Genomic DNA, 72,089 nt, shown 5'->3' on the forward strand with positions numbered 1-72,089 from the left:
TACCCACTGCACCTTTGCATCATCTTAATGTGTCCTAAGCTCAAAACTTCAATGACCATTTTCTCAGAGCCAAGTATTTGCCATGTGTCTAGTGAGCAAAGCTGAAAAGATTGAGGGCAAGGATGCCTTCTTTTTTGAACTAACTAAAATGATGGAATCCTGGGTTGAGATAGGAGGGTATCTTGTAGCCCTCAAACATAACACCAAATCTACTTCCCCCCCGTTCTAATCTGTATTTGCTACAAATGTTCTATAGTATCAATAGTTTATTTACATGCTAAGGTGATACAGTTGTGATATATTAAAATTTTCCTCGTTTTTGTAGTTTAATCAATAGTGGGCATGAAATAATTTTACAGAAAAATTCTGAACTGTTGCACTGAGCAGGGAATGCTTATTGGTATTACACAGAAAACAGCATCCCTGCTTCTGTCCAGCAGGGGGAAGCTTCTTTCCAGTGTGGCAGAGAACAAAAAGATCCAAATGAAGTTGATAGTATGAGAACACAGAGCATTCAGGTTACAGAATGCTGAGTGAATGGACAAATGAGTGTTTTCTACCTAGGAAAAGTGCTTTGGCAATACTACCAATACAAATTGAATTTAAAGGAAACTTCATGCAATTGGGTCAGCAAAGGCTAAAAGATTTTCTTCAAATAGTAATATAGGCCCTGACCCAAAGGACTGAGATTCTGACACAGACAGCTGTAGGATAAGAATAGCATGGCACACACAGAAGAGGACTGGGGTGCCTGAAAAAGAATCCTGGCCAGAGCAGAACAGATTATGCCTTTAGCCACATTGGCTAAGGGTTTGCAACTGTCCCTAGTGAGGGAGCACTGGAAATTATGATGAGGATCCTACTGTATATCCTTGTAGCTTCTTGCATACAGATTTCTTACATACAAGCGTGAAAAACACACACAGCTCTCACTATACTGAGGGTGGGTTCTGTCAATCTTTTGTTGGCTTCCTAAAATCCCAAATTAAAAATATCTCCAGCTAACTGATATAGGTAAAATATGAACCAGACACAATTAAGGACTTTCAGAAAGCCTATTCCACCCAGATGTTTGACTCTTACACTTCTCTAGATCAAATGGCTCCTGGCTGGGTGGTAGAATTATGATGCTCTAAGAACAACCAACTGGCTATTAAATTTGCTTTTCTTCTACCTCATTGGGATTATGACATCAGATATGAAGCAGCCAATCATCTCCTTCCTACCTTCTTTCCTCTTTTCTTTCTTTTACTTCTGTATCTTTTTGTTAACAATTCAGTTTAACGAACATTTATAGAGGGCTTAGAAAGTGTCACTTGCTGTGCTGAGGATATTAAGCTAAATAAACCTTTGCCCTTTTCTTTAAGAAGCTCACAAGCTTATATAGGATGCAGACAAATAAGTTTAATATAGTATGATAACTTTAACAGTATCAACATGTCTAAAGTTAGAGAGAGAAAGTATAAAGAAGAGAGTAATGAGCTTTGTGGGGTTGGAAGAGTTAGGAAGGTTTTGTCAGTTTGAGCTGGATTTAAATTAATTAAAAGTGCAACTATAGTGAACCCCCTTGTTTATTTCCTGGAGGTTAGGTATATTAGTTATTCCAGAAAGTCTGCAGATTAAATTGTATGCAAGAAAGAGGCTCAACTTTTGCTGATTGGCTAATGCTCTCAGAATCAAGGCTTGACCTCAACTGAACTGTGAACCAAAAACTGAAACAAAGGGCAAGATTTGCTCAATCTGAACCATAACCAATATGTTAAAAGAAAAAAAAAAAGGAAAAATAGCATTAAAGAATGTAAGAACTGTAAGCAATCTTAGAGCTCATCTAGTCCATATTTTTCATTATATAGAATGGAAAAAACACGAGGCTCAGAATGATTAAAGACTTATGTAAAGTCATGAGAAGCCACTAACTAGAAGAGTGTGAGATAAAGCAAGAGTATCCATGTTCCAAGTTCATTGTTCTTTCAACTTCTCCATGATACCTGACAGAGTATCAAAAAGAAAGATTTGATTTTTATTTTTTCTTCCCAAATAATTGCCTACTTGATAATATCCTAAAATAATCGAATTGGAACAAAATTTAGAGCATCAAAAGATTCTCCAAATAGTACCTTTACTTAATTGATATTTTCTTTCATATATACACATAAAATAGACTTTTAAAGCAGAATCTCAAACTTGTTGAGTGCATACTTGTAGTTTGAAGCATATGGATTCTTCTTTAATCAGCAACATCGACTGTTTGCATTCCAGACTCTAGCTCTCTCTTAAACTGATTACCATCCTACACCCATAAAAAACTCTGAGGAGGGGATCATCATTAACGGCACTTATGAGGATATCCACTTATTCCTACACGTATGGAAATTCTAAGCTTGTATCAAGTAACATCACCAGAGAGCTAAGAAATGGGGTGTCAATCGCTTGGCCCTCTGTTTGATGGCATGTGTTCTAGTGTTACCCCCTTAGCATTGATCAAAGGTGACTGCAAAAAACAATCAAATTAAGTTTGTTTCTATATTTTCTAAAAAAAAAGGGGGGAGGTTTATTAAGGACAGCTTATCTATGTTGTTCTATACTCTTTGGAAAAGAATAAACATATTTTAGAACTGGTACCAGAAAAATGTGTTTTCATTCAAAAAATTAGTATGTATACTTTTAAAATCAAATAGTACTAATCATACCACCCATTTTCCTTTTTTGTCTTGACTACTACAAAGCCCAGAAATAAATGTAAAATAAGGCTCAATCTTAGTACATAAGCTTAAATTGGGGGCATATTTTTTCCATTAAAAAATTTCTAAATCTAGCAATGATATTTTCCTCAAGCCTTTTACTGTAAGCCATCTCAGATCCTCTTTTGGAAGTTTTGGTGGGATAAATAATGAATAAGTATGCATTTCCTTTGTTTTGAGTCCTTAAGAACTATGCTTGTTGTTAGTAAGCATCAGGTTCCTGCTATGGGCAACCAAGCTCCAGAATTCTACAGAAACCAAGAAGTGTGTGAAATGACTGGAGGCCTGAAGGGTCTTGAATCTAGCTGTGGGGCTCCAGTATTGTAGAGATAAATAACATCAGGTAGCATATTGTAAAGTGATTTCAAAGACCTATTTTATCCTAAGAATCTATAAGTCTATTAAATTAGTAATATGAACATTTGGTCAAAGCATATTCTGTTTTGAGTTGGCTTAAATATTGATTTTTTTTTTTTTTTTTTTCTTTTTGCGGTATGCGGGCCTCTCACTGTTGTGGCCTCTCCCGTTGCGGAGCACAGGCTCCGGACGCGCAGGCCCAGCGGCCATGGCTCACGGGCCCAGCCGCTCCGCGGCATATGGGATCCTCCCAGACCGGGGCACGAACCCGTATCCCCTGCATCGGCAGGCGGACTCTCAACCACTGCGCCACCAGGGAGGCCCAAATATTGATATTTTGACTAACATTTTTCTGAAGGTGGTAAAGTTTTTGGTTAACTTTGTTTCTGAGTAAGTTTTCATAAAAGCAGTTTGTGTTCATGGTAGAAATTTGGAAAATCAGAAAAGTATAAAGGAACAAATTAAAATCATCCATAATCATGCCTTGGTTTCATGTTGTATAATGTAACACAATATATATAATTTAGTGTCTGGCTTTTTTTTTTTCTTTTCTTTTTTTGCAGTACGCGGGCCTCTCACTGTTGTGGCCTCTCCCATTGTGGAGCACAGGCTCCGGACGCGCAGGCTCAGCGGCCATGGCTCACGGGCCCAGCCGCTCCGCAGCATGTGGGATCTTCCCGAACCGGGGCACGAACCCGTGTCCCCTGCATTGGCAGGCGGACTCTCAACCACTGCGCCACCAGGGAAGCCCTAGTGTCTGGCTTTTTTCACTTAACAATATGTAGTAAGAATTCCTAGATACTAGATATTCTTCAATAACAAGATTTGTAGTGTGAAAATTTCATTGAATGATTTGCTCAGTCATTACCCTATCATTGATTTACATCGTTTCCAACCTAGTTTTCTCTGTTTAATATAATATTGTGATCTACGTTCGTCATAATAGTGATCATAGCATTTAGGAAGCACTTGCTATAATGTATGCCAAGCACTGTGCTAAGTATACTTCACATGAATGATCTTATTTAGTCTCTAATATTCCTGTGAAGTAAGAACTCTTGTAAGATGATATAAACAAGGCTTAGCAGTTAATTAAAGTGTCCATAGCAAGGAAGAGGATTTAACACAATCTGATATAAGCAAATATTCCAACTTGGTTTTTATTAATAAGTAAATCCGACTGTTCAAAGATTCCAATTGCCTATTAAAATGTGCAGCTATTGGCCCTAAATTAAGAAATCTATGAGATTCTTCTCCATTCCCTTCCTCCTTCTTTATAATTTTTTAAAGGAAGAAAGTCTCTAATGAATAGTGTTTTTTTTTAGTTTAGTAATTGTTATTGCACCATGATAAAATAATGTGTGTTCTTTTTATATTCCTTAGTTTTTCTCTTTTTGTAGAGATATAATCAAAATAATACATTATGTACAACGATATATTTGTATATTCTGTGAAATGATCACCACAATAAATCTAATTAACATCCATCACCACACATAGTTATGTTTTTTTTTTCTTGTGATGAGAACTTTTATAGTTCTTATTTTGCGGTCTATGGAAGATAGTATGAACATAAGCTCCAGAAATGAGCCTTTCATTTTTATTAGAGGACATTAAAACCATTGTTATTAAGAGAAAAAAAGGGGAGGGGGCAAAAATTCTGAATTTTACCATAGGTGGACATGTGCAATGTTCATATATTCTCATATACCTGAAGAAAAGGAACTGAATTAAACTAGCTAGTTGAGGCCCTGCTCCACCCGCACTGTTTTAATGAATAGATAAGGATGATTTGCAATCTGCACATCATTTGATGGCATAGAAAATAAGGGTTCTAAAGTGATTAATGATGGTCGAAATGGTTTCATTTCTTAAGTAGTCCAAACTATCACTGTGGCTTAATACACCCTTTTGAAATAGCGCCAAACCGGCTCTGAACTTGAACAAAGTCTCAATTAGAGAACTCATAATTAAATGAAGCTTTAGAGTGTTAGTGATTCTAAAAATAGACCAAATCTTGTTTAAACCTGATTAATTTGTGAACATCCTGGAGCTAACATCTATTTACCTGGGCACCCACCAAACCCTAGGTGTTAACAAATGAAGAATTAAAGCCTTGAGAAATGAAAGAATAAAGGAAGGACCCAAACAGGTGCTTTCTTCAGAGCCTAACCAAAGACGTCTAGGGAGAAACGACCTTTGCTTTTCTAGACAAGAGGCCTCCAGCTGCCCCCCATCCTACACTGAGGGCGCGTCTCAGCCCATCAGCGGGTAGGGCAGCCGCCGTCCATAGTCTTAGCGTCTTCCAGCCCCAGGCCCAACCCGGAGTCTCACTGACTTTGGGCACCCTCGCTTTCGACCACCAGCAGAACCACCAGCAGCGGGAGGAACGGCGGCATCGCGCGGGGTGCCCGGGACTCCCGGGGTCGGAGGGAGGGCGCCTGGGCTGCAGGCGGGCGGAGGGCGCGGCTGGGGCTGGGCGGCGCGCGTACCTAGCAACCGCGTGCTCACGTCAAGGTTTGTTTCACAATCACCCGGGTGTTTCTGGCCGGGGCTCCGGGCAGCCGCAGGGGAGCCTGGAGACCGCGCGGGGCGGCTGTGGCCCAGGGCACCTCCCTCCCGGCTTCCCGAACCCCGCCGCGTCCAATCGCCCCGCGGTCCACGAGTCCATCTCCCAGAGCGGGGCCGAGCGGAAAAGCGAGCAATGGCGGCTAACCTGAGGAAACTGGTCTCCAACGGATCTTTAAGATCGATGCAGGACCAGCTAGAGTCCTGGCTGAGGGAGTACAACGTGAGTCAGGGTGGGAGACCCCCGGGGCTCGCCCCTCTCTCTAGTTGCTCGCACGACCCTCGGCGGGGGGCTTCTTAGGACTGGTCTCCGGGTGGCCGCTTTGCCAAGTCTCGCAGTTCTGATGCCTAACTGGGGCCCAGCGTCGGACCTGCATCGCCGGGAAGGAAGGAAGGTGCGGGTTCCCCTTTCTTCGCGCGGAGCGCGGGACTCGGAATCTGGGAAGAGAGCACGCATTTTACCCAGCGGTAGACAAGGACGCTGGCGGCCCTAGCAACGCGAAAGCCCTGCGAGCCGCCGGGGTCTGGTCAAGCCTGCCACTCTCTCTCCTATCCCCTCCGCCAGCAGTCTACCCTCATACCCCGACTCGAATTATTATTATTATTATTATTTTACTACATCCCTCCTCTTGCCTTTCCTCAAGTCTCCCACCCTGGGGATGACTTGTGGTTGTATCAGAATGGATTTTTATAAAAATACACGCAGGAGTTAGTACCCAGAAATCAGTGAAACGGGCAGTTGTTAACGTTGCGCGTTTCACTTGTGTGCTGGTCAGCATGGCAAGTAAGGCACAGTTTCAACACCAGGGCAGATTTCAGAAGGCCTGTTGCCAAGGCATGTGTAAGCCCATATTCTCTCATCAAACCCAGAAGGGTTCTTCAAATCTCCTTAATCCCCAACCCCACTCCAGCTCCAGTTAATCTCCACCACCCAGAGAGTAGAACTCCAGTGCTGAATTTTGCTTCGGTTGGTCTGTCTTAAAAAGGGGAGTCCTATTTTCACACAGCAAGTAGAACAGGGAGGCAGAAAGAGCTGGGGACACGGAATCAGTCCCCCTAGCTTCTAGGTCTGGCTCTGCATAGAACTAGCTGAATCATTTGGGGCAACTTATTTAACCTCTGGTTCTCAGTACCTCCCCTGCTAAATGGGAGACTGGAATTAGATGATAGGTAAAGTTCCTTTTTAGATCTCAGATTTTTGAGTCTAGATCAGCTTGTTTCTGAAATTCTACCAGGAAAAATGCAACTGGTTGCTGTCACGAGTCCCTGGGCTTTCCTATCCATCCTCTAACCAGGGCTCCTGGGAGGAGGGGAGCTCAAATCATAGCTACAGCTTTCTGCTTAGCCCTCCTTTCTAGTGTTTACCCCCTTCGCGCACATTTAAAGAACCAGCAATGATTATTCCTTCTCCACCGAGATTGCAGGAAAACTAAAATTCACCTCTAGCACAAAGCCTTGGATTCCCCTTACCACCTACCTTTAAAAGTGGCCACTTGTTACCTAGTCTCAGAAGGTTGAGAATAACAAGTCCTATACATGTATTCACCCTTCTTAAAACTCCCTCTTACAAGAAAAAATGTTTTTCTTGCTTGTGGTCTAAATTAACTCAGAATATTAAAAAGTGTATTCAGTTTGTTACTAGACAACATTTAACACAAATGATACTAGTAGTGGCTGGACCAAGTTAAATGATTGCTTTGAAAATACCTGTAAGTGCTGAGAAATGCCAAAGTTTATTGCACTTTCCCTTCTCACTGACACTGGTGCATCCCATTCCTCTGTTCTCACTGAAGCCATTTTAATCTAGATTCTTCACCTGTCCCACCCCGCCCCCTAACACACACACACACACACACACACACACACACGAATAGTAGAGACTGCACTCTAAGAGATCAATGGCTTTCCAAATTTTGTGGCCATTCCCTGGGCAACATCATTTCTCCTCAACTCTTTGGCGTCTCTGTCACATTTGACTCTCGACACCCCTATTCTTCTAAGGCTCTAATAATTTGTCTCCTTGCCTCACCCACTCCCCTCTTGTAACTGTTCTTCAAGGGCCAGACTTTAGAAATCTTCTCTTCTACCTCCATTCCTGCTTCATCTCTTACTCCTATGCTGCTCATCTCATATCTATATTCAGGTCCTATTCTCATCTGAGCTCTCTCTTCTCCAGTTGTACATTGGAATTTTCAGTTGTGCTATTGTCATCTCAAAGTCAAATCAGTCTAAGACTGACCCTAGCCTCTCCCATGCCCCAAACACCAACTTCTTTCCTAACTTAATAGTCTTGATCATGACACACTCCACTTTCTTCTCACCAGCAGAATCTGTGGGTACCTGTTGTAAATTCATGCAGAACTCGATCACTTTCCACCACCCCTTGTCCACCTTTGGTCATCTTTTATTTGGATCATTAAAAAAATAACCCAAAGGGATTCTTCTAAATGTCAAGTCAGATCAAGTTACTCCTCTGGCAAAACTCTCCAAACTTCCTGTCTCAGAAAAAGAGTTCCTACAATGGCCATCAAGCTCCTATACAACTGTGGTCCTTTAAATTCTGTGATGTCATCTCTTACCTTCTCCCTTGCTCAACCACTCCAGCAATACTGGCAGTCTTAGAGCAAAGATGTCCAATAGAACATTCCATGATGACAGACATGTTCTGTGTCTATATCTATATCTATATCTATACCTATATCTGCACTATCCAACATGGTGGCCATTGGGCACTTGAAATCTGGCAAGTGCAAACTGAGGAACTGAATTTTTTTTTTTGCGGTACGCGGGCCTCTCAGTGTTGTGGCCTCTCCCGTTGCGGAGCACAGGCTCCGGACACGCAGGCTCAGCGGCCATGGCTTACGGGCCCAGCCGCTCCGTGGCATGTGGGACCTTCCTGGACCGGGGCACGAACCCGTGTCCCCTGCATCGGCAGGCGGACTCTCAACCACTGCGCCACCAGGGAAGCCTTCCAATCCAATTTTTATACAGCTGTACAGGAGATCGTTTTGGGGGGGCTCCTCATTTCCCCATACCAGTGATTCTGAACACAGGCAAAGCCCTATGCCCTGGGTCAGTGCTTTTAAAACTTACCCATAGAAATGAATGCATTTTACATCACGACATAGCACACATACACCCTTATATAACTGAAGTAAAGGTTCATAAATAATTCTTCTCTTTAGTAATTGTGATATACTCTGTTTTCTTTTTCATTACTTTTTTAGGGGGAGCCGGATGAGACTCACTAAATCAATATCACTCCCCATTAGGTTGTGGTCTTGGTTACACCTACAACTCATCTAGAAAACTTTTTAAGCTTTCTAATGCCCTGATCCCATACTAGAGCAATTAGAATTTTAAAGAATGGGAGCCCACAAGGCTCCTTGGGTGAAGTCTTTCCTGAATCTTCCTGGCTTCTTACCACTTCCTCCTTTGAGCCTCACCTCTGAATTCTGGACCTACCTTTATTATAGCAGGCAGTACTCGATTTTGCATTCATTTACATGTTTATTTGAGACTATAAATTCCTTGGGGGCACGAGACTATCTTGGGTGTCCTTGGCCTCCTCCATAAAGATTTGTTGAGAATATAAATGAATGAGTGAAGCAGAGAATAAACCATCTTCTTTGGCTTCCTCGTTCTTCATCCTTCTTTCTGGCTGTCCTCTTATTTCTTACTGCTCTTGCTTTGTTTTTCATTCACTGGCCCCTCTTCCTCAGCCCACTTCTGAAACAGTCAAATTGCCCTCTGCCCCGCCCTCAGCCCCCTCCCCACTCTCCCCTCTCGCCGGGGACCTCATCTGTACCCATGGTTTCCATTCTTCCTCTGCTGGAGGCTTCCAAATCCACACCTCTGACCCTCACCCCTTTTCTGAGATCCAGATGACTTTCCAACGGCTTTTGGTAAAGCCTCATGTTAGAGAGCTCGGCTCCAGTTCCAGAAGCTGCAAGGATGGGTTTAGGTTCCAGCTGAACCACCATGTCTTCCAAATTACTTAAGAGCTTTGTTTTCCTCATTAGTGAATTCGAGATGATGGATGGTGTCCAATTTGTAGGGTTGTTTTGAGGATTGAATGAAATGTTTAAACATGTATTTAAAGCTCTTAGCACAGTGCCTGGCTGGCAAAGAGTAGGTGCTCAGTAAAGGTTACATACTCTCACTGGACATCTCTATCTGAAGCTCCTTCAAACCCTTTAAACTGTCTGAAAACAGTATCTTCCCTCTCATACCTCTTACCTGTTTCCAAACATCCTGACTTCCTCCTCAGGTAATGCTAGAATCAGTGGGACCTTGCCTGATACAGATGTAATTTGGGGGCTGGGAAGGACTCTTAGGGGACCCTTGTCATTGCCACAGCTCTCAGCATCTCTCAGCCAGACAGCTACTACCGTCTCACAGGACTCGCTCTCTAATCCAAATTATCTAGTCTGTTCCTGCCAGAGTAATTCTTGTAAAATCAAAGCAAATATTCCACTTGCTCCATTAAACTTTTCAGTGATGGGATAAAGCCCAAAGCCCTTCACGTGGCAAATAAAGTCCTTCATTAGCTGGTCTCTGGACCCTGCATTCCCTTCTCCTGTATAGTATGCCTTACTGCTTCTTGCCTTGGTACCTGATGTTTTTCGTTTTGAAGTGTCCTAACCTCTTACCCTCACCCCTCACCAGAGTGTATCTTGCTCCCTCTACAGCTCATTGTCTTCCTAGAGCATTTAATAAACGCTAAGGGAATTATTTATCCTCTGTGTGTTTCCCATTCTCCATCCTGCTTCCCCAGCTGGTGAGCTCATTGACAGCAGGCAACTTTTTATTTTTTAATGTAGTTTTGTCTCCTGAGCTGCCAGCCCAAGGCTTACAAATTAAAGGAACTCAGTGATTTATGAATGAATGAGCTTTGGAATTAGGAGACAATATAATTAGTTCATAGTCTTGCTCTGTTTATCTTGTGGGAGTAATTGTTTGGTAGAATACTGTGACTCTATTGCAAGTTGAGTGTCTTATGCAATGCTTTGTGTTACAGCAGCATGTTTTGACATGTCTTGGGATCAGGAACTGTCTGACGTGGTATATTCTCTTCTGTTATTTAAGTCATGTGTACAAACTCATTTGAAAACATTGAGCCCCTACTTTGTATCAGGCATTGGGCATAGCACAGGAACATATAATAATAAAACTACAATAATGCTAATTATTACATACCTCCTCTACTCTGCACCTAAGTTAGCTGGTGAGATCAACCACCTTCTAAATATGAGTAAATGGAAGTTCATGTTTAAAATTTCCTTTCTAAGAGAAAAAGCTAGTAAGTGGAGAACTAGATCTGAACCATGGTCTGCCCTATTACTCAGTTCATGGCTCCAGTCAGTTCTGTGTAGTGACTCGCAGGTACCAACAGTTGAACATCTTTTGCCTTTAAGGTGCGGAACGTGCATTTTTTTGATTTAATTCTCTTAACACTCTGCAAGGCTTTATCCCATTTTCCTGGATGGGAAATGGGATCAGAGAGGTTAAATAACTTGTGCAGGATCACACAGGACTGTGGCAGGTAGCAGAGCTGAGGTACTCAGGTCTGCTTGACTCCCAAGCCCCTTCTCTGTCCACTTAGCACATGGCATGATCTAGCCAGAGGGCAAATGGCTGTAAGTGGGGAATTGAAGTTCACTGTGGTAAGTGCAGGAATAAAACAGCAAGGACAAGGAGCTGCTGGTTCAATGAGGAAGGAATGGAGAGAGCTGTTCAGGCTGTGGGTTCCATATGTTCTGATCATGTCAATATTATGCTAAGTCACTCACTTGCTCACTCATTTATCAAATATTTTGAGCCCTTCGATTTGCTATGGATACTAGTGATGATTGATACAAACATGAGAAAGACAAAGTCTTAAAAAAAAACTCATAGTCAAAACCAAACCAGGGAATTCCCTGGCAGTCCTGTGGTTAGGATTCCGCACTTCCACTACAGGGGGCCCAAGTTCGATCCCTGGTCGGGGAACTAAGATCCCCCAAACCGTGCAGCATGGCCAAACAATAAACAAACAAAAGAACCCCAACCCAAACCAAACCCAAACAAAAAAACTTAGTCTTGTAAGGAGAAGGGGATAGGAAGATGAGACAGAAGAAGAAATGGCCATAACAGAAATCAGTGTTACAACAGAGCTAGTCCCCAGGTACTGTTAACCAGACATGGATGGTAAACCAGCAGCTTCCTCTCAGTTACAACGAGTCCATTCCATCTTGACTGCTTACCAGGCCTCCTGGGCCCTCCAGGATCTGTCCTGCCAACGTCTCTGACCACCTGTCCTCTGCCACATGTACCTACTTCTGGTTCAAGTTTGCCAGGCTTCTTCCTGCCCTTGGGCCTTTGCCCTTGCTGTTCCCACAGCCCGGCCTGCTCTTTCCCTGGTGCTCCGCATCCGGAACTTAGCTCCAGTGTCTCGTCCTCAGAGAGGCCTCCCTGAGTGCCCTCCTCATTCACACTTTGTCACATCATCCAGTCCTTCTCCTCTTCCTCCCGGCACGAATCATGATCCAAAAGTCACTATAGTTTAGTAGTTAAGAGCACGGGCTCTGAAACCAGGTCTCAGTTCTGGCATTTTACTAAAGTAACCTTGGCCATGTTGTTTAACCTCTCTGGGTCTCAGTTTTCTCATCTGAAAATGGGGATGATGACAAAGGCCCTCCTAATCTCCTAGAGTACTAGAGTGGGGTTAACTGAGTTTACGTATGTAAAGCATTAACAGTGCTTGGCACTTAGGGGGGATGTAATAAAGCCAAAGTGAGTGAATGGTCTCATTTTCATTCATCAACCCAATACATATTGAGTTTGAATACAGAGAGACAATAGAATGCAGGGCTGGGAATGCAACAGTGAACAGGCCAGGCATATCCTCTGTCCACAAGAGCTTACTGCCTGTCTGAACCATTTCCCTTGTTGACACAGATCTGCATTTTACTTCTAAACTTTTACCTAGAGGTCATCTGAATCTTTCCTCTTCATTCCAGTTTCTAGCTCCCACTTCCTGCCTCGGGATTCATAGTACCCAGAAGGTACCCCCTGCTAGTGCCTTATTATGGCTTGAGGTCACACATAAGTCTATGCATATTTGCACCCACACAAATTGTTGCTTGTAGTTGTGTTCATTCCTTTGGAGTTAGGATCAGTTAGAGGTTTGGCTAACGAGGAATTGGTGAAAGGTCACCAAGGAGATGAGAAAAGCAGAAAAAGAGCTGAGAGGTCTACCTCTTAGCTTCTTCTTTCTGGGGACAGACTTTCCCCAAGTCTGCCTAATTTGTTCTCACCTAGATTTCACTTTGCCTTGGAAGCCTTCCCTGACTTTCTAAGACAATGGGCTCTTGAATAGACCTTGTGCTCATCCCTATATTAAGACTTTATTCCACTGCAGGGTAACTATCTACTCTCCTTTCTCTCCCACTTGTCTGGCTCACCATATGGCCTGGGCCATCTTTTTGGTCTTATTCTCCATTGTATCCTCAAACCAGCAATACCTTCTTATTGTTAGCAAGTAGTGCCCTTTATGCACGTATTGAACTTAGGTAGAGGGTAAGAACCAGTAAAGTGGGTAAATTAGGAGGCAGTGATTTATATTGTGTTACAAAAGGACTATTTACTTTTTTTTTTTTTACATCTTTATAGGAGTGTAATTGCTTTACAATGGTGTGTTAGTTTCTGCTTTATAACAAAGTGAATCAGTTATACATATACATATATCCCCATATCTCTTCCCTCTTGCGTCTCCCTCCCTCCCACCCTCCCTATCCCACCCCTCTAGGTGGTCACAAAGCATGGAGCTGATCTCCCTGTGCTATGCGGCTGCTTCCCACTAGCTATCTACCTTACGTTTGGTAGTGTATATATGTCCATGCCTCTCTCTCGCTTTGTCACAGCTTACCCTTCCCCCTCCCCATATCCTCAAGTCCATTCTCTAGTAGGTCTGTGTCTTTATTCCTGTCTTACTCCTAGGTTCTTCATGACATTTTTTAAAAGAAGTTTTTTCAGGATTCCATTGAGTAGGTAGTCAGGGTTATTGCTATAAAAACAACCCCCAAGTTTCAGTGGCTTAATGCCCACCAAAAAACTTTCTCAGTGATGTGACAGTTCAATTCAAGTGTTCAGTTAGCAACCTTCTAAATCCTGTGGCTCCACCATCCCTTATGCCCTTGGGGTCCTCTGCACTTGGCTAGTAGATGGTGGGGGGGGCGGGGGGGAGAGGAAGAAGACAATCATTAAGGACAATCACATTACTTCCCATCCCTAACAGGAACTGGTTTGCACAGCTGCACCGACCGCTAGGGAAGCTGGGGAAAGCAGTCTAGTGGGTGCCCAGGAGGAGAGAGAAGTGTGTTTTGTGAGCACACAGCAGTCTCTGCCCTGGGAGCATACCAGAGCCAGCTGGCCCTTGTGTAAAGTGAAGTGCTTGTCCACCTGCAGTGAGTCCCAGAAGAAGGAAATTGCACTGATGTCTACTGTTATGGCTTTGCAGACGAACTCATGTGATCAAAATCTAAATCATTGCCTCGAACTCATTGAACAAGTCGCCAAAGTGCAGGGACAACTCTTTGGGATCTTCACTACAGCAGCCCAAGAAGGTGAGAATGGCCCATGCATCCCCGTCTTTGCTTTCTTTTCTTTGTCCCTTCTCTGTGCTCTCTGACTGGGTTGCTGTGGTTGGATTTCTCTCACTGACCTGATTTGTGGATTCTTCTAGGAGGACATTATGATGGTGTGGAAACAATCAAATCGCGCCTTTTGCCTTGGCTGGAGGCCTTCTTTACTGCCGCTTCCCTAGGAAAACCTGTCGACAGCAAGGTCCCCTCTCTACAGGTAGGGATGCTAAAGGATCTTCCTAGGTGTTCAGCACCTGATCAGGCTCTGGGGACTCAAACGTATGTAAGATATGGTTTTTACCTAGTGAGGGGCTCAACTCTAGTTAGTGAATTGAGACATGGGTCGAAAAGGTGAGTTTCTATATACAGTAATACGTGGCATAATGGATTGAGCTTTCTCCTAAGACAGATCGGCGTTAAAATCTCAGCCTTGGGCTTCCCTGGTGGTGCAGTGGTTGAGAGTCCGCCTGCAGATGCAGGGGACGCGGGTTCGTGCCCCGGTCCGGGAGGATCCCACATGCCGCGGAGCGGCTAGGCCCGTGAGCGATGGCCGCTGAGCCTGCGCGTCCGGAGCCTGTGCTCCGCAACGGGAGAGGCCACAACAGTGAGAGGCCCGTGTACAAAAAAAAAAAAAAAAAAAAAAACTCAGCCTTGCCTACTTACTGGTGGTATGGCTTCAGGCAACTCAATAAGCCCCTGCTTCCTCAGCTGTGAAAAGATCCTGGTGATGATCTGCATCTGGGACATTGCTGGGCCCACACTAGGCACTAAATAGTAACTTTTAAACAAGTTGGCCACCCAGACAGGGTACCACCAGGCGGGGTCAGAAGAGAAAGAGATCATTAGATGGGGGAAAGCTCAGTATTCTGAAAGAGTAAAATAAAACTAATTGGAAACTTCCACGATAAGAAGAAAACTCAATTCTGGTAGATTGATCATGAGTGTCATCATTTGTGGTTGATATTGGTGGTTTCCATGCAACAGTGGCAGTGTTTTAACAGTTGAGGACCAGACTGGAAAGAGAACGCATACTTTCCTTAAGGCGCTGGTATCATTATGTCTGGATAGGCAAAAAACATTTGTAACCTTGATTTTAAATGTTTATATGGATTTACATAAATTCCTTTCAAAAACTGAACTATTTAGAGCAAGCAGTTCTAAGCAAGAGGGCCTTATGAGGTAGTGGCCAAAGGATTCCTGCTTAGAGATCACTGGGCAGAATCCTAGTCTATCTTCTATGGTCCTGGGTAGGTTGTCCAACCTTTTAGGTCTCAGTTTCCTCATCTGTTATATGGAAACAATGCTTTTGCTGACAGGGTCACTGTGAGAGTTAAACGTGATAAACCTGCGAAACAACTTACATATAGTAAGGGCTCTGGAGACATCAGTTGTTATTAAACAAATTTTTTTATGTGGGAATTTTCATATGCCTCTTAGATTTTTACCCCCTGTGCATGTTTTACCCCCTGTGGAAGTTTCCCTCTTTGGGTATAAAGATGTAGGATGATATTTCACTGTCTTTTTAAAAAATCTGAGGTATCATTTACCTGTAGCGAAAACCATAGATTGGTGAATTTTGACAAATCGATATATTCTTGCAAGTCACACCACTATTGAGATATAAAACATTTCCATCACTTCAGAGCATTCCCTTGTGCCACTTCCAATTCCCCTCCTTCCACCCTCAGGGCAACCACTCTTCTGATTTTTATCACTCTCCATTAATCTTGCCTGCATGGGAAATTCATGAAGATGAAACTATACATTACATGCCCTTTTGTACTTGACTTCTTTTTTCCAGTGTAATGTTTTTGCAATCTGCCCATGTGGTTTCATGTATTCAGACTCTGTTTTGATTTGTGTACCATTCCAGGTCACGTTTGATGAAGACGGACATAAAGAGTTTGACGCTTGGGATCGTGACATACAACAATTAGATGGTGATTTGAATGCAACTCGTAATCAACTCAACCAGGTTCAAGACAAGTAAGAGGAATGCAAGTTATTTTCTTCCAAAAAGAATTGCTTATTCTTAACTTAATTTTTAAGTTTGAAAGGAGAATACTGGCTCATGTAAAATGTAGACATTTGCAAATAAGTCATATGATGTGTGTATGTATGTGTGTGTGTGTCTCTGTGTGTATGAGTTGGGAGGCAGTGTCTTTGAATTTGGGGACAGGATTCCTATATTACATTATGATCCCTAAGACCCTGGTCCCCTTGGCTTCATTCCTGGGGCTCCTTTTCCATAGGCCCACTATCAGTCCATATGTATGAAAGAGAAAGATTGTTGCATGAAAATCTAACTTTGGGGAGGAAAATAAGAAAAGAGGCAGAAGAGGAAGGGTTAAAGAGAGTGAAAGATCAGGTAAAGAGAAAGAGAGAAAAAGTAAGATGAAGCAGCCTGCATCTATCTGTCTGTCAGTTAGGGGTTATACACGCCTAACTGAGAACCGTTCAAGATTTTGGAATAACTTTTAGATATAAAAATGTATTTTTAAAACGTTAAGCAATGTCTGGCAGTAACAGATCTCAGATGTACGCTGTGTGCAAAGCCAGGGTAGCAAGTTCAAGGAATCACTGCAAAGAAAATTGCAAACTTTGGGTTGTACTTGAGGGAGATAGATAGACAAATGTGATGCAACTGCTTTTAACATATCTAATAAAAATCCATCAGTAAGGTGTTTCTCCTACTGCAGCATTGCTCCATGGCTGACATGTAGAGGATAGCAAGGGATTCTTTTGTCACTAGTTAAGGCTTGTGATGGAATAGGGTATGGCATTCTGCCGTGTTCTCTGATTAGATTTCCTTCTAAGGAAAACATCTCTATTGATTGATTTAATTTTGTCCGATTATAAAAATAATACACATTTCCTTTGTCAAAATGCATATAACAAATAAAAGTATAAAGATGAAAATCAACTGTTAGTTCATGCCTGTTAACATTTTGGCATATTTTACTCCAGACATTTTTCCTTTCTCACACACACACACACACACACACGGACACACACACACACACACACACAGGGTTACCCCTACACACTCCCGTTCATTTTTCCAACTGGAACCACTGTCAGTGTGTAGTTTTACAGCTGCAGCAGTCAAAATTTACAAATGAAATGTGCAAAATGCATAATTCCTCTGAACTCGTATGACTTATTTCAACTAACGTCAACTGATTTGGAGAGGGGTAAGAAGGAACCTTAAATCTGCCACTTCTTTTCTGGTTTATCGTAGTTCCTTTTGTGTAAATATTCAGTTAATGCCAAGTTCTGTTCGGGGCTGTGTTTGTCCTTTCAAGGGGTCTCATTGCCCTCCTCCTTCCTTAGACAGGCGTCTAGGGGTGAAGGGCGGTTTCCGGGCTCTCCTGGTGATGGAGGAGAGGGGCTTTTGGTCTTGTACTGCCCTCTGGGTTCTTGCTGCCTTGGTTCTACCTGGGCACTGGAGTCTCGTGCTGATGGGCGCTGAGTTGTGGCTCATCTGGTTAAGTTTCCTCAGGCATTCGCTGGCCCCTGCTGATGCCTCCATTTGCCTCTGGTTGTGAGGCAAAGCTTCACGACTTTGCTGATTCTTGTCTTCAGTCAGAATCCGTAGGAGCCAGGAATTCCTACCTGCCTCTCTTGTCACTATGGCTGTGTAGTTACCCATCAGGGGCATCATGGACCAAAAACTATGACTGCACGCTTTTTTTAAAAAAGCTTTTTATTTGGAAATAATTTCAAATACAGAAAATTTGCAAGAATAGTACTAAGAACACCCATATACCCTTTCATATGCCCCTTGTCCTGTTTGCTTTATCATTTTAAAATTAATTAATTAAATTTATTTATTTTTGGCTGCGTTGGGTCTTTGTTGCTGCATGCAGGCTTTCTCTAGTTGCAGCAAGCGGGGGCTACTCTTCGTTGCGGTGTGTGTGCTTTTCATTGTGGTGGCTTCTCTTGTTGAGGAGCACGGGGTCTAGGCATGCAGGCTTTAGTAGTTGTGGCACACGGGCTCAGTAGTTGTGGCACATGGGCTTAGTTGCTCCGCGGCATGTGCGATCTTCCCAGACCAGGGCTCGAGCCTGTTTCCCCTGCAATGGGGAAACTGTGCCATCAGGTAAGTCCCTGCTTTATCATTTGTATGTATACTCTCCCTATCTGTATACACACTGCCCTCCGCCATTTGAAAGTTGCATACAGGAAGGTGCTTTTCCCTTTTGCTTTTCCCTATTTTTGTTTTGGTTTGTTTTTTTAACCCACGTGTGGTTCATGTTTCATTTTTTTTTTTTTTTTTTTCGTACGCGGGCCTCTCACTGTTGTGGCCTCTCCCGTTGCGGAGCACAGGCTCCGGATGCGCAGGCTCAGCGGCCATGGCTCACGGGCCCAGCCGCTCCGCGGCATATGGGATCCTCCCAGACCGGGGCACGAACCCGTATCCCCTGCATCAGCAGGCGGACTCTCAACCACTGCGCCACCAGGGAGGCCCCATGTTTCATTTTTTAAGGCATCAGAAATGATGGAGGCTGTCCCCATACTCTATGGTAGCCAGCTCTCTCCTCCACTACTCTGCTTACCTGTCTCTAAATCCAGGGTGATACCTAATGTGGAATGAGAGGCCCACCCCAGGAGGTTCCCATGTCTAACACTGTGGAGACCAGTTTAGCTGTGACTCAGTTCCAAAGGTGCAAATTCCAACAGAGTGCTGAATGGGGACAGGTCTGCTCAGGTTTGACGAGCCCTAGACAAGGGAAGACTGCTGGATTTTATTTTGGGACTCTGGTTAGAAATCTCACCTGTCCTCATTTCCTATATCCAATCTATTAGAACATACAGTGGAATCTACCTCCTAAACATCTCCCACACACGTCCCTTACTATTCTACTACCACTGCCCTCGTTCAAGTCACTGTTACCTTTTGCCTCAGCCAGTTGCCTTCCAACTGGCTTCCCTGGGTCCATTTTTGCTGTACTACAATTCATGTTCCACACAGCACATATAGATATACTTTTATTGTAGCAAGTCACCCCCTGGCTTAAAAGCTGTTAGTTGCTTCTTTTTGTACTTAGAAAAAAATTCTAAATTCCTTCCCAGAGCTCTCCCAGCCCTGCGTGATCTGACCTTACCTCTTGCTCCACCCTCATCTCATGCCAGGTTCCCCTCACCTAGTCTTCTGTCTACTTCCTCACCTCGAGGCCTTTGCCTGTGCTTTTTCAGAGAAATGGAAGTCTTCTGCTGGCTCTTTGCATGGCTGGCTTTTTCTTGTCCTTTAGGTCTCAGCTTAAATGTGACTTTCTCAGAGTCTGTGACCACTATACATTGAATGGTCTTTTCTTTCCTCTCCCTCTCCTCTAATTCTCTTTCACAATCATCCAAGAATAGCACTTATTGCAAGTTGGAACTTTGAAAAATTTGTTTGAATGTTTATGATCCACTAGACTGGAAGCTCCAAAGGGTTACTGTCCTGTATCACTATTCTGACACTTGTATCTCCAGCATCTAGCATCGTACCTGGCACGTAGTAAATTCTCAGTAACTTGCTCAATGAATGAATAAATCCATAACAAAAAATAAATATGTTAGCCTGCTTAAAACAATGCTTGTCACATGAAGGTATCTCCTTTCTTCTCTCTATATATCATCCAAGGGGGCCAAGTTGGTATATGTATTTGCTTGTATATATATGTGATCACACATGTATGCCATGTCTCGAGAGAAAAAAACCCGATTACTGTTCACATTCTTGTTCCTTTCTTGGTCTATTTTCTTCTTTTAATTTTCCACAGTTTTCTCTTGATAAAAATGTTCATTTTCCCATATATACTTTAAAAAAATCTATAACATATTCACATTGAAATTAAATCACAGCAATTTCCTTACAATCACCAGCATCCCTATTGTGAAGTTATTGCTCCTCTGGTTTTATTTTAGACTTCAGACATTTCATTCATTCATTCAGTTTTTCAGTTTTTTAAAAAAATCTATGTGACAGGTACTGTTTTAGGAGCTGGGGATAAAGAGATGAATAAAATAAAATCTTTGCCTTCAAGTAGTTCAGTGTGTTTGTAATGAGATTACAGATGTGAACAAGTGTTGGAGGAGCTCAGGAGAAGGGAAGACAAATTTTTCTTGAGAGTCAGGTGTGGCCTTTGGAGAGGCACTCATTGGATGAGTGGGCGTTTGTTAGAGGAGAAGGGGATGAGATGGAATTTGGGGAAACTCACACCACCTCCTGCATTGTCTCATCGGATCTGTGCCGACTTGATAGGGATCCTGCTGTCCCATTATTTCTCAGTCTGCCTCACTGTGTAGGGGAGGCCAGTGTTTGACCTTCCATGCTTCCCATCCAAGTGTAGGGAGGAAGACTGGTGTGAGTTTGGATAGCAGTTGCAATCTCTTAGCTTCAGAACTACTGTGATGAAAGATACTTGGTGTTCCAGGGATGCAAGGTCAGAGAAGTCCAAAAACCTTTGCCAATCCACAATCTCTCACTGTACTAGGACAACCTCATTGAGAACCATTGGTCTTCATCCAATGGCATCCATCACATTCTCATTTCCTAAAGATATAGTATGATTTATTATGATTTGTCTACAATGAGGAGAGTCCTTGAAACTAACAAGGACTAAGCTAGGTTGAAAACTCAGGAAAACTGTGCTCAATTAGTGGTGGAAGTCAGAGGCAGGAAGATACGAAGTACTTGGTAGTCTAGTGTAATTGTGGAGGACTTTTCTATAGGCGGGCAAATAATTTTTCTATATTTAGTAAATCTGGGAAAATTAAGTCAAATGCAACTCTACAGTGCAAAGTAATATGAATAGGTATTAGTATATTACAGAAAAATGGAGATTTTATAGAGAAGCAACCTGGGGATTCTTTGTAATTAGAGCAGATGAATTAGGAGGGTAAGAAGGAGAAACTGAACAAGTTTGTCTTTTACATTCTAATACCAGTAATTATTACATAGCCTTTTAGAGGTAGTAGCTCTGTAATTTCTTTGTGTTTGACATCGAGGAAAGATGCTAGCATGTTTTTGCATACTAGTGTACCATAATATTTGTAATATCATCTAATTGAATGCAGATGTCTTATAATTTGATGTTTATATTGAATTTATATCATACGGCGAAAATTCCCAAGAGAACCTATGCCTTGATTTAGAAAGTCTGCCAATTTTGGAAAATCTGTCTTTAGTTACTGATTTCTCTTACACTATGGCTGAAACTGAAAAGACTCTTGAAGAAACCAAGAACAGATCGGCCATATCCCTTCTGACTGCAGAGGAGGAAATAAATCAGCTAAGAAAGCAGTAAGAAAAAACAATGACAGGATTATTGCAGGCTGCTGATTAACCTTTGAATTTAGCTTTTTTGGTGCTCCATTACAATATGAAAGAATCTGTCCATAAAGAGGAAAGGCAGCAATGTTTTTATTAATGTTTTATATATTTTTCTTACTACAAAACAATACTTATGCACTATAGAAAATCTTCAAAGTACAACATAGTAGAAAGGAACCTTAGCCCTCATAATTCCAGAGCCAGTTACTGTCACCATTTGCTATTTCTTCCAATTAGTACATTAAAAATAAAGTTAAGACAACAAAATGTGAGTATACAATTGTGGACCCCATTTTTTCATTTAACATTATTTTTCTCTATTATTAAGAAAAAATAAAGCAGAGCTTAGTCTTAAATAGGTACATAATATTTCCTCATTTGGGTATTTCCCTAACATGGAATATTTACTTTGATGCCAATTTTCAACATTGGAAGTAATTTTTTCTGGAAAATCTTTGTTTAAATTTCAGATTATCCTCTAAAGATAAATTTCTAGAAGGGGTAAATAAACACTGATCCTTTAAGGGTATATACTTCTTTCAATCTTAACTTTGATTTTTTTTCCCCCAAAAAGAGCAAGTGGGAGTTGCAGTTAAAAAAAAAACCAACTATATATATATATATATATATATATATATATATATATATATGTACACATACATACATACATACCTTTCTGTTGCCTTCATACATGTTCCAATTGTTCTGATTTCTTCAGGAACATCCATAAATTTTAGCTTGGAGCACTAATCTCATTTCCTAGTTGATATAGCTTCTCAAATTCTTTGATCATATTACTCAGCAATTCCCTATAGCAACAATTCTGTTCTTTACTGTTTCTATGGCAGCTTTTAATTCTGCTATTGCATTTTTAGCTTTTCTATATCCTTCTTAATCTTACCCCTTCCCTTTTCTTCTTACACCATTGTTATTTTCATCACAGCATGTTCTCTTCTTATGGCTTTTGCTCCCTTGTATGATGGCCATACCTCTTTGTATTAATGAGGATGCCAGTTTTATTTCTAAAGCTTTACTCCTTTCCATAGTAGTACATTATTTTCATAGGTCCACACTTCTGCTTAGTGTTGTGGATGTTATTCAATTTCTACTGCAGTTTCCCCCCACATTCCATCTGTTCAGAGAATAGAAGAGCTAGTGAGAATAGATTATATCTTTGACCGGCTTCTGGACTAGGTTTTGGAGGTCACAGGCTTCCAGAGTTTTGTGCAGTGAAGCCGTCCAACGTAGAATAGTATGTCTCTGCTTTGCCTCTGCAAAGACTTCATGACTCTGCCCACTCTGCTTTGGCTAGAGGATTTGCATGCCTATCTTTTCTTCAGGAGCCTTTTTCCATGCAAGCTGCAGACATGAAGTGGCACCCTGACCCTGGCAATTCTGCTCTTTGTTAATTTGCGTTTGATCCTATGTATTTCCAGCCGAGTTTCCCAGGGCAATAACGGCACACTAAATAAAGCAGCCTCCTTAAGTAGGCCAATTGCTGTTTATTACCTCTCCTCCATCCCTCCCTTTCTCTCTTTTCTTTCAAACTTTTTTTTCTGTTCAGGCTTACATCTGTTCAAGCCCAGGAGGAATCTCGCCAGAGACACTCAGAGCATAGGAGCTCAGAGAAGCGGGGCTCCGAGCGTGGAAGAGAGGAACTGCGGGGCTCGGAGCCCCAGGGCTCGGAGCAGACGGGCGCGGACAGGTGGAGCTTAGACCAGCGGAAGGCAGAAGCGATATGCAATTATGAGAAACAGCTCCGAACGCTGAAGGACAAGATAGCTGTTCTGTCAGCTGAAAAATCTGTACTCCAAGGAAGGTCTGACAAATTCTCACAGATCTTTTCATTTAAGCTCCTTTTGTTGAATTAGTGATAAAAACCTGGCTTGGAAAAGGAAACAAGAAAAATAAAAAAGAAAAAGAAAATGACATCCTGAGCGCAAACCCCAATAATATGGAAAACTTTGAATTGTAGAGGGATTGTTTTCTCTAACTTCACCCTTCCATAGAGAAAATACCTCGTGGATTGACAATACTTGGGCACTAATTAATTTCGGGCTGACATTGAAGCTTAAGGAATGAAACTAAGATGTGCAAAAGGAAGGTTCTTTGTCTTGATACCAGATTTGAGTGCCTATAATGCAAAAGGCGGTACCCATGTTGAAAGCCTGTTCCATGATAGGGGGAGGGTCCTGTTCTCTGAGTTCTAGGAGTTCTCTCGCCAGGATGACCAACTGTCATTTCACAGGGTATTGCCTTTTTACGTCTCACTTTGATTGATGGAATGAGTAGGTAAGGGAATGTGAAATTCCCTTCTACTGATGGACAGAACGTTAAGACAGGTCATTCAGACAGTGTTAAGTGAGCACAAAGTAGAGTGTTCCTCTCTTTGGAGTTTCTGCATTTTCCTTGTTCTTTCTAACACTTCCCCTCTTCCCCCCCAGTCCCACAGTGTGCCCAGATTCAGGCTATCAAAGCCACCCCTAACCCTGTTCTCCATTCCCCTAAATGTCACCTTAGGCTTTCATTTTGGGGAATCACTCCATCAGTGTTGTGCGAGTGCCGGCTTGTACTAGCTCTGCGAACTGATTCTGTGCACTTCTACCTAACTCTGGGTTCAGTGACGTCACATTGATAGTTTGAAATTGTCTATGGTGAAAGTATTTGTTGTACCATGGAAACTGGCAAACACTATAAATGAGGGCTTTTTTTCCCTTTCCACCTTCAGAGAGTCTGCTTTGTACTACCTTTTGCCCCACAGTTCCTTCTATAAAACTTCTCTTTTTGGTGGCCCATTCCCTCTGGACTAGCTCGTCTGATCATTTACTTTGTACTTGGTAGCAATATACGTTTCACTGATGCAATGCTTTTCGATTCACCAAGTACTTCCACATGTATTAGCTCACTTGATAACCTCCTCACCACCCCGAAATGGGGCACAAATTATGTAGGTGAAAATGGAGGACCTGCAGAGGAGAAAATGACTGCAAATGGTTCCATTGCTATGGAAAGAGAGCACAGAATTTCTTTCTCATTGTTCAATCAGCGTTCATCTCATTTTATACCAGAAAGCTCAGTGATGTGTTAGTGGCCCAAGGTTGGGGTAAGAAATACTGAAAATCTGACTTTTTATTTAACTCTGGCTCTTGCTAGCTGTGTTACTCTAGGATAGCCCTCTTAGCATTTCTGAGCCTCAACTTCCTCATCTGTAAAAGGGCCAACAATCAATGCTAACCTTACCTGGCTGCTTGAAGGATAAATTGATGTGCTGAGTGAGTGAAAGTGTGTTATAAATTCGAATGCACCAGGCAAATATGGAGTATTGTTTTTTGTTTGTGGTCCTATTTGAGGCCTTATGGAGACACAGTGCCTCTCACAGGGAGCTGCTCTCCCTGCTCCCATGGCTTCTGGTTTATGGGGAGAGAAGCAGCCGAGTCTAGGAACAAGAGAGTGAATGGAATCAGAGCGCTTCCCTGCCTGATTTTTGCTCACCAACAGGTCCGCCAGGAGCCGGTCTCCGAGCCCTGATCCTCGCAGCCAGGGCCGCAGCCGCAGACGGTCCACCAGCCCCTCCACCGCGGTCGCGAAGGTCAGGAGCCCGTCTCCGAGTCGCGCCAAACTGTCCAGCGCGGCGCGCAAGGCCGCCCTGCTGTCCCGGTTCACCGACACCTATTCCGAGGCCCGCCTAGATGCGCAGTGCCTGCTGCGGCGCTGCATCGACAAAGCCGAGGCGGTGCAGCGGATCATCTACATCGCGGCAGTGGTACGTGAGTCTCGCGCGCGCCGCTGCACTTTCGCGGTCCAAGGGCGCTGCGGCCAGGCAGTGCTTGGGTAAACCGAACAGGACGGCTTAAAAAAGACTGGTGGGGCCTGAGGTCACTGAAGGAGGGTGGGTTTCCATCTGTCTCCTCCCTCCTTCCCTCCCTTCCTTCCATTACAGATACTTGCGATTAATTATTTTTCACACTCAATAACTATTCATATATGTTAATATCTATTTTGACCAGACATTTGTTGAAGCATCCATAAATGTAGGACTATCTCAGATGGGTATATACCAAGTTGATTCGCGCTGGATCTTCTATTGTAATATAGGTATATGTACGCACAATGGATATATTATTGCTAAGGGCTATCATTTGATTGGTTACCTTCCCTTCTTAGAAAAATCAAAAGGCTGTGATTGTGTTCACTCTTCTGTTTATTTAACTAAGAGTAGTTACTAGAACTGCTAACTACTTGAGTATGGCAAGATTAAAAAGTGCTCATATATAATCTTAAAATCCAAAGCAAATAAAAGCATTTATTCTGTGGGTACCATACGGAGATACTAAGAGTCTGTAATGAGAACAGCTAAATATTAACAAACAAAACAAAATATTGGTGTGAGAGCGGAATTATCAGAATCTACCAGACTTTATCCTATTCATTTATATCAGGAGTCAGCAAACTATGACCCCTGGGCCATATCTGGCCTTGATCTGTAATTCTAAGAGAAATACCACCCAAGAGCTAACATATCAGAATGGTTTTACATTTTAAAGGGTTGTAAAAAAAAAAAATGACAGAGACAATTATGTGACCTGCAAAGCCTAAAATATTTACTATCTGGCTTTTTACAGAAAAAAGAATTTATATCATTAAGAATTATTTAATTTATATATAATTTATATAACTAAGAATCATGTACTGAGTTGGTTAAAGTTCTGTAATTGTAGAGGCTATATCTTTCATGCATAACTGAGTTTTCCCCATGCCTGTTATATTACAGGCATTTAATAAATATTTGTTGAATTAATATATGCCAGGAAACATGTCAGACGCTTGATATGTGTCTATGTATGACGTGACCACTAGACTGATAATTTTCTCTTATTTCTTGACCAGTAATATGATACTGCTGTGGGATCAAAGCATCAACTAGCATATCTCAAGTATTTATGTAACCACAGGTGATTTTATTTCCTTGAATGCCTGCATTGTCCTGCTTCTTGCAATCAGGATTACCAGAACAGTGGTCAACTGTCTTGAAATTAGTGAATATGGGTAGTCTTATATGTATTTATGTACTTTCCAAAATTTAGTTACCAGAAGTCCAATATGATGTTGGATTTTTGTTGGGCATTCTTTCTTCATTCCTTGCTTTGGACCTCTTTACCTCCCTCCTCCCACCAGATAAATTTGCTGTACTTTTATGTGCAGGAGGCGTTCCATGTAGCTAAAGTGGCATTCAGACACTTCAAGATCTGTGTGAGGAAATTGCTGGCACCGTCCTATGCAGGGTCAAATGACTTTGAGGATGCTGTCTTGGATTATATCATTTGTCATCTTGATCTGTATGATTCCCAAAGCAGTGTTAATGTAAGTGTTGGGTCTTTTATTGGGACTGGTGTGCTGCTGCTGCTGTTTGTAATGAATACTAATAACTCAGAAATCCATCCAGCTTAGTGTCGCATCTGTGTAATGGAAGAGCAGGAATGAGCATCCAATATATTTTGCAGAACCAGTCATTATTGGCTCTTTCTTTCTTAGACATATTATGAGGAAAATATATTGAGCTTTCTAGTTCTATTCTTCAGACAGGCTCTTATGATTGGAAGATCGAATACCATAGTGCTTAGGAGCAATGATTTTGGGAAAGATAGTTATGGATTTGCATCCTGGTTCTGCCACTTACTAGCTGTGTGACCTTGCACATTTACTTAACCTCTCTGTGCTTTAGTTTTTTAATCTTAAAATGGGAGCAACAATGGTCATGACCCCATAGAGTTTGTGAGAGGATTAAATGAAAGGAAGCAGGTAATTTGCTTAGCACAAGAGTTGGCACAGAGTAAACTCTCAATAAGAGCAAGCTATTATAATTGTTATTATTATAGTTTATGAACAAGTCAGAGTCCTGTGTTGGCGATTATATAACTTGCCCAGAATAGAAAAATAAGGAAATAATAAATGAAAGCTACTAAGGGTTTTTGCTTTATTTTTTTGTTTGTGGAGACTTTCTTGGCCTTTAGTATGTCATTTGTCCTCTGTCATCTTTCCTCCTTCTCTGTTAATGAGTCTTCCTCCTTTCGGCACATGCACTTCTCTTCTAGTTTACCTTGTTTTCACTCACATGCTCTTTCCCCCTCCCAGCAGTCATAACGTCCTTAGGATTGTCAGTGTGTATTTCGCAGGTTGGTAACAAGGTGATGCCATCTTTTTGTTTTTCAGGATGTGATCCGAGCCATGAATGTCAATCCCAAGATTTCATTCCCTCCTGAAGTTGACTTTTGCCTCCTCAGTAACTTCATCCAAGAGATATGTTGCATTGCCTTTGCAATGCAGACTTTAGACCCACCCCTCGATATTGCATTTGGGGTCGATGGAGAAATTTTTAATGATTGCAAGTAAGAGACATAGGAGCAGAAGCTAAGGGATTCTTTATAAATAAATGATCTTGTGTGTATTCTCTGGGAACAATTTAGGGAAAAGAACTCTGGGTGGGGAAATCAACAGACATTACCTGATTTTCAGGCCCAGCCATATACTTCTCTGTACTACAGGGCAGGGCCCTCTTCTGAGGTCATTTTCCTTCTCAGTCAAATGTGCTTCAGAGGTGATGTTATGATTTCCATTGAACATATTGGTCTTGGGGAGAACTAATGAGTCCCTGGAGTCTGTTTGGAACTCTTTAAAAGAAAAGTGCTAGGGAGGAGATATGGGGATATATGTGTACGTATAGCTGATTCACTTTGTTATAAAGCAGAAACACACAATTATAAAGCAGTTGTACTCCAATAAAGAGGTTAAAAAAAAAGAGGGCTTCCCTTGTGGCGCAGTGGTTGAGAGTCCGCCTGCCGATGCAGGGGACACGGGTTCGTGCCCTGGTCCGGGAAGATCCCACATGCCGCAGAGTGGCTGGGCCCGTGAGCCATGGCCGCTCAGCCTGTGTGTACGGAGCCTGTGCTCCGCAACGGGAGAGGCCACAACAGTGAGAGGCCTGCGTACTGCAAAAAAAAAAAAAAAAAAAAAAAAAAAAGAAAAGTGCTATAGAAATACAGACATGTATTGCTTTTTATTGTTTAAATTTTTTTTATTGAGGTATAATTGACATATAAGATTGTATTAGTTTCACGTCTACAACATAATGCTTCTACATTTGTATATATTGTGAAATGATTATCACCATCAGTCACCATATATAGTTACAAAACTTTTTTTTCTTCCAATGAGAACTTTTAAGATCTATTCTCTAAACAACTTTCAAATTTGCAATACAGTATTATTAACTATATTGTTAACAAGTATACGTCTGCATGACATTTATTTTGTAACTGGAAGTTTGCACCTTTTGACCTCCCTAATGCATTTTGCCCCCATGTCCAGCAACCACTAATCTGTTTTCTGTATCTGTGAGCTTGGTTTTTGTTTGTTTGTTTGCTTTAGATTCCACATATAAGTGAGATTGTATGGTATTTGTCTTTCTTTGTCTGACTTATTTCATAATGCCCTCGAGGTCCATCCATGTTGTCTCACTTGACAAGATTTCCTTCTCTTTTTTTTAAATAGCAAAATAGTATCCCATTGTATAGGTACCACAACTTTTTAAACCATTAATCCATCAATGAACACTTAGATGTCCATCTTGGCTATTGTAAATAAAGCAGCAATGAACATGGGGGTGTATATATCTTTTCAAATTAGTGTTTAGTTTTCTTTGGATAAATACCTAGAAGTGGAATTGCTGGATCATATGGTAATTCTGTTTTTAATTAAAAAAAAATAAATCTATCTATTTATTTACTTATTTTTGGCTGCGTTGGGTCTTCGCTGCTGCGCGCGGGTGGGCTTTCTCTAGTTGAGGTGAGCGGGGCTACTCTTCGTTGCAGTGCACGGGCTTCACATTGCGGGGGCTTCTCTTGTTGCGGAGCACGGGCTCTAGGCATGCGGGCTTCAGTAGTTGCGGCACGCAGACTCAGTAGTTGTGGCTCACAGGCTCAGTAATTGTGGCTCGTGGGCTCTAGAGCGCAGGCTCAGCAGTTGTGGCACACGGGCTTAGTTGCTCCGCGGCATGTGGGATCTCCCCGGACCAGCGCTCGAACCCGTGTCCTCTGCATTGACAGGCGGATTCTTAACCACTGCGCCATCAGGGAAGTCCCCAGCAGGAGAACTCTTATAGGTTGCCTGTGGGACTTAGATGGTCTCTGTCTCTAGCATTTCCCTGAATTACAATTCTTGTAATCCTGAGAAGGAACAAGACTAGTCTGACATGACTTTTTTTTTGTCAGTTAAAAGAAATTGAAGTATAATTGATTTACAGTATTGTGTTGGGGTGGCTCCATTGTGCAGTGATAGCACATTGCACTTCTACAATGCTGTGTTAATTTCTGCTCTACAGCAAACTGATTCAGTTACACATATGCATATCTCTATATACATTCTTTTTAAAACATTCTTTTTCATTATGGTTTATCATAGGATATTGAATATAGTTCTCTGTGCTATACAGTGGGACCTTGTTGTTTATCCATCTAAATATACTAGTTTGCATCCGCTAACCCCAACCTCCCAGTCCATCCCTCCCACAACCCCTCCCCCTCGGCAACCACCAGTCTGTTCTCTATGACATGACTTGTTTTTAGTGAGCCCATGTTGGGTCCTTGTTATCACTGGTTCCTATTCTAGGAGCCCACAACTATCTCTTTAATAGTGGAATCAGGATCCATATTTATCTAAGTGTGAGCAGAATAAAAGATGAGAATTTACACTGATGTCCTCTTCCCTCCCAGTTAGGTTACATAACTGCTTACCTTCTTCTTGTTCTTTTGCGTGTTTAAAATAGGTACCGTCGAAGCTATGACTCCGATTTCACAGCTCCCTTGGTCTTCTATCACGTGTGGCCTGCTCTCATGGAGAATGGCTGTGTCATTATGAAGGGAGAAGCTGTCACCAGGAGAGGGGCTTTTGTACGGTGGCCTTGCATAGTGACAATTCATCCCAAGTGTTTGATTCACAAGTTAGAGAACATTTATAAACCCAGAGATTCTATAAAAGAAGTTCATAATGGGTTATTTGATAAGATTTCGTACAAAGGAGAGGAAAGGGACTGACTGGGAAAGAACAGATTCTTTTCTTTGATTCTTCCATGAGTCTTCATCATTTCCTGGCAGTCATTTCTTCGTTTATTGCTTTATTTACAAGATAGAACTGGTCCTATTTGACTCCTCTGTCTTAGAAATATTATGTTATTATAAGGGCAAAGCCCCTTGAGCTCAACTTTTAGAGGCCCTCTACAATTCTAAGCATTTAAAAGTGATCGATTAACTATCAGAAAACAATTGGCCCAATTTTTACTGATAGTTCTGTATTTTGGGATATGATGAATCTGTCCTGTTTTTCTCTCCTTGGTATGATGTGTAGGGAGGGGAGGGAGGGAGAAAAAGAGGGCAGAGGAGGTGGGGAGAGAAGAGCCAATCAGTTTTGGAGGGTTGCTTCCTATATACATTGGCTGTAGAATGCTTTGAACATGTTAAATAATTGGACAGCCTTCAGAATGGAGTCTTAGGTATACAAGTGTGTAAGTGTGTGTGTTAAGGTGGGGAGAGGATGTTGGAACTGGTTGCTACGGGTGCTTGGGTATTCTGTATTGTTCCCATTATGGAGTTTTACCTTGCCCTTCCTAGAAGTTAAGTGAATTCAGGAGAGGAGCTCCCAGGTCCAGAGCAAAGCCACCATCTGGGTGGTCTCAGTACATGGAAGATAGGGGAAGTGCTTCATGGCAGCTTTTCACACATGAAGTGGAGAAGCGGAGTAGTGTATTTAAAAGAACTTAAGAACTTAAGCTTAAATATCCCACTGTAGCATAAAGTATCTCAATGAAAAAATTCTGTGCTGTAAGAGTTGAGCCCATAGAAACAGTTGCGTTGACTTGGCAATCGCACATGCTCTACAATGAATGAGCTCATAAAACGTGCTTCTTGCCCTTACAACAATTACCCTCTGTTAAGAAACTCTTGTTGTAAACTGTCTGCAGTGCAATTTGGAAGGAAGGGAGAGGAAATAGCCACTATTCCTATGTTCTCCATCAAATAGCAATTGCCTTTTAACTTCCTTCTTCTCTCCCCTCAAGTATGTCGCCAATATTTACCCGAGCTTAAACTCCTAAAACAAAGAAAATACCCTAAAAGCAAGAACTTGGGAAAGGGTTGAATGACGGGAATTGATGAGAAGACTTTGACTAGTAAAATCTCATTATAGGACATAAAATTTTCTTTTTGTTCATTAACTTAGTTGGACAGTAGGTGGGCCACAGTAGTGATTCACTCACTCACTTATTCATTAATTCACTTTATTCAATAGTTATTTATGACCCAAGCTCTGTGTTTAGGTGCTGGGGATTCAGCAATGAACAAAACAAACACAAATTCCTGACCAGATGGAGCTTAATGTTCTCCAACACTTGCAAACTTGAATGTAATTTCTAACAGTTTACTCATCAAAGCAAAGTTCTACTAGCATCATGAATTTGAACATCCCAAAGTTCATTGTAATGGGATTTTATTTGAAGTACCCTAGAGCTATTGTCAAATATTGGGCAGCTATAGCAAATGAGTGTACTTACACTGACGACCAGTAACGGGCAAGTGTAATCATATCAGAAAAACCTCTTGTTCGTTCTATGGGATATGAGTATTGTTGTAAGCCACCTGGGCTTTCACAAACTATTGACTATTTTTCTCCTTCTCTTTTTCTAGAGGAATTCAGTGCGATCTCTAAGTCGGTGTCGAAGCAGGAGTTTAAGTCCCATCTACCCTCGTAGCCATATTAGTTTAAGCACGGTATGTATCTGTCTAATCATTTTTACACAAAATCATCTTATGGTTGATGGTTTTTTTTGTCTGCAGTCACCTATAAAAGAGGCGATGATAAGTTTGTAGGTAGAAAGAGAACCTACTACAATCACCCCAGATTGATTTTTATACTACCTTGGCTAAGGAATTTATCATTCTAGAAAGAAGGAAGTAGAGGTAGTTTTTTTCTTCATTAGTTGAAAGAATAATAGACTTCAGTTATTTCGTGTTTTATTTATTTATTTTATTTTATTTTATTTTATTTTTTTGCGGTACGCGGGCCTTTCACTGCTGTGGCCTCTCCCGTTGCGGAGCACAGGCTCCGGACGCGCAGGCTCAGCGGCCATGGCTCACGGGCCCAGCCGCTCCACAGCATATGGGATCTTTCCGGACCGGGGCACGAACCCGTGTCCCCTGCATCGGCAGGCGGACTCTCAACCACTGCGCCACCAGGGAAGCCCTATTTTTATCTTTAAATGAAAATGGGCTATTAGCTATGAGTCTCCTGAGCAGAGAATAGGACATCTTAGTCAACTGATCTCTGCACACATCTGTCTCTGGTATCTCTAGAACTTCTTGTATGAGTTTGGAGAAATTGCTCAAATGATCTGGATTTTAATACTGTATAAAGGGCACTGCAGATCTTAATTTTCCTCCAAACTTCAAAGTAGGAAGAATTAAGATTAGTCTCTGTGTATTCATTCTTAGGATTACTAACACATCTATCAAAGAAAAAAAAAATAACAGCAAAAATATCTCTGAAAACTGTGGAGATAATATCCCTAAAAAATAACATTATTATGATTCACCACTGTTCATTCATTCAACACATAATATTTAGTCAATGCCTTTTGAATACAGATCTAGACCAAGACAGGTTAAGATACCAGACAGGCTAACAATTTGCTGTTCCTTCAAATAAAAATTCTTTAAATATTTGTACAAACTTGTTTTAGGGAGAGTGGTAGAGAAGGCAACTTCTCTGAAATTATCTCTAGCGATGCAACTCTAGCCCTAAACTTCTAAACCGCTCTCAACAAAACATAATGTTTGATAACATTCTTTTTTTTTTTTAAATAAATTTATTTATTTATTTATTTTTGGCTGCACTGCGTCTTTGTTGCTGCACGCGGGCCTTCTCTAGTTGTGACAAGCAGGGGCTACTCTTCGTTGCAGTGCACAGGCTTCTCATTGTGGTGGCATCTCTTGTTGTGGAGCACAGGCTCTAGGTGTGCGGGCTTCCAGTAGTTGTAGCTCGCGGGCTCTAGAATGCAGGCTCTGTAGTTGTAGCACACGGGCTTTGTTGCTCTGCAGCATGTGGGATCTTCCTGGACCAGGGCTCTAACCCATGTCCCCTGCATTGGCAGGCAGATGCTTAACCACTGTGCCACCAGGGAAGCCCTGATAATGTTCTTATCAAACATTTTTTCTGTTATCAGATGGATGCTAGTGTGTATGTGTGTGTGGGCGATACAGAAATGACTAAAACATGGTTTCTTCCCTGAATGGGTTTCAATATAGGAAGATCAGTATGATTTCAACAAAGTAACTGAATGTTACAGCTGTCAGAGGAGGTAGAGATTCCCTCTGGATTTAGTTCACGGTGGAGTTATGTGATCTGGCAGAATTTTTGTGGGCTGGGAAACTGGGGACGACTATCCACATGAAAGAAATGGCCTGAGAATGGAAAGCCATGTGTCAGACACCGTTCTTTAGCTCTTGCTGATTTTAATATAACTTAACTCTCCTTATTGCCAAATAGGTATTCACAGTAGGAAGAAGCAAAAGGAGAGTACATTTAATGGGCTGATAAATTAAAAAGACATATTATGAGTTTTATACTGGAAGAATCACAATTCTCATTCTAAGAGGAAGTATTCTGCCAGAAGAAAGAGCAATATTAGACACCTGTTGCACTTACAGCCATGGCAAGTTTTAACTCTGGACCCTCATTGGAAGGCTTAGCAATGGGCAATGTCCCTCTGTAATAAGTACCTCTCTTTTTCCTACTTTGTGCCCAGGGAGAGCAAACTTAAACTTCTGATAGACTAAAGTAGATTCTCAAAGGTGAAACTGCTGCCAAAATCCTGTCCCTTTCCAGCATCATCCCTTTACGACAAGCCCGTTACAAACATTTTTGGTTAATCTGGTTGACTTGTTTGAGACCTCATATCCAGAACAGCTTCCATCTTTGTTAATGTCTATTTATCTAAAGTGCTTGAAAGCTCACAGCAAGAATGATAATTGGGGTCAGTTATTTCTGAGCCATCGCAGGCTTGTAGGTATGGGGGTAGATTTTCCTCAGTGAAAGCAAAGGTGAGATTTGAAAAATAGCTCTTTTCTGGCTTCCCAGTGACCCTCCTTAATAGGACAGCATTTTGGACACAAGACATAATTCATATAAAGGATGTGCCAGAGAGTATTGGATCATTTTAGCTTTAATTAATAATAATAATAAGTATTTTCTGGAAAGCATAGACTTCAGATGAAGTGATGGCCAGTGAGCATCCAGCCTCAAAGTGTTTAGCAACCACTAAAAACAACCACAGCAACAAAAACCAGCAAAAAACTAGGCCACTGAGCTCAGCTTTTAGTTAATCATATAATTTAAGCTAAGTTGAGTGTCCATTTGCTTCAGGAAGTATAAAAGGAATCACAGTGCTCAAACTCAGGGGGAAACCATCATAGTTCTAAACTGCTTCAGATAAACTCTTTAGCTGGTTTTAGGAAAAAAACATCAAAAGGATTCTTTCTTTGAGCTCCATCTACTGTGTAATTCGCACTACACTTTTATATTTTCCAGATATCTCGAAGCCGGAGTCCTTCTCCAATAAGGTGTGGATTGCCAAGTAAGTCGGATGGTCTAGATGGAACAAAATTTCTGCTTTTTATTGTTGCTTTTAGAACTCAGCATCATGCAGCAAAATGAATGTTTTGCTCCTTGGAGAACATTTCTCACTTCCACTTCACACCTTTTATTTCTGGGCCTTCTCGCGGATGGTACCACAGCAGGTGCCGTGGGTGACACAGGAAGAGGCTCTCATGGAGAGATTTGATTGATGTAAACTTAGAGTAACCACCCACCATTCTTTTAGGTCTTCCCAAAAGAAAGTCTAAGAAATGGACCATAATAATGAACGGTTTACTTTTCTCCCTAGGGTTTTAAAACCACCAGCCATGTTCCTCTGCCCAGGACGTCTGAAACGGCCAACTTACCCAGTGCCTCCACCTGCCCTGCTGTCTGCCTCAGACCTCACTTAAAATAATGTGAAAAGGCAATTCTGTGTATCACTTCATACAGAGAGTTAAATGTTTTGGCTTAGTGCATTTGTAACTTCAGATATATTGCATTTTATTTTATTTTATAGATACAGATTCCATTAATTTGATAAAAAAGAGTTGCCTAGGTATTTAGGATCATATTCATTTGAAGCAAAGTCCATTACACAGGTTCAGGATTCTCATCCTGAAATACGAGGCTCTTTTATAGCAACTACAAGAACTAAAGTGGAAAATCTTTACCGTGCTGAGTCCAAAAGACAAGAGGAGTCATTTTAGTTTATAAACTGATCATAAATATTATAATTGCTGGTTTTAGCTTTAACTGGAAAACAATCTGGGGTGTTTTAATTTTCTTTGGGGGTTTGGAAGACAACCCTAGTCTCAGGTTGGGGAACTTACAGCATAGCAGTGACTTCAGGCTAAAGGTAGGTGATGATGATTTAGGAGAATATAGTTCATTGGCTTGCTTCTCTTTTCTTACTGTGAAGTGCCCAGTGTGGCTGAGTTGAGCACTGTTCGTTGAAGCTACTTACTTGAGAGAATTCTCTTGCTTCGTAAGTGCAGAGCTGTGATTTGGAGAGAAGCCAGTTTGGAGATAAATGTTAGTTACCTTGTGTTTATCTCCCTGGAATATTTCGGGCAGTTTTAATGTACGTGTGAAATATAAAAGCTTCCTGGAACACACCCTTTACCTATTCCACCTGGTTGTTTACAAACTCAGACCGCATAAGAACTCCATCTGACTAAAAACACTTAAACTCAAGGCTAAAAGCTAAGGGTACCATTTATGGATTTTAAATTGAATGTCTATCCCTTGATTTCTCCACTGTGAAGTACAGTTGAAAAAGTTCACATTCAAGATTATAATGGAATGTTGCTTTCTCAAGATGAATAATGTTCTGTTTTGTTTTTTTTTAATTCTTTTCACTTTAATGCTGGTTTTAAACACAAGCTTTGCAAATGACAGCTTTTGCTGTGTGCCTTTTAGAGAGAAGTGCTGAACTGGAGATTGCAGATTCCCTTCACCCATCTCCATTTTCTGAGGTCTGAACCAGGGCCACAAATTCCCTCAATAAATATCAATGGTGCCTCTGCTCTGGGGTTGATTCCATGATGCTGTGATTCCATGCTGCAGCTTAATTATCAGCTTCAGCTTATTTTATTCACAATTAATTGTCTTCATATTCAAGACACTCTCTGAGTAGTTCTATACTGTTTTTATGTACGTTATTTCAGTTTCTCCCCACGAGAAATCCAGGTGTCTACAGTGTAAAAGAGGTTAGGAACCTGTTCATCCAATACACCATGTGGTCTTCTTCTAAGCCTTTTTATTTCAGAATAATATTCTCTCCTGTTTTCTTTTGTTCCTCCATGGCCTATAGCATTGGTTCTTTTGTTTATTGGTTTGTTCGTTCATTCATTCATTCATACATTCACAATTTCAATGAGCACCTCCTGTGTGCTAGATACACTATGTACTGCTAGGGATGTAGTGATGGACCAGGTTCGGGCTCTTCTGGAGCTTAATGTCATGTCCAGTTGCATTCCTTTGTGTTTTTCCTGTCATAGAGAGCATATATGATGGAAGAAAGAAAAAAAATACAGCCAGTAGAGCAAATTTAAAAGAGAGAGTGCCACATATCAATTGAAGGATTAATTTGGGGGGCAAATACCTATATATAAGAAAGTTATGCAAGACAATGGGAGAAATATGGTGAACTTCACGAAAGAATGTAACTCAGTTATGTCATCCACAGGTGAATTACTCAGTCTTTTTACAAGTATCTACTGAAACTATAATCCTAAGATCATCATCAACCGTAAAATGAGTGCGGGGAGAGGGGCCCAGAGATCCATCTAATACTTCCAATTACCGCAGCTGTGTCCTCCACCTGCCATATTCCTAAGAAATGGCAAGTTGCAGAGCATTATAATTCAGTTTTAGGCACTTGCAAATCCTTCACAAGGCAGATTGCTGCCAATAGTGTTCTATAAAGTTTGGATTGAACGGAAGACTTCTTAGTAGTATGACTTTGAATAATATCATACCTATAGTTAAGGGTAATGTGCTATGGAGATTTTAAGAAGCTAGTATTCCAAACTGCATTAGGTCATTGAAAAGTGAGCCCAGGAACCATACGGGTAAATGACATTCAGCATATGCCATTTAAATAACAAAACGGTGAAGGTTATTGGCCTTAATACATTGAGTGAATAGGGGCATCGAAAATGAAGCAGGAACTAATTTTCTTTCAAATGCAATGTGATGCGATAATTTCACGCTTAAAAAATTGCCCCCCATGGGCTTCCCTAGTGGCGCAGTGGTTGAGAGTCCGCCTGCTGATGCAGGGGACACGGGTTCGTGCCCTGGTCCAGGAAGATCCCACATGCCGTGGAGCGGCTGGGCCCGTGAGCCATGGCCACTGAGCCTGTGCGTCTGGAGCCTGTGCTCCACAACGGGAGAGGCCACAACAGTGAGAGGCCTACGTACTGCAAAAAAAAAAAAAAAAAAAAAAAAAAATTGCCCCCTGGGTGCCAGCATGAACATCATACTTTCCATAGTATTACTGGCAATTAGTGTATCAAAACCAGGCAGCCAACAAACACATGAAAGGATGCTCAACATCACTAATCATTAGAGAAATGCAAATCAAAACTACAATTAGGTATCACCTCACACCAGTCAGAATGGTCATCATCAAAAAAAATCTACAAACAATAAATGCTGGAGAGGACGTGGAGAAAAGGGAACCCTCTTGCACTGTTGGTGGGAATGTAAATGGATACAGCCACTATAGAAAACGGTATGGAGGTTCCTTAAAAAACTACAAATAGAACTACCATATAACTCAGCAATCCCACTACTGGGCATATACCCTGAGAAAACCATAATTCAAAAAGAGTCATGTACCACAATGTTTACTGCAGCACTATTCACAATAGCCGGGACATGGAAGCAAGCTAAGTGTCCATCGACAGGTGAATGGATAAAGAAGATGTGCCACATATATACAATGGAATATTACTCAGCCATAAAAAGAAATGAAATTGAGGCCTTCCCTGGTGGTGCAGCGGTTGAGAGTCCGCCTGCCGATGCAGGGGACGCGGGTTCGTGCCCCGGTCCGGGAGGATCTCACATGACGCGGAGCGGCTGGGCCCGTGAGCCGTGGCTGCTGAGCCTGCGCGTCTGGAGCCTGTGCTCCGCAACGGGAGAGGCCACAACAGTGAGAGGCCCGTGTACCGCAAAAAAAAAAAAAAAAAAAAAAAAAAAGAAATGAAATTGAGTTATTCATAGTGAGGTGGATATACCTAGAGACTGTCATACAGAGTGAAGTAATTCAGAAAGAGAAAAACAAATACCATATGCTAACACATATATATGGAATCTAAAAAAAATAAGATGAAAAGATTCTGAAGAACTTAGGGCAGGACAGGAATAAAGACGCAGATGTAGAGAATGGACTTGAGGACTCAGGGAGGGGTATGGGTAAGCTGGGACAAAGTGAGAGAGTGGCATGGACATATATACACTACCAAATGTAAAATAGATAGCTAGTGGGAAGCAGCCATATAGCACAGGGAGATCAGCTCGGTGCTTTGTGTCCATCTAGAGGGGTGGGATAGGGAGGGTGGGAGGGAGATGCAAGAGGGAGGGGATATGGGGTTATGTGTATACGTATATCGGATTCACTTTGTTATAAAGCAGAAATTAACACACCATTGTAAAGGAATTATATTCCCATAAAGATGTAAAGAAACCCAAAAAACAAACAAGAAAACCAGGCAGTTGACTCTATTTGCTATTGGGTGAGCAACAACAAATATGATAAATGGGCATGTTATAGCTTTATTTCAATGTAGTTTAAGCCATAATTTTAGGATACAACCAAAATAATGTCTTGAAATGTGGTGTGAAATATATTTTGGAAAAGGTAGTAATCAGATAATTGTCAGAAGCTCTTGAGCGCCATTTGATGAATCGGACCCTTTCACAATTGATTTCTGGTGTTGGGATGCTGGGGATGTGGCATTTTAAACCCCTCCTACTTGCTTCTATCTTCTTAGACCAGGGAACAAATTCCAGAGCTGTGTCTTCAGAATAACAGACTTTAGTACTGGCTTGGCTCTGTGGGTCACAAAGTTGAAGTGAGAACGGAAACAGTTATTCGTTCATTCATCATTGATTCATTTAGGAAGCAACTGTCTATGCTTTTTTAAAAAAATTTATTTATTTTTGGCTGCATTAGGTCTCTGTTGCTGTGCGTGGGCTTTCTCTAGTTGCAGTGAGCGGGGGCTACTCTTCTTTGCGGTGTGCGGGCGTCTCATTGCAGTGGCTTCTCTGGTTGTGGAGCATGGGCTCTAAGCATGTGGGCTTCAGTAGTTGTGCTTAGTTGCTCCATGGCACGTGGGATCTTCCCAGACTAGGGACTGAACCCATGTCCCCAGCATTGGCAAGCAGATTCTTAACCACTGCGCCACCAGGGAAGTCCCTTGATGCATGTTAAATGATGTTCCAGTCATGGTGTTAGGAGGTTTTGGAGTCTTTTCAGGAAGTCATATGGATGGAGGGGGAGACGAAGGACTATTAGGGCCTTTAACATGTGATTAGGGTTGGCAGGATATATAATGGAATTTTACCCTTTGAATGGGATGGTCAAGGGCATAAAAACCAAGTGACACCTATTACACTCTTGTGTTTGGCACCAGTAGAGTTTTACTAGGCAGTGAGAATTCTGTGTTTCCAGAAGGCAGCTTCATCTTAGAAATGGTTGCTTTAGACTGGATATTTGTGTCCCCCCAAAATCCATATGTTGAAACCTAAACCCCACTGTGATGGTGTTTGGAGATGGGGGCTTTGGTAGGTGATTAGGCCATGAGGGTGGAGCCTTCATGAATGTGATTAGTGCCTTTATAAAAGAGACCCCCTCGAGCTCCCTCAGCCCTTCTGCCATGTAAGGACATAGCAAGAAGATGACCGTCTATGAACTCAAAAGTGGGTTCTCACCAGACATTGAAGCTGCTGACACCCTGATTTTCGACAACCCAGCCTCCAGAACTGTGAGAAATAAATGTTGAGTAAGCTCCCATTCTATGCTATTTTTGTTATGGCAGCCCGAACAGACTAAGATAATAGTTATCTTTATCTAAGACCAGTTTGTATCCATTCTATCCTGCTGTTTATGACAACTCTCTGCTGCATATCACTGGCCTGGATGTGATGTGACTGATTTCTGACCTTTCTTGGTTTGATTTGAAATTGCCTAACTGAAAATAAAAAGGGTTGGGGGTGGAGGGAGGAAAAATAAAAGAAAAAATTTCAGGTTTTCTTTCATTGGAAAAATAAATTTCTTCTGATGTTAAGAAGAGTGATGGCATAATTTAATACATACGCTTCATATTGATAATTTGACAGAAAGCTTAAGATGTTTCTCAGAATAGCCTTTGCAGAATACAAATAACTAGTACTTAATCCAACATTTTTTATGTGCCAGATGTTGTGCTAAGCATTATTAAACCCATTTTACAGATGGAGAAGCTAAGGTTAAGTTATTAAGTAACCTGACCCAGGTTACGAAGCACGTAAATATTGGAGCAAAAGTTCAACCCAGGTTTTCTGATGTTGAGCCCCACCCTCTTCTCCCTGATTCTACAGAAGGTTGATAAGATGTGAACTGAAAAAGTGTCCTGTGGCTAACTAAGTTTGGAAAATAATGAGTTAAAAGTGATTCGAACAAATCTCTATAGGACTTCAGAGCCTTTAATCTACTGTTTGTGGGGAATTTCAAAGAGAATGTCATGTGCAGACTCTCCAAATTTATTTTGCCATGGAAACCTTTTTTTTCATGGAGTTCTTGAAGAAGTACTGCTCTAGAAGACCTGTTTCAGGAAATTCTTCCTAAGACCTATTGGTTTTCTAGAATTACAGATGCTGCTCACCACTGGGAATTAGGTTTTATCAACTTTTACAAGTGAAGGAAGAATTCTGACTCTGATAAACAGACTTTTCACTCAATAAATTCATTATGGAATAAAAGGCTCAAAATGGAAATCTCTTATTTATCCCTATTCTTTATACTTCTGCTTATCTTTCCCTTTTGTCTTATTTTCTTCACCCTTCTATCAAGTGTATCATAAAATAAAATTCCTTTGAACCCAGTATTTATGTCACTGTTGTTTTTCCAGCATTCATATTTCTCCTTCAGTCCCTCACATGTTATGCCTTTGCATCTTTACTTCTATTTTCTCTTTCTTATCCTCTTCTGCTTTAGCGGGGTTTTGTTTTCCTAGTTAGTCTTTCTAATATAAATCTATTTACACTTCTTAAAAACAGGTACCTAACCTTTAATGTAATTATGAATCAGTGAAAGAGACAAATGGATATTATTCAAAATTAGAACACACTGAATAGCATTCCCTATAAAGATGAATTTGTATCCTGATTCATATAATGCATGCATTTTATTAAATTTTTAAATAACTATTTTCTAAATTTTTGAATATTTGGGTTATTAAAAATGACAATTCTTAACTTATGTGTAGCTTCCAATAAGTCTGAGTTGTGATTATACTTACATCTTAAGTCACTGCAATAAAAATGTTGATTAATATTTCCCAAAGTTGTTTGATGATGAAAATCACTTGGCATACTTATCAAAGATAGATTCTTGGACTCTACTCCAAGCATACTGAATCAGAATCTCCAGGGGCATCTGTATTTTTAACATCGGCAGACAAGTTTGAAAAGCACTGCCCTCGATCTGGCTTTAATGACTCACAAGCAGAATATTGCAGAAATAATTTATTGCATGTATTATGCTGTCCTTAAATTTCTAAATGGAAAATAATATATTAATTTAAAAGCCTCTGAGAATATTATTTGCCATACTCCAGTAATAGGTAAGTTACTGAAAATTTAGTATATGTATTCTTGATCTGTGTACATACATATAAAAATATTGCTATATAAGGGCTTCCCTGGTGGCGCAGTAGTTGAGAGTCCACCTGCCGATGCAGGGGACACGGGTTCGTGCCCTGGTCCGGGAAGATCCCACATGCCGCGGAGCGGCTGGGCCCGTGAGCCATGGCCGCTTAGCCTGCGCGTCCGGAGCCTGTGCTTCGCAACAGGAGAGGCCACAACAGTGAGAGGCCCGCATACCACAAGAAAAGAAAAAAATATATTGCTATATAATTAGATTTTCAATAAAAGAAAGAGGACAAAAAAGAATAGATATTTTATTTTTCTTCCCTAGAGGTTAAAAAATGTCCACTCTTGTGTTTCGTATTTGGATAGCTTCTTTGTTGAGCTGTCAGAATGTGTATTTCATAAGTCATTCCCTTCTACCTGTGTTCACTGTGTATTACTGAGAGTTAGAAAAAGTTAGAATAATGAGTCCCCATTGGCCACAGTTTGCCTACTCGTGGTTGTCTGCCAAATGGAGCTTGTCACCTGGATGATTCAGACTTTGGAACCGCTTTATGATTATTCATATGAATCTCTAGAGAAAATCTAAAATAGAGTGAAACTGACATCCAAATATTAGATCTCACAGGTGGCCCACCTCAACTGGAATTTTCCCAAATATTAAATAGAGGAGAGACATTTGGCTTTTTCTGTTTACTCACCAAATGTCCCAAAGAGAAGATTGGAAATGAACCTGTTTCAGTTTCTATTCGTAAAATCTAAAGCACTTTTTCTGTTTTCAGAACGCAATATAATCTCTCATCACTAGTGTCTTAGTGTTGAAAATTAGGTTCTCAAAAGCTCCAAGAAAGAAGTATTGATACAGAGGGGCTAAATGTAACTTCAAATTGAATATGCCAGTATTTGAAATACATGGTGTTTTCGTGGAAATAATGATTTTTAAATTTTTTCTTAATGTTTTCCTTGTTTGGTTCAGCCTTTCTTCATTGAATAGCCAGAAGTGGCCTTGTAAAACAAAACAACACTGATTATTGGAAATAAAAGTTGTAAAATTTGGGGGGGGAGGATAATCCCTTTGTCCTTAACCAATTTGATCCACAATTAAAGGAAATTGTGGGACATAAACCAATTCCAATCTTGAGGTCTCTAGTTCACATAGGCCTGGTAAATGTATGAACAGCCACCAGATGGCAATGTTGCTTAAGAAATAGGCGACTGTCCCTCAGTACGAAGCCTCAAACTGGGAAATAGCAATTCCTTAGGTAAGATCTGTAACAATTACCAGTTTTACTGCTCTCCATAACTTTAGAGAATAAATTAAATTGATGGAGGATGGCCATGCATAAAATACAAAAAGTGTGATAGAAAATGTGAAGTGTTAAATAACTATCATTATATCTAATAAAGTATTTATGTATTTGATCCCCAAGGCCTGGGAAGAAATTCCTCTGCTAAAACAAAGCTTTCTGTGTGTTAATTTTTTTTTTTTTTTTTGGTGGTACGCGGGCCTCTCACTGCTGTGGCCTCTCCCGTTGCGGAGCACAGGCTCCGGACATTCAGGCTCAGCGGCCATGGCTCACGGGCCCAGCTGCTCCCCGGCATGTGGGATCTTCCCGGACCGGGGCATGAACCCACGTCCCCTGAATCGGCAGGTGGACTCTCAACCACTGCACCACCAGGGGAGCCCTGTGTGTTAATTTTTAAATTTCCTTATGCAACCTACCACCACCATCTTGTTAACTTGGAGTTCTTAATGAGCCATGATTCAGTTTGTTAATAAATATTTTGAATATAGTTCTTTGCTTTTAAACATGGAATAGGAGAAACTGAGGGTTTAATCATCCTTGAAGGTTTCCAAAATTTTTCAGATTGTTAGCTTTTCCCATGGTCCAAACTCCCCAGGTGCATCCTGAGCAGGGAGGTCAGTTTCAGAGACACTTAGGGTTATTCCAAGCAAATATTTCAGTTTTCACCTGGAAGATGGAATAATATTGCTGAGAAACTCTCTTAAGAAATTATAGGGACTCACGAGAATAATATGCGAGCATTTGAAAAAGGTCACAAATGAAAGGAAGAAAATTCTATAACATTAATTAAAACTATTTACTTAAAAAAATAAATCTCTGAAGAAGCAGAAATGTTTCCTGTCAAAAATGTAGATTTCCAGGATGGGGGGTAAGAGGAGATAAATTAGGAGTTTGGGATTAACATATACATACTACTACATATAAAATAAAGCAGGACCGTTAGCACAGGGAACTATACTCAATATGTTGTAATAATTTATAGTGGGAAAGAATCCGAAAAAGAATATATATGCATAACTGAATCACCTTGCTCTATACTTGAAACTAACACAACACTGTAAATTAACTATACTTCAATTAAAAAATGTAGATTTGCATTTTGGCTTCTCTAGACCTGCTTTGGTATCTTTTTTCTATTTTATTTTTTAATATAATTTTTCTGAGAACATTGATCTTAAAATTTACGTCTTTAAGGTCAGTGAATTTATCAGTTAAATATTCCTTCTGCCAATGACCACACACCTAAGTTTAAGTGAAAATTCTAGTCTCCAAACAAAATTTTACAAAGGATTTTATACATCCCCCTCCCTCACTGAGGCTTTAATCCAGGTCTTTAGGCTCTGTATCACCTGGGTCAGACTTCTGGGTAAGGGGAGCAATCCCCAATTTTTCCACTATCCTCAGAGATATAACAGTTTCAGGATATTGTCGCTGATGGCTGGGAAAGGAAACTCTTCCTTGGTGTGTGTTTATTATCAATAACAAGGATGCTATTAATTGATGTTACAAGCCATCAGGAAGTCAAGAGCTTATTTGTGTTTAGTTTTAACAATAGAGCATCCATCTACTTAGTATTTAATTTTAATAAATAGACATTGTGCATGGTCCCAGGAGGACAGAAGTCACTGTGGTTAAAGTACCTATCTCTCTTAAACCAGAATAGTGTAATAGTGACTTTGCCCCAGAGGCAATCCAGGAAGTGGAAAGGAAAAGTTTTGAGTGTTAAAGGTATAAGGAAAAGGGATTAGGATTAAAGAAGAGGTTGAAGGGGGTCTGTTTCCAAGGTCATCTCTTTGTTACTAGTTTTGCTTCTGGAGCTGTGTCTATCAAGAAGTCAAGGAGAGGTGAAAACAGGATGTCCAGGTTCAGTTGTGCAGATTTTGCTTTTCCCAACCCCAGGGAGCACCTCTCACTTGGATCACTGCTGTTCAAAGTGCCAATCAACAAGGAGCTGGGACCTGATTGTAAATCAATGAACTGCTTTCTTTGTTGAGAAAGTTTTGCTATGGAAAAAAAAAAAAATCTGCACTAAACAGCATGCTTAGGGATAGAGTTGATTTAAATTCTGATGCAAGCTCCTTATTTAATGGTGGACCTAAAATCAATAGCTTGTGGGCTGAAAGCAGTCCTGAGCAGCACCAATTAGACTATGATGAGAGCAGTGTCCCCTAGAATTGTGCATTGCCCAACAGTGAACCTTACCCAGCAAACTTGCATAAGAAAAGGTGGCTTTAGCATTGGTTTAGTAGCATCTTCAAAGTTCTTGGAAGGCCTCATATAGAAGAGATTATCAGAACCATTTTTGCTGTTCCCCTGCTGAGAGGAAATAAACCATATTCTTCAAACGGGGCTTCTCCCTTTCTTCTGAGATCCTTTAGGAAGAGAAGTATGCACAGGATCTGGACTAGGGTGAGGCAAGCAGTTGCACTGGGTACCAAAAACTCAGTAATAAAATAATATTTTAATGCAATATTAAAAAAAGTCAAAGTTAATGAAAAAAATCCATGACGAACAAAGTACTTGCACTTTAAATAAAGACAGGGGTGATATTGATAATACATTCTTTTGGATTCTGAATGCATGCTTTGAATTGTCTGCAAATTAATTCAATATGGTTAGTATCTCTGGGCTTTGATGAGAGAATCTCATTGTGATCTGTATCTTTTCAATAAATCAGTTTGGAAACAAAACAAGACCAAAAGTAACAGGTTTCTTGGATCACATGAAACTGCATTTATCAGCAACTTTTCTCTGTAGCCACAAAAATAAAAAATGCTAGATCTAAGAAATAACGAGGATTTGCCCAATTTCAGTTTCTGATCACATGAACTTTGTTACACAGGTCTGATCAATACACTTCCTTTTAATCCTAGGCGTATTTCAGACCAATATGGACATTGGGATGGAAGTGCCAGTCTGATGTGTGGATATCTGTACTGGTGGACCTAAAAGTCATTTCTAATCAAGGGTACAGTGAATAAAAATTTAAAGACATTTAACAACATAGAAACTGTTATTTCAGCAAAATATAATCTCTGACATTCACACTGAAGAGAACATCTTGTGTCAGGAAGAGAGACATTTCCTTGGAAAAGTCAAAGATAAGGGGGCATTGTTAATTACTGGATGTAATCCCATTGTCTGTTCTTTGATGGGGCTTTCTGAAATACTATCTTGTTGGGCTTTAGTCTCTGTGTACTGGAGAGTTGCCTTAAGAAGAGTTAGCCCTCCGTCAATTACAGGATGGTGCAGAGTACACTAGCACTTGAGTGATCTCTGCTTTGAAGAGCAATAAGAACTTCATAAAGAAACTTTGGAAAGTCATTCCCTTTGGAGATAATATCAATGTCCCACTAAGCCTCCTCTCTTGGAACACCCCTTTCCCAAGAGCCATAAATAAATTTAAATGAACTTGTTAATTTCTAAATATTCTTAATTATGACAATAGAGTCATTGAAAACAAAAGAAAGCTTATTCTTTCCTTCTTCTTATGAACCTGCAGATCTATGTTTGCTTCTAACCCTGAGGGCCAACAACAATGCTCTGTTTTGATTTTTTTTTTTTTTTTTTTTTTTGTGGTACATTGGCCTCTCACTGCTGTGGCCTCTCCCGCTGTGGAGCACAGGCTCCGGACGCGCAGGCTCAGTGGCCATGGCTCACAGACCCAGCCGCTCCGCGGCATGTGGGATCTTCCCGGACTGGGGCACGAACCCGTGTCCCCTGCATCGGCAGGCGGATTCTCAACCACTGCGCCACCAGGGAAGCCCTGTTTTGATTTTTATACTTGGAAGTAGAGGACCAGGACCAATCCTGGGCTGCTGCTAGTCAGACTGACCATGAACTAGGGTATCAGCAGAGCAAGGTCACCCCCCCAAGTAAAATAACTTAGTGTCTGTTATTTTCAGAAAGTATTCTAAATAGCTTAAGGGAAAAAAGAATCAGAATTTTGTTGGACTTCCTTAAGCTTTTAGACTGTGAAAAAAATTGAATTGTAAATGGGGGGAGGGGATGAGTCATAATTTCTTGAAATTTAAGGTCTTTGAAGACAAAATAACACATATGGGGCAAAACATGAAGCCCATCTGTCCACTGAGGCTTTTCGAGAAGATGGTCAGCTTGCACGTTTCCCACAGCTACTGTGCTCGCCTCTCTTCAGAATTTCCCACATGGGAGGGGACTGGTTTTGTTACTAGAAACTCTGACCAGAAAAGAAGTTCTCGAGGTCTGGATAATTCCCTTTGTTCCTGCTCTTTACTGCCCATGTGATGGTCCTGGATGCCAGCAGAAGCCCTCTCCACAGGACCCCTGGCAGGGAACTCACTTCAGTACCAGCCTCAACTCCACAGCATTTGTCTGAGGAGGGAATTCTAGCCACAGAGGCAGCTTTGCCCACGGTGTCTCTGAGCCATGAGGGAGCCACACCAACCAATGTGGACACTGAATGGGGACTAGTGTGGCACTGTTTGCATAAATAGAATAATTCTCCAGGTTTTACTGAGAGAAGAGAGCTGGGTTATCCACTCCATCACTTTTCCTCTGGCTCAGCTTTGAGTGCAGTGGACTGCTGATGCTCTGTGCAAAACGCAGGGCCAGAGTGACCGAGGGAGGTTGGGAGGTGACGTGAGGACAATAGTTTTTCACTGGGCTGCTTCCTCTGCTGGTATATGACCAACAGACAGGCATTCCAGAACCAGCCGGGTGAGAGATTCTGTCAACTGCTCACAAACACATGGACACACACTCTGTACTGCATGCAAAGGTGTGCTGATACAGGCTGGAGACTTGGCTGGGGGGCAATGTTACTCTGAATATGTAAAGTCTGCATGCTGGGACCCTGCCTCAGAGAGGAAGTGTCCAGAGAAAGTCTACCCCAGGCCATGAGTCTTTGCAAAAATATTCACTCATGTCTCATGAAGTAAAATATTTGCTCTTACTGAGAGTAGCATGAGAATTGAGTTGATGCCAGTTTTTAGATAACTGTCAGTCCAGAAATGTCAGAAGTGGGTTGCAATGATTCCTGTGAGAGAAACAAATCTTCCCAGGAGTTTGCCCTCTCAAAGTCAAATGAAGTGTCTGGGGGTGTTCTAGCTTTCTGAGGCCTGTCTTGGTGGGTCTCTTCCTCCTGGGAGGATGGGAGAAGTGACACTGGGCCTCACACAGCTGCAAGTATAGGTTTGCTCAGGGACCATTTTGTACTCAGGCAGCCCTGTCCAGACCTTGGGAGGTTTCTGACAGGTCTCAGGCCAACCCCACATCTCAGGGAGGTGGGAGACTTCACCCCAAGGATCCGAGTCTCCAGCCTGGAGACATCGGATGGATGAGAGTTTCCACCATTGCCCCACAGGGTGTGTTAGAGGAATGGCCTCATCCACAGGTGGCTCCTCCTGCAATTAGGTTGGGGCTGGAGGGTGGTCACTAGCTAGAGCTGTGCAGGGCCTGGTTTCTGTTGAGGAATGCCAGGCCTTGCAGGGAGATGTGTCAGGAACAAGAGTACAGAAGGAAGACGAGAAGTGACTCCCTGATGGTGGCCCCTGCTGAGGTACCATCTTGAAGAAATGTGGCGACAGTTTGGGTTCCTTATCTTCTCTCCTTTCCTTTCTTCCCTCTTCTCTCTCTCCTTCTTCACCCTAACTAAGAAGAATCCTTGGCTGCAACATGGCTTTCCTACCAGTAGGTGGGAGTTCCCTTTGGGTGCCAGGAAGAGGGAGAGAGTGATTGGGTGGATGAAAGAGATGTATTTGAAGCCAGCACAGAGAGAGAGGGGTAGGGAGAGAAACTGGTAGGATAAAAATCATGGATAAAAGGAGTGGCAGATCACTGGGTAGGTCTGGAGGTCTCAGCATTTGCGGCTCCCTCTGAGTTGCCAGCCAAACTGTCCACTCCCTCTTGTTACCTCCCCTCACTCCATCCTCTAGAACTGCTGAGCCTTACATAGCTCCATCACTCAATGGGAACCAATTCTTGACCCTCTGGGCAGCATTTTCAGGCTTTTTGGTCTATGGAACTAATGCCCAGGGCTTGGCATCTGTTCTTTGGTGGTGGGAATCCCTATGCTGCCTGTAGTTTCCTTTGTGAACTCGGGCAATTCATTGAACTTCCCAGAGACTCACTTTCTTGATGGATAAGATGGGATATTTTAAGAACTAAATTTGAAACAATGCAGAACAGGTACTAGATAAATGTGTTGAGAACCCAAATCTCCACAGAACATTGAAGAAGCAGCTGGAGAAGTGAAGCTGTCTCTTGCTGATGACGCTCAGCATTCCGTCTCTGCACATCCCACTCCAGCCCCGTCCCTTTCTTCCCCAGTGCTGTGGCCCCTTTCTCTGATTCCCAGGCTCTCAGTTTTCTGGTTTTCAGTTCCCAGGCAGGGTCACTTCTAGGAATCCTGGGATATTACTTGTGAGAAGCTGTCAGTGAAGGTGGGATACTGTTTGCCAAGGAAAACCCACTGTAGAGTATACAGGCGGCCAGGTCAAACATGGTTCTGCTCTGGGCTTTGGTGAAAAAACATTGCCGCTGTTTCTTTAGAAAGAATTAATATTTTTGAGAATAGTTAAGGATTGTGCATAAGAGAAAGGACTGAATAGCACACTGTTTTGGCAGGAAAGGATGCAGACATCTTAAAAAACAGGAGCACCCTGCTGCAATACTATCGTACTGTTTTGAAATATTCTACACCATTAAAATAAAAAAGCAAACAATTTATGAAACTGGGGAACTTTACCTCTAAAGCTTTTCTCCTGAGCATAAAGAACTCCGAACATTTAGGACAAGACCTGTGAATCGATTCCTTCTGTAATGAGACCTCTCTGCAAATGGTTTCCCCATGCCATGTCTGTAGAAGTAACCAGTGTAATTTCTGGTCTGGTCTGGCTTGTAGCTTTGACGACAGGAAGAGAAGCTCCATTTCCTCTTTGCATGGCTAGTTATTGCAGTGTTTCCCGGAAGCAGTGTTTTGTCTAGCCCTAACGGAATTCGAAAGCTAAAGGCATTATTCCTTCCACTCTGCAGATGCAAAAGCTTAGTAACTTGTGCATGGTCTCAGCTCCAACCCTTTCCTTTCCTATTAAAATACGTGACAACAAAGAGTCCCAACACTCATCCTGTCAGAGTTGGACAAAGTTTGCCTCTATGTGTTATTGTAATACTGAGCTCACTAAATCCCTTGCCTGGCTCGACTCACTTTTAATAATTAAAAACTCAATTAACTCAAATATATAAACACAGGGACTGTGCAAGCTCATGTTTCATTCAGAGCCCAACTTCAATGCAGACAGTTTATGGGCTCTTACTTTCTTCAGTGTGAACCTGCAGGGGCTGATTACTCAGTCTCTGCATCTCTGACTGCCGTATGCTTTCCTCACTGCTACTTTAATCAAGACCAGACTTTGCTTGATGTGAAATGAGATCTGAAGGCCCTGAGAAGTCATCCTCATGAAATTTGAGCAGCTGGAGCTCACAGAGTGAGAGAATCTGATTTAGAAACATCATTTCCATGCTAGATTTCCAGTCCATCTTAAAGGGAACACAGCTCACATCTTTGGACTCTGAAAAAGTTGCATGAGATCTGGGGGTTTCCTGTGAACCTGAACCTGACTGTATAACTAGTTTAGGAAGTGAGAAATAAATTTTTGGATGATCATACAGTTGGATCTGCAATCTGTTGGGTTCAACGGGTTTAAGTACGTTTTTCCAGTAAATTAGCAAAAGAGAACAATGAATATTGTTATAGGTCAAGTCCTTTGTATGAGTTTTTTCAGGAATTTATTTTAATTAAATCAGATCAACAGAGCTACAGTGAGGCCTTGTGAGAGTTGAGAAAGCTGAAAATAAATTGTCCTTGCCACACAATGAAATAAGAAGTGGGGTCTGGAGCTTTAACAGAGTTGTGGATGCTTAGGGGGAATAGAACACTGAGACCCAGGGCAGCTGGGTTCTTTCTCCCAGGCCTTTGCTTGGTCTGGATGGGGGCATTCCCTGCCCAGAAACTTACTGTTTGGTTGAAGTGAGAAACCTCAGTGTGTCCTGAGAGCAGTGCCCATGATGTGTCCATTGTCCCAGAGAAGCTGTTTGTCCAGTCTTTGGTGGCAAATCTGGAGCTTTTCATACTCATTCACTCAGTGGAAAGAGAACTGCCACTTCCTGGTTTATGACCTACATCCTTTATCTTTCATGATTTGTGCAAGGGAGGTAATAATGTCTCCAGACCTACCCCTGGTGAGACTCGCATGAGACAGCAGTTATGGAAGGAAGCAGAACATTTGGACCCTTAGATTATTAAAGTGTTCAGCAGTTCTGGTGAAGTCACAAATGGCCTCTTCCTAGTCCTATATGCAAAGAAAGCTCCTGTATTTATATGGAAGTGATAAACTCTGAATCACCGTATGATCCCTGGAGGACCTCACTGCAGACTTCTTTTACAAAAGAGAATACATTCTTGTGTGATCAATACACTAGTTTTTTTCAGGTATCAGTTTACTCACAGCTGAATATAATGCTTAACTGATAATTATGTTTTCTGAAACACAGTATATGGAAATTTATCAATATTCATATCATTCTGATTAAAACGTACAGAGAAATAGTCTTTATTTTTTATTTATTTATTTTTAAAACATCTTTATTGGAATATAATTGCTTTACAGTGGTGTGTTAGTTTCTGCTTTATAACAAAGTGAATCAGCTATACATATACATATATCCCCATATCCCCTCCCTCTTGCGTCTCCCTCCCACCCTCCCTATCCCACCCCTCTAGGTGGTCACAAAGCACCGAGCTGATCTCCCTGTGCTATGCAGCTTCTTCCCACTAGCTATCTGTTTTACATTTGATAGTGTATATGTGTCCATACCACTCTCTCACTTCATCCCAGCTTACCCTTCCCCCTCCCCGTGTCCTCAAGTCCCTTCTCTACATCTGCGTCTTTATTCCTGTCCTGCCCCTAGGTTCTTCAGAACCTTTTTTTTTTTTTTTTTTAGATTCCATATATATGTGTTAGCATATGGTATTTGTTTATCTCTTTCTGACTTACTTCACTCTGTATGACACACTCTAGGTGCATCTACCTCAGTACAAATAACTCAATTTCATTTCTTTTTATGGATATGTAATATTCCATTGTATATATGTGGCACATCTTCTTTATCCATTCATCTGTTGATGGACACTTAGATTGCTTCCATGTCCTGGCTATTGTAAATAGAGCTGCAATGAACATTGTGGTACCTGACTCTTTTTGAATTATGGTTTTCTCAGGGTATATGCCCAGTAGTGGGATTGCTGGGTTGTATGGTAGTTCTATTTTTAGTTTTTTAAGGAACCTCCATACTGTTCTCCATAGTGGCTGTAACAATTTACATTCCCACCAACAGTGCAAGAGTGTTCCCTTTTCTCCACACCCTCTCCAGCATTTATTGTTTGTAGATCTTTTGATGATGGCTATTCTGACTGGTGTGAGGTGATATCTAATTGTAGTTTTGATTTGCATTTCTCTAATGATTTGTGATGTTGAGCATCCTTTCATGTGTTTGTTGGCAATCTGTATATCTTCTCTGGAGAAATGTCTATTTAGGTCATCTGCCCATTTTTGGTTTGGGTTGTTTGTTTTTTTGATATTGAGCTGCATGAGCTGCTTGTAAATTTTGGAGATTAATCCTGTGTCAGTTGCTTCATTTGCAAATATTTTCTCCCATTCTGAGGGTTGTCTTTTCGTCTTGTTTATGGTTTCCTTTGCTGTGCAAAAGCTTTTAAGTTTCATTAGGTCCCATTTGTTTATTTTTGTTTTTATTTCTATTTCTCTGGGAGGTGCGTCAAAAGGGATCTTGCTGTGATTTAAGTCATAGAGTGTTCTGCCTATGTTTCCCTCTAAGAGTTTTATAGTGTCTGGCCTTACATTTAGGTCTTTAATCCACTTGGAGCTTATTTTTGTGTATGGTGTTAGGGAGTGTTCTAGTTTCATTCTTTTACATGTATCTGTCCAGTTTTCCCAGCACCACTTATTGAAGAGACTGTATTTTCTCCATTGTATACTCTTGCCTCCTTTATCAAAAATAAGGTGACCATAGGTGCGAGGGTTTATCTCTGGGCTTTCTATCCTTTTCCATTGATCTATATGTCTGTTTCTGTGCCAGTACCATACCGTCTTGATTACTGTACCTTTGTAGTATAGTCTGAAGTCAGGGAGCCTGATTCCTCCAGCTCCATTTTTCTTTCTCAAGATTGCTTTGGCTATTAAGGGTCTTTTGTGTTTCCATACAAATTGTGAAATTTTTTGTCCTAGTTCTGTGAAAAATGCCATTGGTAGTTTGACAGGGATTACATTGAATCTGTAGATTGCTTTGGGTAGTATAGTCATTTTCACAATGTTGATTCTTCCAATCCAAGAACATGGTATATCTCTCCATCTGTTTGTATTATCTTTAATTTCTTTCATCAGTGTCTTATGGTGTCCTGCATACAGGTCTTTTGTCTCCTTAGGTAAGTTTATTCCTAGGTATTTTATTCTTTTTGTTGCAGTGGTAAATGGGAGTGTTTCCTTAATTTCTCTTTCAGGTTTTTCATCATTAGTATATAGGAATGCAAGAGATTTCTGTGCATTACTTTTGTATCCTGCTACATTACCAAATTGATTGATTAGCTCTAGTAGTTTTCTGGTAGCATCTTTAGGATTCTCTAAGTATAGTATCATGTTATCTGCAAACAGTGACAGCTTCACTTCTTCTTTTCCGATTTGGATTCCTTTTATTTCTTTTTCTTCTCTCATTGCTGTGGCTAAAACCTCCAAAACTATGTTGAGTAATAGTGGTGAGAGTGGGCAACCTTGTCTTGTTCCTGATCTTAGTGAAAATGGTTTCAGTTTTTCACCATTGAGACCGATGTTGACTATGGGTTTGTCATATAGGCCTTTATTATGTTGAGGTAAGTTCCCTCTATGCCTACTTTCTGAATTTATCATAAATGGGTGTTAAATTTTGTCAAAAGCATTTTCTGCATCTATTGAGATGATCATATGGTTTTAATCCTTCAATTTGTTAATATGGTGTATCACATTGATTGACTTACATATATTGAAGAATCCTTGCATTTCTGGGATAAACCCCACTTGATCATGGTGTATGATCCTTTTAATGTGCTGTTGGATTCTGTTTGCTAGTATTTTGCTGAGGATTTTTGCATTTATGTTTATCAGTGATATTGGCCTGTAGAGTTCTTCTTTGTGACATCTTTGTCTGGTTTTGGTATCAGGGTGATGGTGGCCTCATAGAATAAGTTTGGGAGTGTTCCTCCCTGTGCTATATTTTGGAAGAGTTAGAGAAAGATAGGTGTTAGCTCTTCTCTAAATGTTTGATAGAATTTGCCTGTGAAGCCATCTGGTCCTGGACTTTTGTTTGTTGGAAGATTTTTAATCACAGTCTCAATTTTAGTGCTTTTGACTGGTCTGTTTATATTTCTTCCTGGTTCAGTCTCAGAAGGTTGTGCTTTTCTAATCATTTGTCCATTTCTTCCAGGTTGTCCATTTTATTGGCATATAGTTGCTTGTAGTAACCTCTCATGATCCTTTGTATTTCTGCAGTGTCAGTTGTTACTTCTCCTTTTTCATTTCTAATTCTATTTATTTGAGCCTTCTCCCTTTTTTTCTTGAAGAGTCTGGCTAATAGTTTATCAGTTTTGTTTACCTTCTCAAAGAACTAGTTTTTAGTTTTATTGATCTTTGCTCTTGTTTCCTTCATTGTTTTTCACTTATTTCTGATCTGATCTTTATTATTTCTTTCCTTCTGCTAACTTTGGGGTTTTTTGTTCTTCTTTCTCTAATTTTTTTAGTGTAAGGTTAACGTTTTTATTTGAGATGTTTCTTGTTTCTTGAGGTAGGATTTTTTTTTTTTTTTCCCCCGTATGCAGGCCTCTCACTGTTGTGTCCTCTCCCATTGTGGAGCACAGGCTCCGGACATGCAGGCTCAGCAGCCATGGCTCACGTGCCTAGCTGCTCCGTTGCATGTGGTATCTTCCCGGACCAGGGCATGAACCCGTGTCCCCTGCATCGGCAGGCAGACTCTCAACCACTGTGCCACCAGGGAAGCCCTTGATGTAGGATTTTATTGCTATAAACTTCCCTCTTAGTACTGCTTTTGCTGCATCCCATAGGTTTTGGGTCATCATCTTTTCACTGTCATTTGTTTATAGGTATTTTTTTATTTCCTCTTTGATTTCTTCAGTGATCTCTTGGTTATTTAGTAGTGTATTGTTTAGCCTCCATGTGTTTGTATTTTTTACAGATTTTTTCCTGTAACTGATATGTAGTCTCATAGCGTTGTGGTAGGAAAAGATATTTGATACGATTTCAATTTTCTTAAATTTACTGAGCCTTGATTTGTGACCCAAGATATGATCTGTCCTGGAGAATGTTCCATGAGCAGAAATAGTCTTTAGTATCAAGAGCTTGGGATAAAAATTTCCACCCGGTCAAGATGGCAAAATGTCCTGTACTCTGAAGACATACTGTTAAAAGTAAAAAGCTCAGTGCAATTTAAGGATTTCTGTTATTTATACTTCATCTAGAAACCTCAAACAGATTCCATCTTCTCTCATACAACTACTTATTCAAATCTTGGATTACAAACTTCTTTAATTGCAGAGGCTGTTGGGAAAATACACTATCAAGGCCCATGCTTTCATTCTGTCTGAACACTCTGTTCCCCAACTAGAGTCAAATACCTGTGGTTTGCATTTTCCTGGGGCAGGGCAAATGGAACCCGCTGGGAGATTTCAGTGGGAAATTCTTGATTAAACACAATGGTTGTGTAACTCAGATATCATCTGAAGTCTCCTGAGCCCTTATGATCTAGACAGAAATAGCCTGAGCCCACAAATAAAGACCTCAGCTAAAGTTCAATGTCCACCCAACATTCTGAAATTCATTGTCACTCCTGATTTCCTGTGTCCTCTGAAGTCTTGTTTTACATTCTGAATCTTAGTGTTATTTCTATTTTCTCTGCCCCATGTTACTCCGAACTTAGAATCTTCCTCTTGATGTCTCTCCCCCAAACAATTGTGAATACACAGCTGTGGACTGTAGTAGAACTTTCACTAAAGGACTCTGAATTAGTATGAGGGAGCTCCATAACACCACACTGCACAGTAATCAGTGTGAAATTGCATATTAAATAGTTTTATTCTTTTTTTAACTTTATTGGGGTATAATTGATACACAGAAAATTGCATACATTTAATGTATATATCTTGATGAATTTGGACATATGCATACACCTGTGATATCATCACCACAAACAAGGTACTAAATATATGTTTCACCTCCAAAAATTTCCTTTGTTCTTTTGCATTTTATTTTTTCTGGTAGGCATACTTCATGAGATCTATCCTATTAACATATTTTGAAAGTGCACAATACCATGTCGTTAGCTATAGATACTGTACTGTACAGCAGATATCTAGAACTTATTCATCTTGCATAACAGATACTTTATACATTTTGAGAAACAATTCTCCATTTCCCTCTCTTCTAGCCCCTGACAACTACCATTCTATTCTTGGTTTCTGTGAGGTTGACTACTTTTTATTTTTTAGTTTCTATTGGAGTATAGTTGATTTACAAGTTTAACTATTTTTAGATGCCTCATATAGGTGGTATCATGCACATTTGTCCTATGATTGGCTTATTTCACTTAGCATAATGTCCTCTAGTTTCATCCATGTTGTCACAAATGGTGGGATTTCCTTTGTTTTTTAAGGTTGAATAATATTCCATTATATATATATATATTTATTTATATATATATATATAAACATTTTCTTTATCCATTCATCTGGCCATTTGGGCTGTCTCTCTATATCTTGGCTATTGTCAATCATGCTGCAGTGAACATGGGGGTATAGATATCTCTTTGAGATCCTGATTTCAATTCTTTTGGATATATATCCAGAAGTGGGATTGCTGGGTCATATGGTAGTTCTATTTTTTAGTTTTTGAGAACTTCCATATTGCTTTTTATAGTAACTGCACCATTCTGAGTTCCCACTAAAGTGTGCAAGGGTTTCAATTTCTCCACATCCTTGCCAGCACTTGGTCTTAGATGTTTTAAGACACCTATCACCACCAGCATCTCTCACTAGCTCTGCCACACCATACAATGCCTAGGCTTCATGCCACTTTGCTAGCTCTTCTTCTCTCTCAATTTCCTTTCTTTCTCCTTCACCAGCATATGGCCCGAGGTGCCCACAGGGACTCCATGCTCCTATAGCTCTGTTCCCTCCAGCCCCTATTCCCAATGTACCTCCAGGCCCATTTTCTCAGGATCAGAATCCATCAAGGTGTTTGGTTGAGTGAAATTGTCATCCTTTAGGCAGACAATCCTCCTTACAAGGAAGAGAGCTCTCACTTCTCAGTCTGCTGGCCCCTTGATTGATCTTGGACTTCTGGCCTCCAGAACTGTGAGGAATAAATGTTGTTTAAACCACCCAGTCCAAGCTAAGACAACTGCAGTGTGAGAACTCAGGCCTAAAATTGCCACACCCTACAATATTTAAAAGAAAAGCTGAAATTTTCTGGTATTTAAAATAGCAGGTGAGCCAAATGAAACAAAACCGTAGGCTGAATGCGGCCTCTGGATCACCACTTTGCAACTTTTCCTGTAATAATTAAGAGTTTAGGCTCTAAAATCAGAAAGGCCGGAGTTTCTGGAGCCCCAGCACTTATTAGCTGTGTGTCCTTGGGCCAATTAACTCATCTTTGAGTTCAGTTCTCTCCTCTGTAAACTAAGCATAATAATAGCACCCTACGGGGTTAAATGAGATCATTTAGGAAAAGTAACACAGTGCAAGACAAATAGAAATTGTTCAGATGAGCCAATGTGAAAAGGCTACATACTGTATGATTCCAGCTACATGACATTCTGGAAAAGATAAAACTATGGAGACAGTAAGAAGGTCAGTGGTTGCCAGCGACTCAGTGGGGAAGGAAAGGAGGAATGAATAGGAGCACGGGAGATTTTCAGGACAGTGAAACTACCCTGTGTGATACCATAATGGGAAATACATGTCATCATACATTTGTCAAAACTTGTAGAAGGTGCAATACAGTGAACCCTAATGTAACTATGGACTTTAGTTAATAATAATGTATTAATATTAGCTCATCATTGTAACAAATGTGCCACACTAATGTCAGATGTTAATAAGCAGGGAAACTGGGGATGGGATGAGAAGGTATATGGAAAAAAAACGTGAAAATGAATGATGGTTATTGATGATGTAGATGATTATAGTGATTATGCTTGTATCAGATAGTTACTGCTGTATACCAAGCCACAACAAACCTCCATAGTTTAAGACAATAACTACATATTATTGCTCACAAGTCAGTGGGTCACCTGTGTGGTTCTGATGATTTGGGCCAGGGTTGGTTGATGTCAGCCGGGCTTGCTCATGCCTGTACACACTCAGTTGCAGATCAATAAGCTTGTCTTGGCTGGACTTTGTCACATGGGGCTCTTGGACCCTGTACCATGTGTACCATAGGTACCAGCTGGGATTACAGTTGGTAAATCAAGTCAGCTGACCATGGACCAAGTGGTCTTTCATTCTCTAGCAGGTTTGCCCAGGTTTGTTCACATGGTGGAGGCAAGGTCAAGGAGAGGGAGAGAGTGCAAGTCCTTGTACACTGTCACTTCTTCCACATTCTACTGGCCAAAGCAAGTTACAAGGCCAGGTCAGATCCAAGGACTGGGGAAATAGGCTGCATCTTGATGATGGCAGGGGCTGCAGCATCGCATTGCAAAGGGCCTGGATGCAGGGAGGGGAATAACTGCAGCCGTTTTGTTTTCCAGACATCCACCAAACCGATGATAAAGAAGATTTTCTTCTTACCCATCCCAGTGAGGTCACCCCTCAACCACACTGCTAAGACCCCTTTTCCAGATTTGGTTAGCTACATCTCTAGCACATTTTCTTTTATCTAGCTGGAGGTTTGGATTGGAAAGCTGAATTTGACCAGAGCCTAAGATTTTAATGCAGAGAGACCAAGGGAATACAAAAATCACTCAAACCTGGTACCCAAGTCTGTGCTGGAAAAAACATGGACCTTAAAATATGGGAGATGTTCTGAAAGGGGCCTATTAACCTATTCGAGGCCCTGTGAACATATGTCATAACACTCATTTTTGTGTTATCAAGAACAGTGATTTTTGTTGCTCAGCCACATAGGAAAAAGAAAATTTGACTCCATTTACCACTATTTATGAAGCCCTGAGTCACCCAACCATGACTTTGCTGGGGGGAATAAGAGTAACAGCTGCCCTGGGAATAAATGTGGCACACATATGGTGCTTAACTTGGCTGTAGAAATTCGGTGACATTTGAGGGGGAAGTGTTCTTACAACTTATGCACCGAAGGCCACGGGTGCTCATCATCTGCCCTCGAGCTGCTGTTTACTTCTGTGGACAAGCAGTGTGCAATTTACTGGAAAAGTACTTTTAAAAAACCCCAAACACTCACATTATGAAGAAATAGGGTTGAAAATGTTCCAGTTTTGTAATTGAATTTATGGTCTTAGCCCTAAGAAAATATTTAGCATCATCTTCATGAATCCAGTACTTCAGATGCTTCAAGGCAAGAACCCTAAACACCATTAGCTGCTGAGGCCCAGTGTCAGGTCTACCACTGCTCTGGTAAGCACTCCTGAGGAATGCTGAAGCAGAATGAGCTCTTTGTGTCATTGGAAGTGAGGCCTCAGAAGCCAGAAATGGACATCCCAGTGCAAGTCGTTCTATTAACCCTCGGTAAGGTTATAACCAGTTCCTCAGAGAGGTGGAATACTGAGTGATGCTAGAACACACCATCTTCTATACTTATCGTATATATGTGCAATAGTAGTATTCTACTATAGTATCACTCTAGATGGAAATGTCTTAAAAGCAGGCACCATGTTGGGTTGTTTTTTTTTCTGACACTTGCACAACACTTGGCACATAGTAGGTGTTCATTTTACATAAAAGAAAACCTTGCCGGGAGTTCTCTGGTGGTGCAGTCGTTAAGAATCTGCCTGCCAATGCAGGGGACATGGGTTCGAGCCCTGGTCCAGGAAGATCCCACATGCCATGGAGTAACTAAGCCCGTGCGCCACAGCTACTGAGCGTGAATTCTAGACCCCTCGAGCCACAACTACTGAAGCCCGCGTGTCACAACTACTGAAGACCGAGTGCCCTAGAGCCCGCACGCCACAACAAGAGAAGCCACCGCAATGAGAAGCCCACGCACTGCAATGAAGAGTAGCCCCTGCTCACGGCAACTAGAGAAAGACCGCGCAGCAAAGAAGACCCAACACAGCCAAAAAAAAGAAAACCTTGCCTAAGATTTCACTTTCTATTAATTGATAAAGCCAGGATTTAAAGCCGGGTCTTAAGGCTATAGAGCTCATAGCCACCAGTCTAAACTTTTCTCGTTGTCTTCACTGGGCGTATGTTGGCAATATTTTTTATCACCTTCAATCATGTTCCCTCCAGTGAGGTATTTATGTTACATCTTCTTTTCTTTGTTTGAAAATACTTTTAAGTAAATCCCTTACCACATGGATGTTTTGGCCTTGAGTTGCCATGTCTCACAAAATGGGACTTCCTTTCTGCTTTCTTTGTTTTTATTCATAGTTGCTGACTGCCAGATTTTATTACCTTCCCTGCTGAAAAATATTAGTGTCCAGAAGCTGGTTTCCCCATTGCTGACAGAAGGCAAACTAATTAGAAGTCTGCTGAAGCAAGTTTTATGGGGCAATATGCATTTTTAGTTCAGCCAAAGAACTGAGTCCATCTTAAATAAGAAGTAAAAAGTAAGAATATCTTCTGGATTAGCAAATATGTGAATTAGGAAGTTAGCCTTAAACACCCCAGGTGCTTTGATGGTAACATGGATGCTCCCAAAAGAATTAGAATGTGATCCTTTGGTCTGTGGATATACTTGCAGGTGTGATACTTCATGGATCAAAGAAATGGGGGCATCCTATAAATTCTGCTAAATCAAACATCTACAATATACTGGTTACCCAGATAAAGTCTGAAACTAGGGAAATGGGAAATAGAGGCACAAAACAAGATTGGCACTCTGTTATGGAAGCCACGTGATTTTGAAATGATCTTTAACTGCTCTCACTACTTTTAACATAGCAGGCTCTGGAGTCAGGCTGTCTGGGATCTAATTCTGGCCCCTCAATTTACTCAGCAAGTGATTAATTTCATGAACCTCTGTGTTTCAGTTTCTGCATCTGTAAAATGAGGTCAATGATCACATGTACCTTGTAGTGGTTTTCTTAAGGCTCAAATTAATTAATACCCATAAAGTTCTTAGAACAGCACCTAATGCTCAATAAATGTCTTCTATTTTACTTCATAAGGCCCAGGATACTCTTTCACTAGAACTTTGATGATTGTTTACATGAACCGAGCATGCCTGCTACATAATTTTGGGGGCCCAGCTCAAGATGAAAATGTGAGGTCCCTTGTTCTAATTATTAAGAGTACTAAGATGGTGACAACAGAGCATTAGCTAAAGCATTGGGCCCTTCAGAGTGAGGGGTCCTGTATTACTGGACAGATCACACACCCATGAAGCTGGCTCTGGAACCAAGTTATAGAAACTAGATTTCAGAAAAAACCTATGTACAAAATAAACTTATACAATTTCCTACATGAGGAAAAGCCAATGACATTTGTTTTCTTACAAGAAAAAGGGGGACTATATAGGAAGTATAAACCCATTTAAGAAAATAAACTCGGAATTGTCCCTTTATAAAACTCAGTGTAGGAGACTTCCGGGGAAGATGGCGGAAGAGTAAGACGTGGAGATCACCTTCCTCCCCACAGATACACCAGAAATACAGCTACACGTGGAACAACTCCTACAGAACACCTACTGAACACTGGCAGAAGACCTCAGACCTCCCAAAAGGCAAAAAACTCCCCACGTACCTGCGTAGGGCAAAGTGGAGAGATTCCCGCACAGAGGATCGGTGCCGACCGGCACTCACCAGCCAGAGAGGCTTGTCTGCTCGCCCGCCAGGGTGGGCGGTGCTGGAAGCTGAGGCTCGGGCTTTGGTCAGAGCGCAGGGAGAGGACTGGGGCTGGCGGCGAGAACTCAGCCTGAAGGGGGCTAATGCGCCACAGCTAGCCAGGAGGGAGTCCGGGAAAACTCTGGAGCTGCCGAGGAGGCAAGAGACTTTTTCTTCCCTCTTGGTTTCCTGGTGCGCGAGGAGAGGGGATTAAGAGCGCTGCTTAAAGGAGCTCCACAGACGGGCACGAGCCGCGGCTGAAAGCGCAGAGCCCAGAGACGGGCGTGGGATGCTGGGGCTGCTGCCGCCGCGAGGCCTGTGTGCGAGCGCAGGTCACTGTCCACGCCCCCCTTCCGGGGAGCCTGTGCAGCCCGTCACTGCCGGGGTCCCGGGATCCAGGGACGGCTTCCCTGGGAGAACGCACGGCGAGCCTCAGGCTGGTGCAATGTCACGCCGGCCTCTGCCGCTGCAGGCTCGCCCCGCACTCCGTGCCTCTCCCTGCCCCCTGGCCTGAGTAAGCCAGAGTCCCCGAAGTGGCTGCTCCTTTAACCCTGTCCTGTCTGAGCAAAGAACAGACGCCCTCCGGCGACCTACACGCAGAGGCAGGGCCAAATCCAAAGCTGAGACCCGGGAGCTGTGAGAACAAAGAAGAGAAAGGGAAATCTCTCCCAGCAGCCTCAGAAGCAGTGGATTAAAGCTCCACAATCAACTAGGTGTACCCTGCATCTGTGGAATACATGAATAGACAACAAATCATCCCAAATTGAGGAGCCAGGAGTCAGTGCTGTGCCTCTGAGGTGGGAGAGCCAACTTCGGGACACTGGTCCACAAGAGACCTCCCAGCTCCACATAATATCAAACGGCGAAAATCTTCCAGAGATCTCCATCTCAACACCAGCACCCAGCTTCACTCAACGACCAGCAAGCTACAGTGCTGGACACCCTATGCCAAACAACTAGCAAGACAGGAACACAACCCCACCCATTAGCAGAGAGGCTGCCTAAAATCATAAAAAGTCCACAGACACCCCAAAACACACCACCAGACGTGGACCTGCCCACCAGAAAGACAAGATCCAGCCTCATCCACCAGAACACAGGCACTAGTCCCCTCCACCAGGAAGCCTACACAACCCACTAAACCAACCTTAGCCACTGGGGACAGACACCAAAAACAACGGGAACTATGAACCTGTAGCCTGCAAAAAGGAGACCCCAAACACAGTAACATAAGCAAAATGAGAAGACAGAAAAACACACAGCAGGAGAAGGAGCAAGATAAAAACCCACCAGACCTAACAAATGAAGAGGTAATAGGCACTATACCTGAAAAAGAATTCAGAATAATGATAGTAAAGATGATCCAAGATTCTATTTCCAAGATCCAAAGTCTTGGAAATAGAATAGACAAAATGCAAGAAACAGTTAACAAGGACCTAGAAGAACTAAAGATGAATCAAGCATCGATTAAAAACACAATAAATGAAATGAAAAATACTCTAGATGGGATCAATAGCAGAATAACTGAGGCAGAAGAACGGATAAGTGAGGTGGAAGATAAAATAGTGGAAATAACTGATGCAGAGCAAAATAAAGAAAAAAGAATGAAAAGAACAGAGGACAGTCTCAGAGACCTCTGGGACATCATTAAACGCACCAACATTCGAATTATAGGGGTTCCAGAAGAAGAAGAGAAAAAGAAAGGGACTGAGAAAATATTTGAAGAGATTATAGTTGAAAACTTCCCTAATATGGGAAAGGAAATAGTTAATCAAGTCCAGGAGGCACAGAGAGTCCCATACAGAATAAATCCAAGGAGAAATACGCCAAGACACATATTAATCAAACTGTCAAAAATTAAACACAAAGAAATCATATTAAAAGCAGCAAGGCAAAAACAACAAATAACACACAAGGGAATCCCCATCAGGTTAACAGCTGATCTCTCAGCAGAAACTCTATAAGCCAGAAGGGACTGGCAGGACATAATTAAAGTGCTGAAGGAGAAAAACCTGCAACCAAGATTACTCTACCCAGCAAGGATCTCATTCAGATTTGATGGAGAAATTAAAACGTTTACAGACAAGCAAAAGCTGAGAGAGTTCAGCACCACCAAACCAGCTTTACAACAAATGCTAAAGGAACTTCTCTAGGCAAGAAACACAACAGAAGGAAAAGACCTACAATAATGAACCCAAAACAATTAAGAAAATGGGAATAGGAACATACATATCGATAATTACCTTAAATGTAAATGGACTAAATGCTCCCACCAAAAGACACAGATTGGCTGAATGGATACAAAAACAAGACCCATATATATGCTGTCTACAAGAGACCCACTTCAGACCTAGAGACACATACAGACTGAAAGTAAGGGGATGGAAAAAGATATTCCATGCAAATGGAAATCAAAAGAAAGCTGGAGTAGCAATTCTCATATCAGACAAAATAGACTTTAAAATAAAGACTACTAGAAGAGACAAAGAAGGACACTACATAATGATCAAGGGATTGATCCAAGAAGAAGACATAACAATTGTAAATATTTATGCACCCAACATAGGAGAACCTCAATACATAAGGCAAATGCTAACAGCCAGAAAAGGAGAAATCGACAGCAACACAATTGTAGTAGGGGACTTTAACACCCCACTTTCACCAATGGACAGATCATCCAAAATGAAAATAAATAAGGAAACACAAGCTTTAAATGATACATTAAACAAGATGGACTTAATTGATATTTATAGGACATTCCATCAAAAAACAACAGAATACACATTCTTCTCAAGTGCTCATGGAACATTCTCCAGGATAGATCATATCTTGGGTCACAAATCAAGCCTTGGTAAATTTAAGAAAATTGAAATTGTATCAGGTATCTTTTCTGACCACAATGCTATGAGACTAGATATCAATTACAGGAAAAGAGCTGTAAAAAATACAAACACATGGAGGCTAAACAATACACTACTTAATAATGAAGTGATCACTGAAGAAATCAAAAAGGAAATTAAAAAATACCTAGAAACAAATGACAATGGAGACACAACGACCCAAAACCTATGGGATGCAGCAAAAGCAGTTCTAAGAGGGAAGTTTATAGCAATACAATCCTACCTTAAGAAACAGGAAACATCTCGAATAAACAACCTAACCGTGCACCTAAAGCAATTAGAGAAAGAAGAACAAAAACATCCCAAAGTTAGCAGAAGGAAAGAAATCATAAAAATCAGATCAGAAATAAATGAAAAAGAAATGAAGGAAATGATAGCAAAGATCAATAAAACTAAAAGCTGGTTCTTTGAGAAGATAAACAAAACTGATAAACCATTAGCCAGACTCATCAAGAAAAAAAGGGAGAAGACTCAAATCAATAGAATTAGAAATGAAAAAGGAGAAGTAACAAATGACACTGCAGAAATACAAAAGATCATGAGAGATTACTACAAGCAACTCTATGCCAATAAAATGGACAACCTGGAAGAAATGGGCAAATTCTTAGAAATGCAAAACCTGCCAAGACTGAATCAGGAAGAAATAGAAAATATGAACAGACCAATCACAAGCACTGAAATTGAAACTGTGATAAAAAATCTTGCAACAAACACAAGCCCAGGACCAGATGGCTTCACAGGCGAATTCTATCAAGCATTTAGAGAAGAGCTAACACCTATCCTTCTCAAACTCTTCCAAAATATAGCAGAGGGAGGAACACTCCCAAACTCCTTCTATGAGGCCACCATCACCTTGATACCAAAACCAGACAAGGATGTCACAAAGAAAGAAAACTACAGGCCAATATTACTGATGAACATAGATGCAAAAATCCTCCACAAAGTACTAGCAAACAGAATCCAACAGCACATTAAAAGGATCATACACCATGATCAAGTGGGGTTTATCCCAGAAATGCAAGGATTCTTCAATATATGCAAATCAATCAACGTGATACACCATATTAACAAATTGAAGGAGAAAAACCATATGATAATCTCAATAGATGCAGAGAAAGCTTTCAACAAAATTCAACACCCATTTATGATAAAAACCCTGCAGAAAGTAGGCATAGGGGGAACTTACCTCAACATAATAAAGGCCTATATGACAAACCCACAGCCAGCATCGTCCTCAATGGTGAAAAACTGAAACCATTTCCACTAAGATCAGGAACAAGACAAGGCTGCCCACTCTCACCACTCTTATTCAACCTAGTTTTGGAAGTTTTAGCCACAGCAATCAGAGAACAAAAGGAAATAAAAGGAATCCAAATCGGAAAAGAAGAAGTAAAGCTGTCACTGTTTGCAGATGACATGATACTATACATAGAGAATCCTAAAGATGCTACCAGAAAACTACTAGAGCTAATCAATGAATTTGGTAAAGTAGCAGGATACAAAAGTAATGCACAGAAATCTTTTGCATTCCTATATACTAATGATGGAAAATCTGAAAGTGAAATCAAGGAAACACTCCCATTTACCATTGCAACAAAAAGAATAAAATATCTAGGAATAAACCTACCTAAGGAGACAAAAGTCCTGTATGCAGAAAATTATAAGACACTGATGAAAGAAATTAAAGATGATATAAATAGATGGAGAGATGTACCATGTTCTTGGATTGGAAGAATCAACATTGTGAAAATGACTCTTCTACCCAAAGCAATCTACAGATTCAATGCAATCCCTATCAAACTACCACTGGCATTTTTCACAGAACCAGAACAAAAAATTTCACAATTTGTATGGAAACACAAAAGACCCCGAATAGCCAAAGCAATCTTGAGAATGAAAAATGGAGCTGGAGGAATTAGGCTCCCTGACTTCAGACTATACTACAAAGCTACAGTAATCAAGACAGTATGGTACTGGCAGAAAAACAGAAAGATAGATCAATGGAACAGGATAGAAAGCCCAGAGATAAACCCACGCACATATGGTCACCTTATCTTTGATAAAGGAGGCAGGAATGTACAGTGGAGAAAGGACAGTCTCTTCAATAAGTGGTGCTGGGCAAACTGGACAGGGACATGTAAAAGTATGAGATTAGATCACTCCCTAACACCATACACAAAAATAAGCTCAAAATGGATTAAAGACCTAAATGTAAGGCCAGACACTATCAAACTCTTAGAGGAAAACATAGGCAGAACACTCTATGACATAAATCACAGCAAGATCCTTTTTGACCCACCTCCTAGAGAAATGGAAATAAAGACAAAAATAAACAAATGGGACCTAATGAAACTTAAAAGCTTTTGCACAGCAAAGGAAACCATAAACAAGACGAAAAGACAACCCTCAGAATGGGAGAAAATATTTGCAAATGAAGCAACTGACAAAGGATTAATCTCCAAAATTTATAAGCAGCTCATGCAGCTCAATAACAAAAAAACAAACAACCCAATCCAAAAATGGGCAGAAGACCTAAATAGACATCTCTCCACAGAAGATATACAGACTGACAACAAACACATGAAAGGATGCTCAACATCACTAATCATTAGAGAAATGCAAATCAAAACTACAATGAGATATCATCTCACACCAGTCAGAATGGCCATCATCAAAAAATCTAGAAACAATAAATGCTGGAGAGGGTGTGGAAAAAAGGGAACACTCTTGCACTGCTGGTGGGAATGTGAATTGGTACAGCCACTATGGAGAACAGTATGGAGGTTCCTTAAAAAACTACAAATAGAACTACCATATGACCCAGCAATCCCACTACTGGGCATATACCCTGAGAAAACCATAATTCAAAAAGAGACATGTACCAAAATGTTCATAGCAGCCCTATTTACAATAGCCCGGAGATGGAAACAACCTAAGTGTCCATCATCGGATGAATGGATAAAGAAGATGTGGCACATATATACAATGGAATATTACTCAGCCATAAAAAGAAATGAAATTGAGCTATTTGTAATGAGGTGGATGGACCTAGAGTCTGTCATACAGAGTGAAGTAAGTCAGAAAGAGAAAGACAAATACTGTATGCTGACACATATATATGGAATTTAAGAAAAAAAATGTCATGAAGAACATAGGGGTAAGACAGGAATAAAGACACAGACCTACTAGAGAATGGACTTGAGGATATGGGGAGGGGGAAGGGTAAGCTGTGACAAAGCGAAAGAGTGGCATGGACATATATACACTACCAAACGTAAGGTAGATAGCTAGTGGGAAGCAGCCGCATAGCACAGGGAGATCAGCTTGGTGCTTTGTGACCGCCTGGAGGGGTGGGATAGGGAGGGTGGGAGGGAGACGCAAAAGGGAGGGGATAGGGGAACATATGTATATGTATAACTGATTAAATTTGTTATAAAGCAAAAAATAACCCCTCAGTGTATTGGCCATCTCTGCTGAAATGTGCAATCTCCAGTAGATTCACAAAGAAAATAAAAACATTAAAAAAAATCATCAGGAGATGATTCCTCCAGAATCCAGTTTTTGATTTTCCACTATAAATGAAATAAGAGAAAGAAATGCTCCTTCCTCTAAATACTCTTTAAGGCTTTAATGACCAACAAATTTAGTATTCACTTTTGGTTGTTGATTGCCAGGAAATAATCCTGGTTTAATTTTCTCTACATCACACATGTCTTTCCAATAAAACAGATGTTGAGCCAAAGAAATAAAGAACCAAACAAATAGCAAATAATAACCTTGATGAGTGAATGAAGAGAAAAATCAAACTTTTATTTATTTCTTGCCAAATCCTTTTAGTTTTGGGATATGGTGAAGGTCACAATTCTTGAAACTTATTACACAGATCAAGGCAATCATGAAGAAATTGAATCCCAGATAAAAAAATGTATCTATGCCACTGGACATTGGTAACATATAAATATAGATGTATACATTTAAATTGTATTTGGAAAGCTCTACACCCACTGTTGTCTAAAATTCTTTGAAGGCAACATCTGCTCACAATGAGGCAGCCATCCGTGGGCAAATGTTTTTCAGCTGAATTGTATAGATTTCATGGTACTATAAATGAGATTTAATAATTCCTTTATTTTTGTGTGTGTGATGCTTGCAATATCCTTTCTTTTTTCATTTAATAAGGCTAAGCACAGTTAACCACTCATTTTCATATGGATTCTGGAACTAAACTATTGTTTGAAAAAAATAACAATTATTTTATTTCCTTATTTGCCTTCAAGTAACTTTTGACATTGACTGTTTAATATTTGACCTACAAGAAAGCAAGACAGGGGCTGGCAAGAGGGGGAAAAAGAGAAAAAGAGAAGAACAGATAAACATCTTGAATATTGGTCATTATCTATTAGGAATATACCAATAACTATGAAGTTGTTAACACTTTTAATCCATTTTATGAAGGTATTACAAGACTAAAAATTCAGCAGCATATATCAGAAAACTGGAACTGAAATAAGCTTTGTGAAATTCAATTAAAGGTCTTAGAAACTAGGGGGAAAAGTCCCAAAAAAGATTCTGCATCTTTGAAGTTTAGTTATTTTATATACTTTTTCTCTTGGATGAGGAAGCTGTGAGGTCTTAGTTCCAGATTTCTGAATAAATATACCTTTTCAGAGTCATCATTAGAAATTCTCCTTTTCCTTAGTCCCTAGGCAGAATTTTTCTATTTTTTTTAAAGATTCAGAAAGATTTTGATATAGATTATCAAGTTAATTTTTAAAAGCTCCTTGCTATACTTATTCTGCCATCTGCTATTTCTTTTCCATGGTTTTCCACTTTTTGGAATCCATCTAGAATATCTTTATATATATATGAGCAAATATATAATATATCGAATATATTGGTAACGAATACAGATTCTTATCTCCAACATTTAAACACACACATGTAAATATAAACTTTTAATTTAAATTGCAGAGGACAAAAGTCAGGATCCCAAATCAATGGGCGTCTTTAAATAAACAGTTGAATATAGTTCCCTAGTATTCTGGAGCCTCCAGACTTCCCCATTCAGTACTCATGGAAGGGAGTGTGAATATCTACTCAAGATCAGAGCTCTAGAAGAATCTTCTGACCTTGCCTTTTGCCCTTATCAGAACATCTTGGAGATCTTTCCATATATATTTTAATATATGGATGCACCATAGCATATTTATCCAGAACTTTATTAATGGTATGGATTGTTTTCAATTTTCTATTAAAAATAATGCTACAGTGAATAAATTGCACAGTCATCATTTCACAGACAGACTTTTAAAAAATGATTAGATGAGTTTAAAAAAAATCTTCATTGAGATATAACTGACTATGAACAAAGTTATTTAAAGTGTACAATTTGATGAGTTTTTTTTCTTTACCATGTTGCTTCATTTTAAAAAAAATATTTTTAACATCTTTATTGGAGTATAATTGTTTTACAGTGGTGTGTTAGTTTCTGCTTTATAACCAAGTGAATCAGCTATACATATACATATATCCCCATATCTCTTCCCTCTTTTGATGAGTTTTTGACATATGTAAATCCCCATGAGACTATCATTACGATCAAGATAATAAACATGTCTACAAATCCCCAAAGTGTCCTTGTGTTCCTTTATAATCCCTCCATCACACCACTCTCCATGCCCCCAGGCAACCACTTATCTGCTTTCTGTCATAAATTCATTTAAATTTCTAGAGTTTTATATATATGGAATCATAAGGCATCTTTCTCTCTCTCTCTTTTATTTGTATAGCTTATTTTACTCAGTATAATTATTTTGTGATTCATCCTTTGTGTGTATCAATAGTGCATTCCTTTTTATTGCTGAGTAGTATACCATTGTATGGATATACCACAATTTGTTTATCCATTCACTTATTAGACATTTGGATTGTTTCCAGTCTTGGGCTATTACAAATAATGCTGCTATAAACATTTGTGTACAAGTCTTTGTTGTGAACATATGCTTTCATTTCTCTTGGGTAAATACTTAGATGTGAGATGTCTGGGTCATATGGTAGCTGGATGGTTAAATTTTTAAGAAACTAACTACTTTCCAAAATGTTATGCCATCTTACATTCCTTGAGCAGTGTATGAGAGTTTTGGTTGCTCCATATTCTTACCAACTCTTCGTAAGGTCAGTCTTTC

General features: G+C 40.8%; 1 protein-coding gene across 1 annotated transcript; it reads left to right on the forward strand.

Moving 5' to 3' along the window:
• Window positions 1-5,802: 5,802 nt before the first annotated feature.
• SPATA18 (spermatogenesis associated 18) lies at window positions 5,803-36,885 on the forward strand (the record flags this gene model as incomplete). The annotated part of the gene is made up of 13 exons (XM_082610871.1): window positions 5,803-5,889; window positions 14,167-14,272; window positions 14,392-14,507; window positions 16,164-16,276; window positions 21,486-21,581; window positions 23,176-23,430; window positions 25,110-25,374; window positions 26,814-26,972; window positions 27,822-27,997; window positions 30,433-30,556; window positions 32,345-32,428; window positions 35,244-35,289; window positions 35,599-36,885. The coding sequence occupies 13 exons, from the start codon at window positions 5,803-5,805 to the stop codon at window positions 35,604-35,606; spliced, it is 1,635 nt and encodes a 544-aa protein (XP_082466997.1). The 3' UTR covers window positions 35,607-36,885.
• Window positions 36,886-72,089: the final 35,204 nt, after the last annotated feature.

This window comes from Mesoplodon mirus, assembly GCF_964341445.2.
Source record: "Mesoplodon mirus genome assembly, chromosome: 2".
In the NCBI taxonomy this organism is placed as follows: Eukaryota; Metazoa; Chordata; class Mammalia; order Artiodactyla; family Ziphiidae; genus Mesoplodon; species Mesoplodon mirus.